We start from the raw sequence: 60,948 nt of genomic DNA, 5'->3' as shown, positions 1-60,948 counted from the left end.
GACCTTAATTTGAATCTTTGGTTAGCTTAGACTAGTGAGAGTGTTCATGATTTAAGTGTGGAGAAGTTGGGTTTGGAAACATCTGGTTTAGGAATTGGGTATTGTATATTTTTGTGAAAATATGAAAAAAGAATGTTGAGGACATGTTTATGCATTCAATACCTTAATCGTATGCATTGAGAAAAATAAAAGAAAAATAAAAACAAAAAATAAAAAAATGAAAAGAAAAAAATAGAGAAAAAATAAAAATGGGACAAAATGTCCCAAAGTAAATGGTGATAGCAATGCATATGTACTCTACTCAAAATTGGGATGCATGAATATGTGGTAAACATAGTTAATAGGTAGTTAGATTTTATATTCTGAGTACATGGATTGTCTTAAGTTAGGTGAAAAGTTTAGATTAATCAAGGATTCAGATTTTAGTCTACTTGACCAAATACAATCCTACTTTGACCCTAACCACATTACAACCCTTAAAAAGACCTCTTGATATGTGTATTTGTGCATTAAATTTTTGTTGATTGGTAGAAGAAGAGAAAGCCTTAGAAAGCAAGATTAGTAGAGAATTGAGAGAATCGAACCTCAAACACTTGAGTGATTAGAGTGTATACACTTCCCGTGAGGGTTCGATGCTCGATTCTTTGTTCCCGGCTTTCACGAGCTTTCTTCTTGCACGTCTACTTGTACTTTATTTTGAAATTCGAATTAGTGGAATTTAGCTCATATTTGTTTTTGGAAGGTTGATTTACTTTTAACCAAGTGGGTAAAAGCATTTTGCATTTAGTTGCACTCATATAGATAGGTTGCATTTCATAAATTCTACCATCCCTCTTTACTCTTTCGGTTCTTTTGAGCTTAGCATGAGGACATGCTAATGTTTAAGTGTGGGGAGATTGATATACCACTATTTTACGGTTTATTTTTTATTGAATTGAGAGGATTTTATCAACTATTCTTACACTTATTCATATAAATTGCATGGTTTTACAAATCCTTCCTAATTTTGTGCTATGATTGAAAACATGCTTCTTTGGCCTTAAATTTGCTAATTTTTAATCCTCTTTTATTACCATCGATGCCGTGATATGTTTGTTAAGTGTTTTCAGGTTTTCTAGAGCAGGAATGGCTTAGAAGATGGAAAGGAAGCATGCAAAAGTGGAAGGAACATAAGAAATTAAGGATTTCAGAATCTGGTAGCGACGCGCACGCTTGGGCGATGCGCATGCGTGACTGGTGCAGTAGACATATGACGCGCACGCGTGGCTGACGCCTACGCGTGGCCAGTGAAAATTCCAGCGAGGCGTACGCGTGGCTGACGTGTACGCGTGACGAGCGTCACGTGCTGCAATTAATAGAATTCGCTAGTGGCGATTTTTGGGCTGCTTTTGACCAGTTTCAGTCCCAAAAATACAGATTAGAGGCTACAGAGTGGAGCTGGAAGGACAACTAACTTTCATTCACACAATTTTAGGTTTTAGATGTAGGTTTTTAGAGAGAGAGGCTCTCTCCTCTCTCTAGGTTTTAGGGTTTTTAGTTTTATTCCTTCTCAAATTTAGATTTCTACCTTACTTTAATTTAATTTCTCTTCTACTTTTATTTGTTCTAGTATTTTACTTTATCTATTTCTCTTGTTGATTTCTTTATGTTGCCAATTTTGTAAGAACCGAGACTAATTAACCGTCTAATTAAATAATTAATATTTCTCAAAATAGGATCCAAAAATTTAAAATGAGAATTTGAGGATTTAAATAGGATTTTTGGACCCAGTAGATTTTTCTGAGTCAGAAAATGTATTTTCTGTGAAAAACCGAGTAAAACTGCGAACCGGCAGCCGAATCGGTCGAACCGGTTTAAGTCTGTCCGGTACTGTGCGAGAAAAATTAAATACAGTCAAACACCTTAGAAAAATATTAGAAACGAAAAACCGGGCATTAATTTTAAAAGTTTGGCCCAAAGTTGAGCCAAAACGAGCTAAAAACGCTAACGGGTTAGACCGGGCCCAAGTTGTGCCCAAGTCCAACATATATATACTCTCATTAAAGGCCAATTCAGCACACAACACTTAAACATAACACACACACCAGCTGAAAGCAAAAGAGGGAGAAGAGAGAAGAAGCACTATTAATCATCATCTTCTCAAGCTCATAACTTGAGCTACGGAGCTCCGATCGCTGCACCGTTTGCTGCCATGCGATCCTTGCAAAGAGCTCTACAAAACCCATCAAAGAAACTGTTAAGGAGATCATGAAATCCTTCTCAGTTCTTCCTTTCAAAATTTCGAAATTTTAAGGCCTTGTATTGAGTAAAATTTTGTGATTTTGGTTGGTTTAGGTACACTCTAGCCTTTGATTACTATTGGGTTTTGCCCCAATCCACATTTGGTAAGGTGAGCATACTTGATCTCTTGTGGTTTTATGTATATATGAAACCCTAGGTTTCATTTATGGAATTTGTGTAATTTCTAGCTTGAATTGGTGTTGTGTGGAGTATATTGGTGACTTAAATTGCTTGAAAGTGGACTTGGTGGCTGGACTTATCGATCTGGGTTGAGGATTTGGTGAATTGAAGCTTGTTGGAGTTCAATTTTTGGTTTTTGGCATATTGAAATCGGTCAAGGTATGGTTTCGGTTTCCTCTATGTAATATATAATATTTCTGGACACTTAGACTAGTGACTCATAGGATAGGATTGAATTAAATTGGTTGTTGGAATTATTGTATGATGATTTGAGGATTTGGGATGTTGATGAATTGAAATGTTGGTATTGATAGTATGGTATTGGAGATTTAGAGATTTGAAATTGATTATGATGAATGTTGGTAATGGTGGAAAGATTATTGAATTAATGTGTTGGTTGAGACATGAATGTATTGTTATCTATTTGATAATGAGGATTGATGATTGCATGAGGTTTGGTGGTGAATTGAGGTATGAAAAATGTGAATTTGATGTGTTTTGGGAGTTTGATGAGATGGTGGTTTAGTTTTTGTTGTGAAATTGGAAAATTGAGAAATTGTGAACTTTTGGTAAAACTGAAATTTTGATGAACTTCAATGGATCGTATCTTGAGCTACTGTGTTTGAAATTCAATGCATTTTATATTAAATGAAAGATAATTGAACAAGTTTTAAAATGATTTAAATTTTATGGAAATCTGAATTTGGTAGAAGAAGATATGATTATTGAAAGTTTGGTGTCAAAATATGAATTCTGTAATGTTGCAGAATTTTATGATTTCTGGTTTGTGTGCACACGCACACCCCTGTGAGTTTTTGAACCTGTGCACACGCACAACCTTGTGCGTACGCACACTCAGGGGAAGGCTTACTGATGGGAGCGCTAGCACGCCCTGTGCGCACATATAACCAACGAAGTTCTGCAAGCTATGCGCATGCACAGCCTTGTGCGCACGCACACGTTGGAAAGTGCATTCTGTTGAGGGTGTTCGCACGACTTGTGAGAGCGAACAGAATTGTAAAATTTTACACTTGTGCGTACGCACACCTCTATGTGTATGCATACTTTTTGAAAAATCTCCTGGGCATGCGCACGCACATGCCCTGTTTTTCAACTAAATTCTTGTTTTTAACTATTTCACCTTCCCAACAAGCTTGTAAACTTCTGTGACCCCTATTTAAGACTCTTTGGCTTATTTTTGGGTATCAAAACATGGGAAAAGGTCCTAGGAGATTTTATTTGGTTATACTTTGAAAAGTTAGAGAACGGAGGCTTAGGTTTTTGGTGTACTGAGGATGGGTTTGGTGGAGTGAGAACGGAGAAAGATATATGAATTAAGAAACTGATGAAATAACGAGTTCGAAATGGAAATGTTGAATTGGCAGTGGTTGAGATGAGTCGAGGACTCGGAATTGCAATGATGAATCATTGATATACTGAAAATGTTTTCTGAAAACCACTGTATCACTGTTTTATATTGCGATTGTTGAGACGCTATGCGCCCGACAGGGACGGTGGTTGGATCCCGCCTGTCGAGGTAGCGGCGGCAGCGTAAGGGCAGTGGTTCGTCCCGCTTGTGTTGAGATGTGAGGTCCGTGGCAATAGTATCCCGCTCGCATCGCTTCGGATCACTAGAGTGTGCAGGCACAAAATCTTGGACGGTGTTCCGAGCACCATATCTCGGGGGTTCCCAATTATGATTCCGACGGGCGACATCTCCATGGAGATGTGTCGGGTTGGCAGTTGAACCGACAATGTGATATCATAGCTAGTAGGACAGGCATTCATCATGTGCATCTTCTATCTGTTTGTTTACTTTGCCGACTTGTAATTTGTTTGCCTAATTTTATAACATGCCTAATTGCCTATTTGAATTACTTGATATATATGCCTATACTTGTGTTTTCTTTGCCTTGAAATTAATTGTGCTTTCAACTGGGATTGAGGAGGCTCAGAAGGCGATGGCGATGGGATCGCATGGAGGATAGGTTGGTGAAGGCTGTGGGACAGTGGAGAGTTGTTAGTTAGAAAATCCACTAAATTAGATTACTTTTTTATTATGTTAAGATTTTAAGTTATGCTTTACTGTTTTAGTTATGTTTTAAGATGATTCTTGTGATGGATATGAAGTTATAGGATTGTCTCTGGTGTCCCAGAGTCTTATATCTTATATCACTGGGCACTGTTACCATATTGAGAACCCCCGGTTCTCATACCCTATTCTGTTGTTATTTTTCAGATGCAGGTCACAACCCACCTCGGTGAATTGTTTTGATGGTGACAGAACGGAGGATCCTGGATATATTTTGGAGTCTTTTTGATTATTTTGTATTATCTCTCACTTTTATTTTTACTTTTGCCTAGAGGCTTACTTTGAGATAAAAACTTGTATAAGCTGTTTTAACTTTTAGAATTCTATATTGTCTATATATAGTTAGCCGGCTTAAACTCCGCGAGCCGTGGCTAGATATTTATACTATTATACTCTGATATTTTGTTATATTATATCTATTTTAAATACTGTTTTTGAGCTGTATCCTTCATTGGACTTCTAGAATATATTACTTCTTTCTATATTATATGTATAAGCTCTAGAACTGTCGTAACCTTTGATTAACCTTTGCTTTACGACGCGAGGTAAAGCTTAGGATAATTAGGGTGTTACAAATTTAGTTTATGAATTCTTGTTGTTTCCTTTAATCTATATTAATGCAATTTATGTTTTCATGTTTATGATTGCTTTCTTTAATTTGTTATTATTGTTTCCTCTTGCAATTGTTAGTCTTAGATTTTTCTATGCCTTATTAGTTTTCTATGTTTTTATTTTATGCCTTCCAAGAGTTTGATAAAATGCTTGGGTGGATTTTAATTTAGATTTTTATGTTCTTGACTTGGATTGATTATTTAGAGACTCTTGAATTATCAAAAGTCTTTTGTTGATTGGTGATTGAAGATTGCCGGTTAGCTTGAACTTCACCAAAGCTAGTCTCTCACTATGAGTTGACTTGGACTTATGAATTCAAGTTGATTGTATGCACTTGACCTTCCTCCATTGGTTAGAGGTTAAGTAAGTGAAGGCAATTCACATTTACCACCACAATTGACAATGATAATGAGGATAGGACTTCTAATTCTCAATCCTTGTTAAGAGCTTTCTTAGTTATTAGTTTAATTCCTCACCATTTTACTTTCTTATTCCTTATTTCAAAAACCCCAAAAATATACTTTCCCATAATCAATAGTAAACTACACTTCCCTACAATTCTTTGAAAGACAACCCGAAATTTGAATACTTCGGTTAATTTTATTGGGTTTGTATTTGTGACAAACAATCTAAACATTGATTGAGGTTTAATTGTCAGTTTAGAACTATACTTGCAATGCGATATTTTTATAAAAATCTTTACCGACATTTTTCCTCCGTCAAGGTGGAGTCTTCTTGCACGCATTAAGAAAGAAGCTAAGTGAAATTGGGATATTAAGATTAATTCCAAGAATGTTAGCAGGTAAATAATTGTGTGTAGCAATATTAAGAGAGTTCTTGGTCATGCACTGAACAATCAAAAAAATGATTCAATATATACTAGCTAAATTGTGTGTCCCAAAATGCTTTTAGGTAGTCCGCGAAAACGATCCTTTAGGAAGAGATGTTGAACTCTTTCGTCGGCATTATTACGCTCCAGGTCAAGTTGGTCCAGCCTCTAAGGGTATATTCCTGCTGACTGATCGAATAAGCCCCAACAAGGTGTCAATTGCACCTGCAGCCACAAGTTCTTCACAGCATTTCTGAGGTATATAAAATGTTTAATGATATTCTTTTATAATGGATACATGCTGAATTGTAAAGTGTATTGTATTGTCTTAGTATATTTTTATCACTTAATGCAAATCTAATCCTCCATTTGGATCACCTCTGTTGCTCAGGGTATCCTACCCGGTGTTAACTATAATCCTGTTAGGCATGGAACCAGTGCTCAAAATGCTTTTAATATTCTTAATGCACTTGGGATTGTTGCCTTTGCTTTTAGGGGACATAATCTCATCCTTGAAATTCAGGTACATATCATAATTATCTAGCATAGTTGAATCTGTGAATAATAATAATAATAATAATAATAATAATAATAATAATAATGATGATGATGGTGAGTCAAGAAGGAATGTTCAAGTTAATGGATGACTTTTATCCTTTTGCATGCATCACCATTGAAATGGTCCAGAAATGACGCTGAAGAAAATTTGGATTAGTAGTGTGAATACAATGAATATTGAATTGATGAATTGAAAGACTTGTTAGATAAGGACTTGTATATAGTTGCAATTAATTAGTGGCTTGGTGGGACTTGTATTGTATAGTTGTATGTATAGGATTTTCAGCATGCTGCAATATGGTTTCATCGTGACATTTGAACTGTTATGTGTATCCTGAAGCCTGAAAGGTTAGAGTTTGGTGATATCAATTATCAAAGTGCTGCCACATGACACGTGTCTTAATCACTTTCTCATATAATAATATATAATAAAGACATTAAAACTTATGTTTTTGTAATTTTTTTATAAAAATTTTTCAATTACAAACTAAACTTATTATTTCTTAATCCTGCAGATGTACTTAATATTATGATCTTATTATTTCTTATTATTTTAGCCAAATTCTAAATCTATCATGATCCTTTTTGTCTTGCTATAATGATCTTTTTTGTCAATATCTTAAAGCTAATTTGCACCGACAAATTGCATTTTCATATTATAAAATGTTGCAAAAGGCTGCAATTGAGGAGAAGGGTTGCTAGGAGGGAACTTAGAATGCTGAAAATAGTTTGAACTATTCTGTCTTATTTGTAATTTTATATAATTTGATCTTATCTCGAGATTAATAATTTGTGTAATTGCATTTAGACTGCAAAAGAAATAGGGTCCCTTAAGGAAGCAAAGGACAAACTAGAGAAGCGTGGAGAAGAACTTACATGACGTTTACAAATTGAGAAGCGTTTGAAGGTAATATAATCATGATAAATTTTTACATATCAATTTTAAGTATTTGATATAAATTTTCAGTGTTTCTTATACCATAAACTTATTTACTTTTTGACTAGTTACAAACTGATTTAGAAAAGGAAAAGGCACATGAAATTGCCAAGTTACAGGATGCTTTGCATGCAATGCAAATACAGGTAGATGAAGTAAATGCCAGAACAGTTAAAGAGTGTGAGACAGCACAAAAAGCCAATGAAGAAGCACCACCAGTTATTAAGGAGACTCTTGTTCTAGTTCACGACTTAGCAAAGATTAAAGAAGCACCACCAGATTCTTTCTCTTTTTCTCCTATTAAACTTGCAGCCCCAAATCGAAAGTCACTGGAACTAGACTTGATGTTGAGGTGAGCTTCACTTGTGAATTTGTTACTTGAGATAAAGAATACACTATATATAGATTATGTTGTCACTATTTTTTTATTTTTGTCAGAATTTGATACTTGAGAAACAGATGAGAAATGGAAAAATATAAGGAGGCAGAGAAGTTTGAGGCAGAGGATCAATTCATGACCCCACTGTTTGAATCAATGGATACAATAATGATGAATGGTTTCTGTACAGATGAAGTTCCAATTTTAGAACCTGATTAAGCAACATTATTGTATATTGACTTAATTAGAGGACAATGTTGATGTATCAATATACTTTGTTGATGTATGATTGTTACTTATTATTATAGTTGATGTATAAATACACTTTGTTTATATTTTGAATTATATTGACTTGCTTGTTTATAATACTTTTCTTTTAGTTTGATAATACGATGAATTTGTTTAGTTTTTGAAATATTATAAATAGTCAAATACAAATTAGATAAAAATTTGTATTTATTAAATTTATATTTATTTTGTATGAAAACAGGTTTATTTTGCAATGGAAAAATCTAAAAAAAAATTATTTTACCTTACTGACGAATTTACAGATGGATTTTCTGTCTGTATTCAGAGTTTGGAATGGTTTTTCAAGGTTCCAATTACCGACAAAAATTCTATTGCCAATTACCGATGAAAAATCCATCGAAAAATCTGTCTCTGATTACCGACAAAAAATCTGTCAAAAAATCTCTCTCTAGCTACAAATAAAAAACCCATTGAAAAGTTTGACGCTCGGGGAAATAGAGGGAAAAATTTACAGAGAAAAAATCTGTCGGCAACTGGTAAAAATCTGTCGGTAATTTACCGACGGAAAAATTTCTGACGAGGCTTTAACAGAGGGACAAATTCTGTCGGTAACAAAAAATTTGTCTGTAATATAGACTAAATCTGTCTGTTTTAAGCAATTTTCTATTTGTGATATGGTAGATCTGTTTACAAAGTCACTCCCAAAATTCTCCTTTGAAAAATTGGTACATTAGATTGGGATGTGCCGATTTCGATATATTAAATGATGTCGGTAAGAAGGGGAGACTGTACTCTTTTTTACTTGGTCAGGTTTTTTTCCATTGGATTTTTCTTGACAAGGTTTTTAATGAGGCAGCTCCCATCACAAAGGATATTGTACTTTTTTTTCTTCACTAAAAATTTTTTTTCCATTGAATTATATTGTTCCTTAATAAGGTTTTAATGAGATATATTCCTTAATGGTCATCCAAGGGGGAGCGTTACAATATGGATGACCACCAACTATTCCTCCAATTAAGTTTACTTGGATGGAACAAATAGTTAATGATAGACGTGCCATCTTTCCAAAGCTTGAAAAAGTTAAACTTACACAAGTATAAATAGGATACTTAATTAGAAGCAATATACACACAATCAATAAAATTCTCTCTCTCTCTTTTATACTGCTAAAGCACTCTTTTCTCTCTTTTATATACGCTACTATATATATATATATATATATATATATATATATATATATATATATATATATATATATATATATATATATATATATATATATAGGTAAACTATTGGTAATTAAATTATAGCCCAAAGTGGGTAATTGTATAATTTACTAAACTATTAAAATCCCAATTTTTGTTTCTTTCCCAAATCATGCTCCTAAAAAATGAATCCTTGCTTTTCAATTGATGATGTTATATCAAAGGCATGTTGTGGCTTTGCAGAATCAGCTAGCCAAGATCGTGAAGACTTCTTGTAAATGTTGATCCTTAGGAAGGAAATTCCAGCATGGTTTGAGCATCAGGAAGAAGATGACGAAGTATCAGTGTCATTCCCCCAGAATTGCCCTTCAATTGAAACCATCGCACTTGCTCTCTGTTTTCTAATTGAAATTGAAGAATATATTGACGCAGTACAGCCATTGGTGATCTGCAACAGTGAAGGCCCTGAGCTCACATATCATTCTCGAACAACAACTCTGCAGTGCCTGTAGCAGCTTCGGTACCTTGTTGTATGACACCTTTGAGTCCCCGTATATCTGCGCATTTGTATTTTTCTTCACCATCCAGACCTTTCTGTAGGAGAGTTTGAAGTGATAGTTTTGCCGAACTGCTCCTTGGAGGACAGGGATGCTGACGGATGGGTTAGACTGCATCAACGGCAGGATGACCTTGCAGATGAGGTTGCTGTCCAACCGTGATGGTTTTGGGACATGGTGGGTGCTAGACACATATGCACTCCACCAACCTTCCGCACCTCTCTAACGAAATTAAACATTCATAGTTGGAAACTATACTCGATATAGCAATAGTAAATGAGTAAATACGCCATAATTAAACTTGAGCTCACCAGTATCCGAGGTTCTGTCGGAGAGATACACTCATACACGGAGACTCTAAGGACATCCAGTTGCAGCTTAGCGACATTGCACGTAGTACATTAATCGGTATGATTCGACCACTCGATACTCAGTATTTCTGCGAATGCTGTAGTTCTTCACACCCGGCATTACTACATTTCTGCATTTGAATCTATGGCCGACCTGAAACTCTACCCTATCGTCTAGGTTGTATTCCTCTTCTCCTGTGTTGAAAAATGGAGATTTCTCATGCATGGCATCCAGATCCAATGTATGATAGTGACTTGGTATATCTGATAGCGTCGGAATCAGGTAAGGGGAGGCAAAACATAGCGCACCGCTGTCTCGGCCGGTGTCTCCGGTACAAACTCCTCCTCCTCATCATCTTCAGGGGAATCACTATCGTTACTGTCCACAACGTACTCTTCGTCGGAACCCACGTCCATATCTTCCACTAGACTGGCAACATGAATCGGTGTTGATGCGAGAGGTGGGAGGAGGAAAAACATAGCGCACTGCTACCTCGGCTGGCGTCTCTAGTACAAGCTCGTAATCATCATCATCTTCAGAGGAATCAATATCATTGCTGTCCGCAACATACTCTTCGTCGGAGTTTTCATCACCCATGTCTTCCACTGGACTGATAACGTGAATCGGTGGTGGTACGAGATGTGGATCATCCTGCATAAAGGTCGAGTAGACAGAACCACCGCCACCAACATCACCAACCTCGACGGGAAGCTCTATCACTTGTTCCGCTATGATTCTCCCATAGATGTCAAACATGAGTCGCACATGCTCGTTATCCTAGAGCTGAAACAGGCGAAACCGAAAAACTCCGTTACCCAACGGTGCTAGCAACCTATACCCTACCCTTCCAATCTCTTTTCTCCCTAAACCACCATAGTTGCTCAATATCAGATTTTTCAACTCGGATAACAAACTTATGCGCCGAGTGCACATCAGTAACGAATTCTCACACTCAAATATCACCCCATTGTCACTGTTTCTCATACGATAATGGGATACATACAGACAACCACATATCCACTACTGGATATTTTTGCCTATTTTTGGAAGAAAAACGGAGGAGAAGAAGATATAAAATGTATGTGGAGAATGTGAAGGGTTGTACATCCTTTTATAGTTATTGAAAATTTGTCTTACTATATTTTGTTTACACTTAATCGTTATAATTTAACACGTATCTTGTTTACACTGTAAATGAGATAAGTAATCCTACGTATTTTCGTAATAATTTTTAAAATTATTTATTTCAGTAAATAAAATATTTAATTTATTTAAGAGAAAATGATAAATTGATCCCTGACTTTTTGGTCTGTAGACATTTAAGTCCTTGAGGATTTAAAAATATATTTAAGTCACTGACCTCTTCAAAATCTGGAGATATTAATCTTGAGTTTAATTTGTCCCATTTTAAAATTTCTCTCACATGTTCATTCGTATCAACTAGGTCAGTACAACAGAAGTCACGATTGATTTTTTCGTTGAGTCTGATAGACCAAAGTGAACATGAAGGACCAATATATCCAAATTTTAAAAAAATCAGGAATTTAAATATATTTTTAAATTTTCAAAGACTTAAATGTCTACAGATCAAAAGGTCAAGAATCTGTTTCTCTTTATTTAAATAAAAAAATCCCATTTTAGTGTGTATGACATAAATTGGTTAAAGAAAATAAATTCTTTAATTTGAGTACACTCGTTAAAAAATATTTAGAACCGATATATTAGCCTAGTGCAGGTTCTGGAACAATCTACCAATAATAGTGTCATACTCTCTAGCTAGTCTCTTCCACTTCATAACTGAAAGAGCGAAGCGACCCAACGATCATAATTAGAAGTTATAATTATGAGTTTTTGCTTGAGCGCTACTTATTATCAAGTAATTGGACTCGTTTCTCTAATCTTACTTCCTTTACTCTTTCTTTTTAGGAGGTCAAAACTTAGCGGAGGTAGAAGAGAGCCACCCTTAGCGGCGGGTGCATGGCCCATAATAGGCCATCTCCCTCTCTTCGCAGCTTCAGAGCCAGCTCACAAAACTCTAGGCGCCATGGCAGACAAATATGGAACCCTTTTCACCATCAAGATCGGGTCCCAACGTGCTGTGGTCATCAACAACTGGAAAACCGCTAAGGAATGCTTCACCACCAACGACGTAGCCTTATCATCACGACCTAGTAACCTCATCGCTGTCGAACGCTTGGCATACAAAGGAGCCATGTTTCCCTTCGCACCTAATCACCTATACTGGCGCGATATGCGAAGGATTGCGAACCAGGAATTGCTCTCCAACAAGCGAGTGGAGCTCTTAGGCCCCGTTCGTGTCTCGGAAGTAGAAAGCAGTATAAAAGCGCTTTTCAAAAAGTGGGAGGAGGAGAAGAACGAGTCGGGGTATGTGGCGGTGGAGATGAAGAAGTGGTTTGGGGAGTTGATCATCAATATGATTCTCAGAGTCTTTTCGGGGAAGCGATACTTGGGTGCAGACAGCGGCGGTTCTGAGGAAGGACGGCGGTGTTTAAAAGCGTTGAGGGAATTTGTGCAGCAACTGGGGATGATATTATTGGGTGATGCGGTGCCTTGGCTTCGGTGGGTGGACTTGGGTGGGCACGAGAAAGCCATGAAAGAAACCGCTAAGGAATTGGACGCCATATGTGGGAAGTGGTTAGAAGAGCATCGAATGAAAAGGGTTTTAGAAGACGATGGGAGGAGTCAAGATTTCATTGACGTGATGCTTTCGGTTCTTGATGGTACTGATGAGCTTGCAGGATATGATGTCGATACCATCATCAAAGCTACGGTGCTGGTATGGATATTTATGCAGTTTTGATTCTAATAACTCATCGTCTTTATCTTTATTTACAGTAAATCCCACTTATCCACTTTAATCTTTGGACACATTATGATCAGTCATTTCATTAGTGCATTATAGTACATTTAAAAAATGTTGGATGAATAGGTGTAGGAAAATGTAAGAGAGCAATATTTGTAGCGTAAAACACAAGAAAATTGATTAGCATTAGTTTAAAATATAAGACAAACAAAAATGGGTGGCTAATAATTCGATATCGATGTCTTCGTCTAAAGATATTACGGAGAATAGTTGGATGGTTTAAAATATTTGATATATTATCTTTATAGATATTTTCATGAAAATAATCAATATGAATTACTTATAATTTTTTTATGTTAAGTGTATCGATAATTAAATTTTAATTAGGTAATATATTAAGTTAAGAATAAATATTTAAATTAGATTTTAAAAAATTTTAAATTTGACACTTTAATACTAAATTTTTTTTATTATTCTAGAGATAATACAGTCTTCTTTCGTTAGTCACTAACGTAGAACATTAACTGGTCACGTGTATGCGAGTTGGATAAATTAGTCATTAGGATAAAGTACAAAATAATCCTTGAAAAATTGAAAAAAATCTCAAAATAATTTCTGAAAAATTTTTAAAAATCCAAAATAATATATTGGAATATTTTTAATCTTTTTCAAAAATCGTCTTATAATAGTTTTATTAAATGGTACCTATTTATACTCTGGTCCAAAAGACATAGCCAGACCTGAAATGGATAGAAGCCCACTCAAGAGATCTAACTACTATACTTACCCGACCTCATAGAGATCGGACGTGACAACGGTAGTTCAGTTCTACTTATGTGAATAAGTAACTAACTCTTAAGATATCTTCCACTTATCTAAAAGAGAGATCTCAATAACTTCCCTAGAAAAAGGGAACCGTTATCCACCACTAAAGGTTGAACTACTTTAAAAAGGTAGTTATCTACTCTACTATAAATACACTGACACTTTCAGGTATATTCAGAACCCAATTTGCTAAATACTTGCTTTAAATCATTGCAAATTTAAACATCAAAATCCCTTGCAGGTACCACCCCTACCTCCTCACGAGAAAATTAGACGGCGGCACCTCAACACCAATAGAAGTCGGACACTGTCTCAAAAGGAGTCTGGACCTCACATTCAGGCCCGAAAGCAACCCAGTTTCAGGTAACCATCGGAACATTGGCGCCGTTGTTGGGGACCTGAAAGTTTACACCCAATCATGGCGGACAATTAGTTCGAAGATGGACACAAGACGTCTGATTCAGAACCAAAACCTCATAACGACGACTGAGCACTCATGATACCTCCACAGCATGATAGAACGAGTGGTCCTAACGGGGAGGGAACATCAGGAAATCCTCCATCGAGGAGAATCCATTCAGAGATACATTCACCAGAGAGTGAAGAGCTCCCGCATCAAACCGAGATCATGGGACTCGTACACGAGCATCATGGCCGATTAGAGTAACTTGAACAGGAGATCGACCGACAAAGAGAAGCGGAAAGAAATTTGCGAAAGGAGGTACGACGACAAAGAAAGCTAGAAGAAAAGCTTTGGAAACTAGATGCCGACCTTCGAAATTGGAGTAATTGTGCGGATCAGGAGGAAAGCTCTCTTGGAGGAGAAGATTCATTCCTTGAAGAGATCATGCGGGCTAGGGTTCCTAGGAACTTCAAAAGCCCCGTCATGGACCTCTATGACGGAATGATCGACCCGAGACAATACCTCAGTAATTTTAAAAGTCGGATGTATTTGACTAACGCGTCCAATGCAACTCACTGCAAAGCTTTTCTGACGACATTAACCAAAGCGGTGATGAAGTGGTTTCATAATTTACCACCTAGATCAGTAACTTGTTTCGACAACCTTGCAAGAAAGTTTCTCACCCGCTTTTTAATTCAAAAAGATAAAGTCAAACATGCTCCTAGCCTTCTAAGGGTCAAACAAGAAGTCGGAGAAACTCTTCGAGTTTATATGGAAAGATTAAACAAAAATTTGTTTGGAGATTCAAAATTTACACAAAGAAGCAGTAATAATGGATTTGGTTAATGACCTCATAGAAGGGTTGTTTTCTTAATCTATATTCAAGTGACATCCGACCTTTCTATATGAAGTACAAGAATGGGCGAAAACATACATTAACATGGAGAAAAATTTTCGACTTAGAGAGCCAATTCCAAGGCAAAACCCTTCCTATCAAGCTCGGGATAAAGATAAGAAAGCAAAGAAAAAAAGAGGAATATAGCTTAGAGAATCCGCGATGATATTATAACTACACTTCACTCCGAGTTTCTCGTGTCAATATCTATAGGAACATTTACCACACTGAAAAACTTCCACCTCCTCATCCTATTAAGCACAAAAAAGCTGGATGTTGGACGGTATATTGTGAGTATCACAAACTATATAGACATTCTATCAATGATTGCTATGATCTGAAAAATGTGATAGAGAAACTAACCAGAAAAGGTCGGTTAAAGAGGTACCTCGTCGAAAGGTTAGACGATCCAGGAAAAAGGAAGAGAGGTGATGAAGACGAGGGTCAACGAGATCGCCCACCACAAATCCCTGATAGGCACATACATATGATAAATGGAGGATTTGCAAGAGGGGGAATAACTAAGTCTTCTTGAAAAAGGCATCTCAAGGAAGTATACCAAGTCGGTGGAGATTGCGACGTTCTAGACTTGCCCACAATTTCATTCACTAAAGAAGACGCTCAAGGCGAGACATCTAGTTATAACGATCCTGTTGTGATTACTATGATACTCATTAACGCAAATGTAACGGCCTAACTTCTAGCATGTCATGATCGTACCAAAAGAAAGACGTTACTAACCAAATTCCTTTAACTTGTCGACGTATTTTTCTAGAAAGTTAAAACTTTTCCATCAAGTACAAATATATATTAATAGGCACATATTCACATAATTAATAATACATAATAGTTATTCATATAGAATTCAAATATAAAACCAATACCTCTGTAAAAAAATACAACACTTAAAACATCAAGGGCGAGGGAAAATAAACCCATAAGTTACTAGCCAAACAAGTCTTCTATTTGTCGATAGCTTTTCAATCAGTCATCCTGTCTGTACCTCTGAAAAGGGTTTTTAAAATTTTAGGGTGAGAACAAATCACACATTCTCAGTAGAGAATGTGAATGTTTGCAAAAATACAGAATAAAATATAAATAGTTAACTCATATTCTAAAAATATTTTTCTTTATCAAACCTTTCTTAAGTCTTAGAACAGTTTTAAAACCCTTTAAATTATGCTCCTAAACAATTTTCAGCCACTCTAACTATTCCTCAAACATATAAATCAAACCTCACAAGCTAACAACACAAGTAAGAAACCCAAATCAATACACAAATTGACTGCAACAGAGACAAACAACACAATCACAAGAATAAAATAAACAAACACAATCAAATGAAAATGTGCAAATAATATGATGAATGCCTTTCCTATGCAAACCATGAGCTCATGCGTCGGTTGTCTACTAGCAACCTGATGTTACCCAAGGCAAACTCCAAATATGGTTTTTCAACTGAATTAGCCAGCACCGATATCATATTGGTGGACCCATGTCAATCAGACACCAAAGCCACACAGGTTTACCCGTGTCAATCAGGCTAAAATCATAATCATATAATCGCTATAGCATATGTGCATTCAGTGAGATACAGGCTATCAGTTAGATATGCGTCCCCACGTTAGCAATTGGAACAAAGGCCCAATCAAACAACCAATTCTCATATATAATTATCAGTTTTCAATAATTTGTTTACCATTAACAGTTTTTCAATTATCTTTCTCAATCATTGTTTCTCATTCCTCTTTTTTTTTTCCTTTTTGTCATACCACCGCATCACCAAATAATCAATCATACCTCTGCATCACCACATAATCATTCACACCTCCGCATGACCATATAATCATTCACACCTCTGCATCACCGTATAATTTTATATATTTTTCTGTATCATCAGAAAGATACACTTTCTGCCATTTATCAATCATAACATCAAAACGTTTAGTTTATAAGTATTCAAACTCCTTTAACATTTGATCAAGGTAACATTCCTCTTTTTATTATTTAAAATCCTTTCTTATCCTTTTTAAGTATTCTTTCAAGCTACTTTCAAGCACTTTAAATTTAATTTTAACACTTTAAAAGAATACCCAGTTTTTTCAATTGTATAAACAATCAATAACCATCATCAAACAGGCCTTAATATTCATTTCCAGTTATTGAATATCAAACCTATCAATTAAGCATCTAAGACACAATTTACATAATTCATTTTAATTAAATTCTTATATTTTTATTAAATCCTTATATTTTTATAAAAATTCGGACATAACTTTTCCTAAAAATGGACTTAAGCCAACCTTACAGGTTCTTTCTTTTTTCATAATTCACCAATCTTTTAACAGCAGCTATCATAACAACATATTCCCAATAATCAATTTATCATCATTTATTTTAACAACTAATACTCTACCACCAATTACTAATCAAAATTTTTGGCAATTTCAAAGCAATCAGAAAACCAATAACAACCACAGCCTCAAACCAAAATCAATCTCATTAGTTAATCACTCGCAACAATGAAACCAGTCACAATCATAGGCATAATCCAAACTCAATTCATCAATCATCAAAACGACAATTTTTTAACAATTAACTCATCATATTTTAATTTAACAAATAACACTAAATTAATCACGATTTACAGCCACAATTCAATTAATTCTCATCAATTAGTCATACATAACATTTATAAATTATTTACAATTACTCAATAATAATTTTTGGGTATTTTTAAATTAAAAACTTTTAATTTTAAAACGAATCCTCTACCTCAGTTAACTGAGTTTGCATAGACTTATCGTGACAACTCCCTTTCCTTTTAATTCATGGCAGCAGTGGTAATTCCAACGCAACTGGAACAACAGTGGCAACAATCGAAACAGCAGCAGTGTCAACCCCATGACAGTAATGATGGTTGCAGCAGAACAGAGGATTCAAATTGAATAGTACTCAAAAGCAAACACAACCCTGGAAAATTCAAAACAAGGCATATACTAAAATCAAATCAGAACAAGTGTGGCAGTGACAATAAAACGTGTAAATGGACCATAATCAAAGAAAAGATCAAACCAAAATTAAAGTAATAGTTCCTTAATAGCATCAACACTATCATGTATGATAATTCCAGCAGCAAACAGAAAAAGCAGAGCAAGGATTAAAGCTTATAGTTTCAAGAATGGAGGAATTGAAACCGAAACAACGATTCCAATGACAGCTCTATCAATGAAAACATGGCATGACGACGATGGTTTTGACCCTAATTGATGACAGCGGTGGCAGCGACGGATTAGAATGGCATGAGAACAGACCTCGTTCTTCCCTTCTTTATTGCGCTTTTGCTTCTCTCTCTCTCCCGTACGCCTCTCTCTCTCTCGCATACCACTCTCCTTTACCCTAATTGGTGTCAATGGTGGTGAGGAAAGCTTCCACGGTAGCGATGAAGTGGGGCGGCATGTGGCAATCGTGGCTCTACTGGCACACTTTCCTTCTCCCTCGTGTGGAGTGGCAGCAGCGACGGCTAGGGCTCCGATTGACGACAGCATTGGTAGCAGGACACGGCAACGGTGGAACCTTCTTTCTTCCTCTCGTCGATCGCATCTTTTCTCTCTCGCGCTCCTCTGGTTTTTGTGGCGTCGTTCTCTCTCCCTTTTTCCTCTCCATGACAGTGAAGGCGGTGACGGTGACGGTGGTAGTGATACCCATCGTCGTTGCCTCCTTCTCTTCCCATCTCCTCTCTGTTTCGTTCTCCCTCCTTGGTTCCTCTCTTCTCTGATTTCTTTCTGTGTATTTGTCGCACATTTTTGTGTATGAGAGAATAGCTTAGAGTGAATCGTGTGTGTGAATATGGGAGGGATTAGTGTCGCGGGCGTGTGTGTAAGTGATTGGTGAGCAGATATACGTGTTAGATAATCACGATGTGTGTAAAAATTAGGAACTTAGGGATAGAGTTAGAATAAAATATGCGCTAATAATATAGAAATTTTACAAAATATTTGTGGCAAGATAATTATTTGATATTGAAATATAATAATGTAAAATTACTTTCGAAATGCATATAATTTTATTTATCAATATATCAATAAGTCCGGATAATTATTTCTAATTTAAGATCTAAAAAAGTAAACGAATTATCTTTTATAAAACACAATTTCAAGTTCAAAATAACAATTACTTCAAGTTTTAATTTCAATTATACTTAATATCTCATTTTAATAAAAATTACATATAAGCCCTAATTAATTCAAACTCAATTAATTATAAAATTAATTTAATTATCTTTAATAAATCAGTTTTTAAGAATAAAGACTTAAAATGAATAAATTATAACTTATAATATCAGTTACTTAAATTAAATTGCGTAATTCTTCATAAATTTCAATCACTGCAAATTTCAATTTTAACTACGCAAAATATTCATTTATAATAGGATTACATAAAAAATTTTATTAATTTAAAATCAACTTATCTCCTAATCAATTTAATTACTTTTAGTAAAATAATGTTCTTAGAATAAAATTCTCAACAAATTTAATAAATTATAAATAATTCATTATTTAATTTTCCAAAAACTTGGGTTGTTACAGCAAACCTCCACAATACTTTGGTAGATCAGGAGAATTCGGTCGATATATTATTCAAATCCGCTTTTGACAAGCTCGGATTAGAAAAAAAAAGAACTAAGAGCCTATCCCGAAAATCTTTTGGGTTAGGAGACACACCAATCTAATCTCTTGGTTTCATCTCCTTGCATACTACTTTTGGTAAGGCGTTGAAGTCCAGAACTTTCATTAGCCTACAATATATTGATAGGTCAGACAATATTAAACCGACTAGCTGTGTGTGGTCGTTTTCACTCCTTATCTTTGCATGAAATTCCCGACTTCAGAGAGAATTGCTACCATAAGAGGAGATCAGAGATTGGCATGAAAATGCTATAACGAGAGCTTGAATATATAGAGAAGCATAAAGGGTAAAGAAGTCAACACTATTGAACTCGGCGGTATCCAAGCACGAGAAAAACTACGACCACAACCTGGTGGAAAAATTTAAGAAGTTCAAATCAGAGACCAGGTTGAGAAAACAACAAGAGCCAACCTTGGTGAAGAATTAAAAGCAAACCTTGTTAAGCTCTTACAATAAAACTCCGATCTCTTCTCCTGGAAAGCCTTTGATATACACCCCAACCTTATGTATCACAAGCTCGCTGTTTATCCGGGCTCACGACCTATTCAACAAAAGCGATGGAAGCTTAACCCTAAAAGAAGTTGGGCTCATAAAAGAGGTACAATATCCTTTGTGGTTAGCTAATGTAGTCCTGGTGAAGAAATAGAATGGAAAATAGAGAATATGTATCGATTATACCATCTTCAATAAAGCTTGTCCCAAAGATCCATACCCTATTCCCAACATTGATGTCTTGGTAGACTCAGCCTTAGGATATAGATACTTATCATTTATGGATGCACACTTAAAATACAATCAAATCCTAATGTATAAATTGGACCAAAAGAAGACATCTTTCATCACTCTAAAAGCTAACTATTGTTACGTAATAATGCCTTTTGGATTAAAAAATGCTGGAGTCACGTATCAGTGACTAACGAACAAGGTGTTTTCATCTCACCTTGGACAATTGATGGAAGTATATGTGGACGATATGCTTGTCAAGACTAAGGAAGATGTCAACCTCATGTCCGACTTAGCTGAAGTATTCAACACGATAAAGAAGTACGGGATGAGACGAAAACCCTTGAAGTGCACCTTCGCAGTGAAAGCTAGGAAATTGTTAGGCTTTATGATCACCCAAAGGGGTATTGAAGCCAATCCAGACAAGTGTAAAGAAATACTTGAGATGAAAAGCCTAACTCATCTTAAGGTAGTCCAACAACTAAATGGAAGATTGGCAGCCTTATCTAGATTCTTGGCAGATCGGCCCTGAAATCTCTACCCCTATTCTCAATACTCAAGAAAGGATGCTAATTTGAATGGACTCGAGAATGTGAACAAGTTTTTCAAGGCTTCAAAAACTTTCAGAGTCAGCCACCAATACTCACCCGACCTGCTTCAGGGGAAGAGCTTGTGTTGTACTTAGTAGTTGCAAATAGGACCATAGCCTCAATCTTAGTCCGAGAAGCTGAGAACAGATAGCAACCAATTTATTTTGTTAGCAAGGTTCTACATGGGATAGAACTAAACTATCAAAAATAGAAAAGTTTGCATATGCCTTTGTGCTTACTTCTAGAAGGCTCTAACCTTACTTTCAAGCTTATATCATAAAACTCTGAACTAATCAACCTATGAAGCATATCCTCTAAAAGACAGACACTGCAGGTCGGATACTACAATGGGCCAACTATCTGAACTCGACTTAAAGTATGAAAGTCAGACAACAATAAAATCCTAATACCTTGCTGACTTTGTAGAGGAGTACACAAAAACTCAGGGAAGTCCTACAACCTGAAATTTATATGTGGATGGATCATCCAATAAAGTTGGAAGTGGAGCAGGAGTCATCCTGGAGAACTAAAAAGGAACTGGGATAGAACTTTCATTAAAATTCGAGTTTCTAGCTTCCAACAATCAAGCCGAGTACGAAGCCTTACTCGCTGGCTTGAGGCTAACCAAATAAGTCGGGGGAGTAAAGTTGATTGTGGTTAGTAATTCTCAAGTAATAACCTCTCAAGTTAATGGGACTTATAAGGCTAAAGATCCCAACATAAAGAAGTACTTAGAAGAAATACGGGAACAATTAGCTCAATTTTTGAAAACAGAAATTCGACATATAGCTTGGGAATCCAACATTTGAGTTGATGGCCTTTATTAATTATTTCACTAAGTAGATCGAGACCGAACCTTTAGCAACCATCATAGCTCAAAAAAGTCAAAAGTTCCTTTACAAGAACATTGTCACCCGGTTTGGAGTTCCACACTCCATTACCACGGACAATGAAACTCAGTTCACCGACTCAGCCTACAGAAGCTTGGTGGCAAGCCTCAAGACTAAGTACCAATTCGCATTGGTATAACACTCCCAAGCCAATAGACAACCAAAAGCTGCAAATAAAGTCATGTTGTCCGGGTTAAAATGCCGACTACAAGATGCAAAGGGAACATGGGCAGATGAGCTCCCTCAGGTCTTGTGGGTATATTGAACAACTCCCCAATCAATAAAGGGGGAATCTCCTTTCTGACTTGCTTACGGCATAGAAGCCATGATACCTATAGAAGTCAATGAAGAATCTCCAAGGGTTAGATTCTACAATGAAGTAGGAAACATCTGAGCTCAAAAGGAAGAACTTGATCTCCTCCCAGAAGTCTGAGAACAAGCTCGAATAAAAGCGGAAGCATTGAAACAAAGAATGGTCTTAAGGTACAACAAGAAAGTCATCAAAAGAAGCTTTTCAATAAATGACCTCATATTAATCCGAAATGACATCAGAGCATAGTAGTCAGGTGAAGAAAAGTTGGCTACAAACCGGAAAGGACCTTACAAGATCATTGAAGCCTTAGGAAAATATTACTACAAAGTGTCCGACTTAAGGAAAAACGAGCTCCCAAGGTCATGGCACGCATGTAACCTAAAAAGATACTACAGTTAAAAAGCGTACCTTGCTCCGTGGTGTACTCTTTTTTTCGACTTCATGGTTTTTTCCAGGAAGGGTTTTCCTAGAAGGGGGTGTTAACGAGACACCATAGTGAGGGTTAAAGGTTAATAGAAAACTCTTGGTAGCAACAAAACTTATGTAAATCATTTTTTCCTTATTAATGATAATTCATTTTTTTATAAAGTTTTCCATTCAAACGTACTAATTTAAGCTCGAAAAAACGTGAAAATCATTGCCCAACCTAGATAGTTGGCAAGATGAAGTGACGATGTACAAATTAGTGTAAGAAGTTATGTAAGTAGATTGTGGTCCGACCTTGTTACAACCTAAAAGAGTTAGGCCTAAAACGAAATGCAAAAGTAACTTGTTAAAACTGACTACTAAAGGTCGGAGCACAACTAATTAAGGGAAATGGTATGCACCTTACAAATGAAAGGTTCATAATAACGCCTGACCTATTTTTAGCTGACATCTTCTACAACTTAGCAAAAACAGCATCAAAAGTGACTTCATAAAAATTTTTACTAAGTCGCGAAAGGCTAAAGAAACAGATGTGCCAACTAATAAAAGATGATTAAAGAAACATTCATTTATATAGAAGCCACCATATATTCAAGTAAGGGAGAAAGGTTTTTTCTAGGCAAGAAAATAAAAGAGAAATTTTTCAAACTATAGCTATTACAAAATTAAGTTATTCATAAAGACACACATGTCAGGCCTTCCAATACTTTGAACCTAAAATTAAGGAGCAAGGATCTATTCGCTAGAGGTCATGTTAAAAGTGTCTTTGGGTTACGCAGAGGAGGTCGGGAGCATTTCTGGCTGAGAAGGAATAGTGTCATCGTCCACCTGAGGAGCTCCCTTGGATCGGACTTCCGAAGTTTTCGGGTTGAGCATAAGAGTGTCCTCCTCATCTTCTGGTGTAGGGACAATCTTCTCATCTACCACGATGTTGTCAGGACTAATGAGGCAGAAGTTCACCTCGGGAGCTATAACTTAGAATTGGGCCTTCAAATTTTCAACCAGCTCGTCCATTTCCTGAGCTATAGACTCCTCCAAATATGCATACCTCTCTTTTGACTTGGTAATCTCATCCACAAAATCTAGCTTCTCCCCAAAGACCCTGGTATAGCTCTTTTCAACTTTCTTCTTTAGGCCCTTCGCCATGGCACAAGTGGCTTCAGACTACTACGCCCTCTTTCGAGCCTTGGCAAGGTCAAAAACAAGGGCCTCCTTTTCATCCTCCAGCTCCTTTTGGACTCCCTCAAAGATGCCACTTTAGCTTGCAGGTCAGCCAAAGAGCGTCGAGTAGCACCTAGAGGAGTCTTCTCCAATTACCTCATCAAAGTAGAGCATACCTCGACCATACAAATTTCACCTCAGGTGAGTACCTGAAGAAGGTTCTTTACGGAAACATCATCCATGTTAATAAAGCTGTGTGGAAGGATGTGTTTTTTTACAAAATTCAATACCATCAAAGTCCGGTTCATAAATGCTTCCCGACTTAGAAGTCTTACGTTTTTTAGGATTAGGCTCGGGAAGAGGAGGCGCAGGGGAAATTTCTTGATTACCAGAGTTAGAATGAGGAGTGAGAGGAGGACGAGTTGGACAGGAGTAACTTTAAGGGAGACAGAGGCACTCGAGTCCGACTTGGATGGAGAAAGAAGGTTGTCTGACTCGCCGACTTCTTGTAACTGGATAGTACGAGCAACAACATTCTTCTTGGCAATCCAAAGAGTTTTCATAGCAGCCGACTTAGTCGCCATCTTTTCTGCATGATATCATAGTTGCGTTACGTCAAGCCAACAAAATAATCAACAAAATTTATCTACAAAGGTAAAAAGAAATGCTACCTAGCTTGGGCGATATTTGGATTGGATTTCCTAAAAAGTTTTTGGTATCCAGATAAGGAGCTCGGCCCCAACACTCTTGAAATAAGGAGACTACACTCTCCTTGACCTTATCCAAGTCATCCAAGCCGTACTTAAGAACTACAGAATTTTCCTCCCAATACAAGCTAAAAATGGGTTCATCCCTCTCATCTAGAAAGAAAGGTCGGACACCCTCAACAAATCGGATCTTAAAAAAGTAGCTTTTAAAGTCATAGAAAGAATCGTAAAAAATGACAAAGACCTTCCTTTCCTGAACAGCTCGGAAGGAGATCCAGTCCTGCTTCTTAGAACTAAAAAGCTTCCTCAGAACAAAAAGGTAAAAGAAAACTTTAAGAGAAGGAAGAACGTCGAGTTCATAGCATAGGAGTTGATAAATATTCAGAAAATCCCAAGAGTTGGGATGGAATTGGGAAGGAGCGACTTTCCAACGCCTAATGACCTCGGACTCAAATTCGGTAAAAAGAAGGCTAACCCCCAACCTTGTAAAAAAGCATTTATACACATATATGAAAATGACACTCCGACTTGTCAAGTCGAGAAAAACAAATCCTCTCTTCAGGATCAACAACTACGACCTCATATCTACGCTCATTCTCCCAGTTTTCACACAACCTATGATTCCTATGAAAGGTCTCAACATACTCATTATAAAAAATGGAAACGGAAGAAAGAACAGATACATCTACCTAAGTTAGATTAGATGGAACTTTAGACGACATGCTGAGAATTACTAAACGAGACATAAAAGCTACACCTATAATACAACAAAAGAAGATCATCACAATAAAGTCAGAAAGTCGGGTACAATATCCAAAGCATTTAGAAGATTACGTAAAATGTCGAACTATCCTCAACAAGGAAGAAGATGGCCATGCTTTTTAACCTCTTTTCTGAATCAAATAGACAAATTACATTGTAAAGATAAAGATGGCGTTGTACTCATACGGACTTCACCATTTGGGGGTAATACAGGAAAAATCCCACACTCATATTTACAACAATAATAACAAGAAAAGATTCACGTAAAGAAAGCAAATCCTTGATAATGACTTTTAAGATACAAAGAGGAACTCCCAAACATATTGCCAACCCTCTAGTGATAACGGTAAAAAAATTATTTCAAACGAAACAAATATGCCCAGAATACAAAAATCACAGTAAAGAAAGTTTAAAGGTTAAAGGGACCAACCTTGAAGGAATCCGAGGTGGAAAGAGTACGCGAAAGCAGGAAAAACATAAATGTTCCACACGAAGCAAAAATTCAGAGCAAAGAAATCTTGAAATTTTGAGGCAAAGAAAATGAAGAATCTGAAGAAAAGAGAGGGATGAAGAAGAACATTTCAGAAGAAGCAAAAAAGAAAAAAGAGAAAGATTTTGGGTATTTATAACACACTAAGGGCAAGGGAGTAATTCCACTCCCCCTCATTTATGGCGCATGATTGCCAAGATAACCATAGAGTAATATACGCAGAACTACGAAAATATAACGCCACAATTTTTAAAACACGTCGAGTACCTGACCTAGCTCTAGTGAAGGCGGTTTACCCGATCTGATGTTTACATCCACAAAGAGACTAGTCTAATCTACAAATGCTCGAGTCCAACCTTAAAAAACTCAAACTCAACCAGCGACACTATTCATATCCTGGCCCAAAAAATATAGCCAGGCCCAAAATGAGTAGAAGCTCGCTCAAGAGATCTAACTGCTACACCTACCCGACCTCATAGAGGTCGGGCGCGACAACGGCAGTTCAACTCTACTTATGTGAATAAGTAACTAACTCCTAAGATATCTTCCACTTATCTAGAAGGGAAATCTCAATAATTTTTCTAGAAAAAGGGAATAGTTATGCACCACTAAAGGTGGAACTACTATAAAATGGTGGTTATCTACTCTACTACAAATACACTGACACCCTCAGGTATATTTAGAATCCAATTTGCTAAAAACCTGCTTTAAACCCTTGCTAACTTAAGCATCGAAGTCCCTTATAGGTACCACCTGCCACCTCCTCACGAGAAACTCAGAGGGCGGCACCTCGACACCAGCAGAAGTCGGACGCTACCTCAAAAGTAGTCTAAACCTCACGTTCAGGCCCAAAAATAACCCAATTTCAGGTAACCCTCGGAACAGTACCTATAAAATATTATTAAAATATACAATAAATTAAAAATACAAAAAGTAATAAAATATATACTAAAAAATAATTTTATTTATTAATACTAAAATATTATAAAAAATAATATTATTTAATTATTAATCTATGATACCTATATCGAGATTATGTAGAAATCATAATAATGTTAATTGAATTTAAGAGGTTATTGAATTATAAAAATGATTATCATTTATATACCTAAACATATTAACACTAAACGAACTTAGAAAAATATTCCTTAGTAAAAAAAAATATTTTTTCTTGGTATAATAGCTAATTGTGGTAGCAAAAATAGCTTTAAGTATAAACCTATTTTGTGCAACATTACAACTACTGAATTCTAAAATTTTTTAAGAAATATAAATAAAATACTTGAATTTGTCAAGACATTTTTTTTCCAGTGTTACAAAGTATTAAGATTTTTACGTTGTGATTTTGTAAATAATCTACATTAACCTTATGATTGACCAAAATTTATAAATTTGACTTCATAGATGACATGATTTATATTGCGTGCAACTTTTAAAGTATTTTCTTTATAAGCATTTGTACAAATATTTTTAATTATTTATGTAAAAAATTTATGTTAAATGAGAGTACTCCTATCTCTTCAAATAACACTAGTATATTCTCTTCTTTATTATTAAAGAATGATCATAGAATATGATATTTAAAAATTAACTTAATATCTTGTATGATAAAAAATAAACGAGTTCATTTATTAAATTTTTATTTTACAAAATAGTGTCTTTTCAAAATTAATCTATAATTTATTTTAAAAGTACATAAAAGAATTTTGTATATAAATAATCAAATTTGAGCTAAATAGATAAAAAATTTTAAAAATTAAAATTTATTAATTTAGAAATAGTGATATATAAAATAATTCAAAAGGATAATTTTGAAATTTTTAAACAATGACTGCTTTGAGATATTTAAAATTTTTCGGGGACTATTTTATACTTCATCCTACGGACTGATTTATCTATATAGCCAGGGTGGAGCTTAGTTAAGACAAGGGGGGACCATGGCCCCCAAACTTTTGATAAAAAAAATTAGTAATACTTCTTCAAAAAATAGAAAATTAGTTCAATTGGTTCAAATATTTTACTATGACTTAAAATACCAAAGTTCAATCTTCATCTCTTGCTTTTATTGCATAGTAATTAATTTTAAATATTCAAAACATGTTGGATTTGGACTGAACTGAATGTATTCGCATTTCGCAACTCTCTATTCAATAAGCAACACTATCTCTACCTTTGAGTTCAAATATAAAAAACTAGGTATTTTTTATTTATGTAATTTAATATTATTTTATATTTTACTGTTTATTTAATTTAATTTTTTATATGATAAAAAATATTAGAATATTCAATAAGTATTGATATTATTGTATAAAAAATTCAATAAATATTATAAATTTTAATATTTGTAATTCTAACTTCTTTTTTACATATTTTAGAGGATATATATTCAAATTTTTATATAAAATAATCATGAAAAATTAAAGAATTGATGCATTTTTTAAGAAAAAAGCTAATATTCAAGAAGGAGAACATTTAACTTTTACAATATATATCAACACATGTAGATAGTTCTTCTACTTTAATGAATCACGAAAAAAGTGAAATACAACCTCTAAAAGTTCAAAGAGTTGCATTTGATGAGTTTGACCTTAATTTTTTTGGAACGAGACCCTGAAAAACGGATTTAAATTTGGCAATATCACCCAAATCAGAGAGATGAGGTTAGACGAGTTTATCTTAAATGAGATTCATATCAAAAGCATCTTGACAATTATTTTCTATCTGGCCCCCCAAAATTTTGTTTCAAGTTCCGCCATATTAAATATAGCACACATGAACATTTAATGGTCACATGTGCGAGTTAACATTTTATGTTAGCAGTTACCATTAGTGACTAACCGAGGGATTAGAGATTGTATTGTCTAACAGAAATAAACATTGGGAGCTATTTTGTGTATTTTAAAACTTGAAAGACTAAAATGTATGATTTTAAAAATTAAAGCACCGATCTAGATAATTACTCTAAAAATTATTAAGAACTTATTTGTTAAATATGCAAATAAGTTTTATTACATTGAGACTTCTAAAGTAATAAAAATTTATTAAGAGACTAAAATATCTAATCTAATAAAATTCGCTGAAGACCAATTTAAGTATATACTCTTAAATTAATTAGGTAATAATTAACTATTATACCAAATTAGGTAAGATAGATATAAATATATTCAGTTAAAAATATTAGGTAAATAAATTATTTAACCACGTTACAACTAAGTTTTTTATGTGTCTCTTCTTTCCTTTTCACCTAATTTTTATTGTGCAACAAACTATTGAATTAATTTAATTGAATTTGATTATCAAAATAATTTGGTCATGTAATATCACTATTAATTTAATTAGGTAAGAAAAATACTAAAGGGTCATAAGAATTATTGTTATATCTATTAGTTTGTCGTGAATATTTAAAAATGTAGGTTAAAAATATATTATTAAATTATTAGACTAAAAAAATTGAGTTAATGACTAAAAATAATGGTCAAAATTAATAAATTTTAATGACTAAAAAAATTGAATTAATAACTAAAAGTAATGACCAAAAATAATAATTTTTTTAATGATATTTGAACATATCTCATTAGGTAATAACTATTATAGGATGGATATAATATATTAAAATTAAATTTAGTGACTTTATTTTATGTCATTTTTTAACTAAATTTAAACCAAATTATTGAGCCAACCGATTTATTTCCATGTATCCAAAATTGTTTCTAAATCGCCAGTAAACTTGATTTTAGAGCATTTTTAATGGAGTGTTTTTAGAATATTATTTTTAATATTTTTAAGAAGTGAATTGATTTAGAATTAAAATTTACATTGAAGTTGATTGATAAAATGAAACCAATATCACATTAGAGATATAATATCACTTTTGATTATATAAAATTATGTTGATTATATAATTATAATCGTATAATTATGTTGATAAAATAATTAAAAATAATATAAAATTTTAATTGAATTAAGACTAAGCATGAAATAGGCAAATTTCACTTTTGATTTCAAATTATTATTTATAACAGATGGTCCTACAAATATTTATATCTAAAATGAAATTGGAATTGAAATTAGTATTGAAAATGCTCTTACATGTATTTGTCATTTTACATCAGTAAACCACCCCATTTATGTTGTTCCTAAAAAGTAAAATTGTGCATTATTGTAGATCTTAACTGCAGGAGCTGTTGACACAAACACAGTAAGCCTTACATGGATAATAACTTGTTTGCTAAATAACATTGTTTGTTTGGAAGAAGCACAAAAGGAGTTGGATAACCAAGTTGGGAAAGAAAGATTCGTAAATGAATCAGACATGAGTAACTTAGTTTACATTCAAGCTATAGTTAAAGAGACATTAAGATTACACCCTCCATCAACTCTTTCTGGACTCCGTGTGTTTACAGAGGATTGCACTATTGGCGGCTACTACATTCCAAAAGGAACACCACTAATGACAAATTTGTGGAAGATTCACAGAGATCCTAGCGTTTGGTTGGACCCATTTGACTTTAAGCCGGAGAGGTTCCTTTCCGGTAACCACAAAAATGTTGACGTGAGAGGTAATCACTTTGAGCTGATCCCATTTGGAAGTGGGAGAAGAATCTGCCCCGGGATATCTTTTGCCATGCCCATGATTCATCTAACTTTGGCTACTTTCTTGCAATCCTTTGAAATTTCAAAGCCATCTCATGAACCCATTGATATGACTGAAATCTTTGGCCTAACAAGCACCAAGGCTACTCCTCTTGACGTACTCATCAAACCACGTCTTTTTTCAAAGCTTTACGAAGACTTACACTGATTTAATTTTATATATTGTTAGGTATCTTGTCCAAATAATTTATGACTATATGTTGGCCGGGTCAGGCGATTGGATATCTATATGTATATGTAGACCTATCACCTATGGGGATTATATGTATTTTTGGTATAATAATACTTGAAGGAATGGACTCCATGCATGCATGAAAGATTATTGATTATATATTAGCATTTAAGAAAGGTAGGAACTGTACAAACTGTTCTAAAAGAATGTTAATGCATGATCAAAGTCCCATGTGAATTGTGAAAGCTTTGAACTTGGTTTTCAGTTTATTCCCCTGGTTTTCAGTTTATTCACCTTGGAGATCAACTATATATATATATATATATTAAAGCTTACAGTAACAAAATGTGAATAAATAATTCAGTTTATTTATTATTTTAAGATATTTAATTATGTTAATTTTTTGAAGGGATCGATGTAGACCTATATATTCTTCATGTAAGTTAGATATAGTGTTTGCCTCTTGTGCTGGTGTTAGTTATAAAAAGAAAATTTTCCAAACACACCTCACTACAACAATTTATAATTAATTGCAGCCGCTATTTCTTAGAGGAGTTTAAATAGAACTGCCATCGTTGTTGCCCCATTTTACCCATTCCAGCCGTATAAACAAAATCGTTTGAGGTAAGAAATCACCAGCAAATAAATTTTCATAGTAATCTTTGAGATTTACAGGATTATCCAATTTAGTCGAGGTTCTAATTTCACCATAATAATCCTCTAAATTTAGCTACGGGTATCATAGTGATCTCTAGAGTCATTTCTAGTACTGACTCATCAACTCGCAGAATGTTGACATGGTTATCCTTTGCTACACTAGAAGTTTTCAATAATTAGATGACATAACAAGATTGCAATTGAACCCAATTTAGTTCCTCTCCCATTAAAAATCGTAATTTATCTCTAATATTTCAGATTGCGTTCTTCTTCTTACTCTTCTCTTTCTTTTTTTTTTTAATCGAAACTCTCTGATCACCTGGAGTTATTACATGTTCCAAACCTCTCTCTATTTCTTCTGCATCCCATGTGAAGCATTGATTCAAGTTTGTATTGTAAGACTTGAAATCTCCCTCACTCAGCTTTGAAGTGTTTGAACCTTGAACTATGGACCCAACCACTGATCTTGATCACACACTCTTTCAGCTCATCCAATAAGAATAAGGTACTTACTTCCTTCAAACTTAACACATTTTCTATAAAGTTTCATTCTTTCTTTTTCGTTTGTGTTGAAAAATGCGACTTGGCAAGGTCCTTCGTAAAACCCTCATGCTTAGCGAATATTGTGCGATAAGTTCTGGTCTGCTTGCGAACATGTGTGGGTTCTATTTCGTAGAACATTGGAATCATAAAAACATGTTCATTCCTGTTCTTGCATTCCATGATCTCAACGAGCTCTCTCAAGCACCACCAAGAGGAAGCATAATTTTCGGAGAAGATAACAACAAACAATTTTGAGTTTCTAATGGCATCAACAAGTTCGTCCCAGACGACACGTCCTGTCTCCATGTTGTCATCGTCTCTGAATGTCTCGATTTGGCTTTCACGGAGAGCAACATGAAGATGGCTGAAGAATCCTTTACGTGTGTCCTTCCCTCTAAAACTGATGAAAATTTTGTATCGATGAGTGGCCGGTGCTTGAAAGAAGAAGAACCACCTGAAAGTGAGATGTCTCTATGATGGTAATGAATTGAGTGCCTTTGGCAAAAGGGGAGAAGATTCACACACTTAATAAAAAAAAAGTAAATATAAATACAAATACTTTTTTCTCATCTGACATATGTTGTATTATGTATGTATATAATTAAAAGCTACACATATTCAGATTAAGAAGGAAAAAAAAGTAAGAAAAATATAGCAATTTGAACATTAGGAATGATTTAGGATTTTATAATGAAAAAAACCAAATTGGGTTCAATTATAATCTTTTCATGTCATCTAACAGTTGGAAACCTCCAGCGTGTCAAAGGATAACCATATCAGCATTCTACTGACTACGCTAGCTGAATCAGCACCATGGAACTTCACTATGATAAAATTAGAATCTCAAAGAACAAATTGGATAATTCCGTGAATCTTAAAGACCAATATGATAAATCATTTTCACTCTATGGCAGTTCAAATTTTTTTCACAAATTCGCCCATTACCCGCCTTTATTGGCAATATTTGTCCGTGCGCTTCTCCCAAATTTTCACTCTACTGCTACTTGCCATTATCCCAATTTTTGTTCTTCCAAAACCTAGCTCCTCCATATTGCAACGAAAGAAATTCTTCACCCCGAATGAAAACTTACGATGAAATCGTCTCCATAACCCCACACATATATTAGTTCCTATCCATGGTAAGCTAATCATGTTACTCTTTGTTCTTTTCTCCTTTGATTTCATGCTTTTTTTGTTGTTGATAATCACTCATAATCTATTACTATAATCTCTAGTTGATTCACCTTCTTGTCCATCAGTTTGAAGGCACAAATTTCTTTTCTGAAAGTACAGAAGGTTACTCTCTCTCTCTCTCTTGATTTTCTTGTCTCTATTTTTCTTATATTTTGTTATTTTTCATACAATAATTTATGATGAACTTATAGGTACAAAATTAAATTCACAAATTAATCTTTCATAACTCATAGGCGATTAAAAATTGTTCTTGGATTGTAGCAAGGATTTTATTAACAAAAGGATAACATACATGAGTTTTCTTTGTATATGTTAATGTGGGGAGTGAGCAAGTTCTAGTAATAAAGGAGGTTTAGGTTCCTATTATGAGTAAGTTTGCATCTTATATTTTTGTTTGATTCTACAATAAGAGGCCTCTGTATTGAGCTTGATTTGGACAAAATTCTTTTTCGTACAGTAAATGTTCACCTGGGAGGTTGTTTGCACGTTGGAATTTTAGATGGGATAAATAGGAACTGAAGCATTTGTAGTATAAAAATCTAGTCTCTGAAATTTTATGGAATTGATAATTGCACATTGCTTTGTGTACAGGGAAGCAACTATACAATCAATAAGCTTCAAGGATAAAAATAATATAGATTGTCAGTGTAACAACGATCCAATTCTTAGTGTGTCATGATCACACTAGAAACTAAGCATTACTAACTTGCTTCTCTTAATTTTAATTATTATTTATTATATGATCTTGAATCGTTGTTAAAACATGATCATTTTGTCAGAATAACTCTCTTTTTTAAGGCATTTAATTTAGTAAGTAAAAACACATACATAGATAAAATCACAAGTAATAACAGATAAAGTAGTTATAACTTATAAGCAATCACACATATGTACATCTCATGTCAGTTAATAGTACTCAGTCATTCAACCTTTAGTAGCATATAGAACTCAGTTATTGTAAACTCTGAGTAATCAGCAAATAATTAACCTATAAATTCATTATTATTTAAAAAATAAAAAATTAAAATTTGATAAATTAGAAGAGTAGAAATATCTAAAATATAAATTTTTGCATTAATTTTAAAAATTTTGGCCTAAAATTGGACCGACAGACTGAATTGGTTGGACCGGACCCGTATTAGACCAAGACCCAACATATAAATACAAAAAACTCAGCTTTCTCTCTTTCATTTTTCCCACTTCACGCTGAACCTGAAGGAAGAAGGGTGAAGAAGAAAAACCTAAATATGCTAAATCCCAAAAATCACTTCCAACTTCAATTTCCTCTAACTTTTAATTTGGAGCTCCGATTGACGAGTTGTCAGTGGAAACGCGTTCATCTCGGAATCCTCTTCAATTCTAACTCAACAAAGTGGTAAGGGTTTCTAGTTTTTATGCTTAGTTCTTCCCTCTTTTGAATTTTGAGTTTTGGGTATGTACATTGAGAGATTTTAATGATTTTGGTGGTTTAGGTGCAATCTAACCTTGGATAATTATTAGGTTTTGTCCTAATTATCGTTAGATAAGGTAAGAAAACTCTAAACCTTGTGGTTTATGAATAATTGAAAACTCTAGTATTGATTTTGATATATTAAGTGGAATTAGATTGAGTTTATGTGGAATTAAAGTCAAATTGGTGAAGTGGTGTACTTAAATTAGAGCTTTTGGTGGCTGAAACTTATAGCACTTGATTTGGAACCTTGGAGGCTTGAATTGAGGTGTTTGAGCTTGAGAAGAAATTGGCCAAGGTATGGTTTTGGTTTCTCATAGTTAATATTTAATGTCACGTAAAAACTTAGACTAAAAGACTTTAAGATAAGAGTGAACTGAATGGATTGGGATTGAATTGTGTATTTGGGATATTTGGATTTTTCTCACCAAATTCATTCAACTCTTCTCCATCATACAAATCATAAATAGGAGGTTTAGAAAAGTCTACCTGCATATCACTTTCAAATTCATCCGGAGAAGGTTCTTCAAATTCAAAGGATTCATTCGCGGAAGCGAATTCTTCACTAATATGGATTGATGCATGATTTCCATCACCAAGGGAACTCAATTCTTGCTCCATTCCTTCCGATTCTTCATTTACAACTTGTCTTGGAGGAGGTTGCACACTATCCTCCTCAACAACACTTTTAAGCTTCTTGGAGGAATGCTCTAAAACTCTAGATTCCCATGGAGGTTCGGCATCTCCTAAATCTTCAACTACTTGCTCTTCTTCAATAACTTCGGCTTTCTCCACTTGTTCTAGTACAAAATCACACTCTTTGTTCTCCACCGGAGTTTCTAATCTCTCTTTCATACTCCGCTCTATATTAGATTCTCCACATGTGACCATGGGAGGGCTTTGAGTGTCTTGGGAAGCTAGATGGGTTACTACCCTTAAGCATTGGGTTACTACCCCTTGGAGAGTAGTATAAATCTCCCTGATAAACCACAATTTTATGGTTTATTTTGTATTAAATTTGGTAAATTTTATCAACTTTTCTCACATTTATTCACTAAAATTGCATGGTTTTGTGAATTTCTCCTAATTGTGCTTAATGATTGAAAATATGCTTTTTAGGCTTTTCAATTGCTAAATTTAATTCACTTTTCTCCCATTCGATGTCTTGATATGTTTGTTTGAGTGATTTAAGATTTTGAAGGCAAGAATAGCTTGAAAGAAATGGAAGAAAAGTATGCAAAGTGGAGAATTCATGAAGAAATGAAGATTTGCAGAATTCATGGCGACGCATATACGTGGCGCACGCGTACGCGTGGGAGGAAATCTGTCAGGTGACGTGTATACGTGGCCCACGCATACGCGTGGCGAGCAGCACGTGACCAACTTAAAGGCAATACGATGGGGGCGATTTCTAAGCTATCCAGGTCCAAATTCAACTCATTTATAATGCTATTGAACCCAAGGATTGAAGGGGAAATGAACCAAGTAGTCATAGTTAAGTTTTATCATGTTTTAGGTTATGATTGTAGAGAGAGAAGTTCTCTCTTCTCTCTAGAAATTAGGATTTTAGATTACTTCTTTTCATATATTTAGGTTTCAATTATTATTTTGATTTACTTTTCTTTACTATTTCTTGTTCTTACATCTTGGTTCTCTTAGTTTGTATTGTTAATTTTCTTTTTATGTCATTTTTATGTTTATGAGCACTCTTGTTGATTTTAATTTACATTAATGCAATTTATGTTTTATGTTTCTTATTGTCTAATTAAATTGTTATTATTGTTTTCTTGTATTTGATAGTTGTAGATTTTTATATTCCTTGTCATTTTACCATGCTTTTATTTTGTGCCTTTCAAGTGTTTGATAAAATGTTTGGTTGGATTTTAGTGTAGATATTTGTGGTCTTGGCTTGGGTTGGTAACTTGGGTGACCTTGAGTTACTAATGTCTAAGTGATTGATAATTTGTTTTCATTAACTCTAGTCTTTCACTAAATTAATTAGTGAGATGGTTAGGATTTATGGACTAGGATCCATTAAGCTCATTTGACTTTTCTCTAATTTTGGGGACGACAAAGTGGGAGTGATCCTTGTAATTATCATGTTGTGGTTAGTAACAAGGATAGTGAACCTTAACCATCAACCCTTGCCAAGATCTTCTTACCATTTGAGTTTCCTTTACTTTCTTGCCATTTACTTTCTTGTTCATCAATTTAAGACTCCAAAAATATTTTCTCATAACCAATAGCATACACACTTCTCTGCAATTTCTTGAGACACGACCCGAGGTTTGAATACTTCGATTTTTATTGGGTTTGACTTAAGTGACAATCAAAATTAAACTTTGATTGAGGGTTGATTGTTGGTTTGGATCTTTTTCTTCGACGAAATTATTTTTTGAAAATTTCTAGACCGACATTAATCCTTTATCACTCCCTTTGCTCTTGGAGATATGAAACGAGAATGTCATTCATTAATGTTTAAAGTGGAGGGGAGGGCTCATTGTTTAGGAGGGAAGGTTCACAATAGGAAGGTGGTTCAAATTGGTAAGAGTATTGAGGTAGTGTGTGTGAGAATGGTAGTTCTTGGGAGTAATTGTGTTGAAATTGTGGTGGCTCTAAGGATTTTCTTTTATAATGGTCACAAGGATGAGGTAAAGGTGATTGGTTGTATGAGGGGTATGGATCATAAGATGGTGTTTGGTAAAATGTGGCTTGTGAGAAAGGTTGAGAACTATGTTGTGGACTTAGTTCATAGGAGTATGTATTATAGGATGGAGTATGATCATTATCGGCCGGAGGAAATTGATATGGATACCAAGAAGTTTGTTCACGAGCATGCAATTCCTCCCTCGATTGATTTCCAATCCCATAGCACATATCATCATTAAAGCTTGTATTTCCTGCAACATAGTTGTAACTAAGCTCATAGTTGTAACACCCTAATATTCAAATCCTTATGCTCGAGTCATAAGTCAATGATATTACGGTGGTACGACTCTCAGGTGGATTTTTAATAAATAAATATAGGTAATTTCGAAAGGAGTATTAATCGAGAAGCCTGAAAAGAGTAGAAATAAAATCGCGAAGACGTATCTCTCACGTTTCGACAACAAAAGATAAACCGTGAAGCCGAAAACGATATACGGACAAGGCATAGAGGAGATTAAGAGATAGATAACAGATAGATATATATAACATAAGTAAATAGCTACTAGTCGCGACCCGCGAAGTTTAGGTCGGCTAGAGTACATTATGAAATTAGTTGACAACAGTATATCCTAATCTCTCCCGAAGAAAACATGAGAGCCTCTATAGGCAAATTCAAAGAGTTCAATACATAATATAAACTTTCCAAAACAAAGGTGGAGAGATTCTAATCAAAACACAAAGTAGAGGAAATAAAGATCTTCGCCGTCTCTCAGACGACCCACAACTCACTTCTGAGCATCTGGACCTGTATCTGAAAAACAAGAGATATATACGGAATGAGAACCCTGGGCCCATGGGTTCCCAGTACGGTAAAAGTGCCAAATAAATTCAATGTACTGCAACAAAAACTCACTAAGCATCCTAAACTTCTTCACCAATTATTCATCCTAGGTTCTCGCTAATCCATGAATAGGCAACTGTCATAAGGGAGTGCTAAATTCAATTCATGTTTCACATGTTTCCCAACTCGCTGACTCTTCCACGAATCAAACTTAGAATCATAAGCAAAACCATCACCAGTTGTTCTGCCTCAGCAGTTCTATATCAATACATCATCATGCAATCGCATCATCAATTCATCCCATCAAGAACAGCCCTCACACCCACCGACACCAGCATGAGGGGCCTCTCAGTTGTACAAACACAAGCAATACAGGCAGGTAATACACAAACATGATACAAGTAGAACAAGTAGCATATAGTCAGGTAACATGGCATATATGATGTAGAAATCCAAGACAAATGGCAAACCCAAACAATTCAAACATATGCAAATGATGAATGCCTGCCCTATGGCTGATGATATCATCTGTCGGTTATATAGCCAACCCGACATGTCCTGGTAGCTAACCATTGGACAGAAACACCCCTTGCTACTGCCCGCTCAACCCAGAGCCAGTGAAATAATCACTACTGCGGCTACTACCCAGGCGGGTGTCTAAAAGCTCAACCTGGAGCGAGTGGATTCACCACTACTGCCGCTACTACCCAGGCGTCGCAATCTCTGACCTGGAGCAAGTGGGACGAACCAAACCCTTGCTACTACCCAGGTATCTCAAGCATTGGCCCGGAGCAAGTGGGACGAACCACAACCCTTGCTACTGCCCAGGCATCTCAAACATATATTCATTCAATCTCAATTCATATTATCAACATTCATTGTTACCAAATCTCAAACATTAACTTGGAGCAAGTGGGACGAACCACAACCCTTGCTACTACCCAAGTATCACAAATAAACATTTATTCATAATCACCCTTCATTATTATCAATCCTCAGATAATGACCCGGAGCAAGCGGGACGAACCACGACCCTTGCTACTACCCAGGTATCACAAATACACATTTGTTCAAAACCACGATTAAACTCGTTTATCATAATCCTCCTTTCCCGTCTCATACCCGGAGCAAGTGGACAACGCCACTGCCTACTACCCGGGATTGCACATCACATTTCAATATTTTTTCATTATTATCCATTTAACATATTCATTCATTAATCATATATGCATTTATATTCAGCCATAAACAATAATGGCTTTGCCGTAACCCGGCAATAACTCAGCCATCCGGATCATGGTCCAATCAAGAACGGGCCATTTATCAATAAATATAGCCCTCCGGCTCATGGCATACACGGTACTTCCACCGTCATCCTCCATATCTCATATAATCATCTTTAATCATCATTGATCATAACTTTTCCCCTTGCTTCACTCGCAAGTTACCACATCCCCTAGATCATTGCTAGGCATATTAGAATGATTTAATACATAAGAGGTGAGATCGGATGCTTAGAAGTATGAGATTTAGCTTTTAAAACTCAAAAATCAACTTTGGCATGAAAACAGGGCCACGCGTACGCGCACTCCACGCGCACGCGTGGATGGCTACAAAACTCATCAACGCGCAAGCGTCATACGCGCGGACGCGCGGGTTGAAAAATAGCCAAACGACGCGCAAGCGTCAGCCACGCGTACGCGTGGGTGCTCTTGCGCTCCAGGCACAAAACTGGCATAACTCTGGCACAACTCTCGGGAAAATAGCTGGGCATTTGGTGCAGCGCATCGACGCGCCCGCGCACACCATGCGCACGCGTGGATAGTGCCTTCTTGAAGAACGACGCGTACGCGCCAAGTGCGCCTACGCGTGGAGGGTCATTCAGCTAAAAATTTTCTAAGTTAAAAGCTGCAGAATTTACAAATTCAACCCCCAATCTTCCGACGGACATAACTTTCTCATTTTAAATCATTTTTCACTCGTTCTTCAAACGGCATGGACATCCCGGATCCAATTTCATTTCTAAACAGATTTGGTACAAAACAGAGATCTGTAGTCCAAGTTATGTCCCGTCAAAGTATGCCCAAAAATCATGTTTTCATACAAAACCACTAGGTGCCATTTTCAAAACAAGCCATTTTCAACTCTTTTCAAAATCAACCAAAACATGCCAATTTCAACCCTTTTTGAAATCAATCAAAATGTACCAAAATCCACATCAAGCCATCCTCAACTCACACATTGACACTTTACCAAAAATTCCCAAAACCACATCTAACCATTTTAACACTTCTCAATCAAATGGCTAAAGGACAAACACAATATCATGTCATACATCCTTCCTCATCCCAATTTCCAATAATACCATTTCCAATCAACCATCATTATACGTAATCAATATCATACTCACTATCACGTGATTTCACCCACAAATCAACCTTAATCATTCCCCAAGCATATATCACAACATACATATCTCTAATGCATCATCATACCATCAAGGCATCAATAATCATAATCACATATATGATCACATAATATATCTCAACCGAACCAAACATACCTCGTCTACATAATTTCACCCAAAATTACCAAATTCCACACTTCAACTTCTCAAACCTTATTATTCAATAACCAACCTAATCATTCATATATTCATTATCTGAAATTCATCCAATCACTTGTGCCATCATACAATGCACACATCGACTTACCTTTCTTACCTCTTTCCGGCCTCCGGCCCAAAATTCACGGCCTCCGGCCCAATTTTCACAATTTAAATGCATAAACCACAAATCAATACTCATTACCCAGTACATCAAATTCTCAATACACCAAGCATACAAGGTCACACAATTCTCAACCCAATCATTAATTCACATTACATATCAACTATGCATATTAGCACCAACCATTTACACAATCCAAACTTAATCCTAGGGGCATCTAGCCTAGGAATTCTCATCACAACACGCGGTATTTAAATGAAACTTAAACCGTACCTCTTGTAGCCAAACCAATTGAGCCTCTTCCTTGGAATTCTTCACCAACCTTAGCTCCAAGCCTTACCAAAGCTCCTCAAGCAATACCAATCTCCCAATTGTGCACCAACATCACCAAATACACTAACATAACCAATGTCACATACATACATCAACCTAGGGCTCATAAAAATGACAAATCACAAGGGTTTGAGCACTTCTTACCTCAGCCCATATGAAGTAGGGATAGAACCCACTTAGAATCCATGTTGGACTATCCCTAAACACCCAAAATCACAAGATTTCAACACTAACTACCCAAAAACGTGTAACAGTGGGGAATTTCGAAAACTGGGCAGAGATGAATGAAATACTCACCACCAAACTTAGATAGAATTGTAGAGGATGATAAGAGCAACGCGTGGCCGTAAACGGCTCGTCAATCGGAGCTCCGTAGCTCAAGTTATGGTGGTTTGAAGATCAAAGAGAGTTAGGTTTTCTCTCTTCTCTTCTCTCTTCTCAAATCAGCGCCCCAACCCTTCTTTTTAGGGTAAAATGAGCTGAAATGCTCACAACTAATGTTTATATATGTTGGGTCTTGGGCCCACTTAGGCCCGGTTCACTTATTTTTGCCCATTGGTCCAATTTTGGGTCAAAACCTTTAAGATTAGCACTCTAAATCGCACTTTAAATATTTCTACCTTCCCTAATTATAATTCTTCATTTTTTAATCTTATTTACCCATAATCAATTTCCTCAGTTGTAGTACCAGACAGGTCTCAGCCGGTACTGCCGGTCAAAATTCCACTGCGCACTTTTACGCAGAAAACTATATTTTCCGACTCGGAAAAATTCACTGAATCCAAATATCATATTTAAATTATCAAATTCCGATTGCCAAATCTTCCAACCATATTCGCTCCTATTTAACTTATTATTTACTAAATTTCGATTAGACCGGGTATTACAATAGTCAAAAGGATGAGAATTCATAATGAAAAGAGAAAATAAAAACAAAAGTCAATAAGAAACAAAGAGACAAAATCCTAACTACTAACTCAATTAAGAAAACAAACAAAGAGAAAACTATTCACAATATTGACATATGTACAATAACCAATAACAAGCACACATTGCAAGTCCCCGGCAACAGCACCAAAAACTTGATGGAGGATTAATGTCGGTTAGGAATTTTCACAAAAATAATTCCGTTGCAAGTATAGTCTTAACTGAACAAATACTCCTCAATCAAAGTTTAATTTGTTTGTCACAAGTGCAAACCCCAATAAAAATAAACCAAAATATTTAAACATCGGGTCATCTCTCAACGAATTGTAGGAAAGTGTGCATATTATTGGTTATGGAGTGTATATTTTGGGGTTTTGGGTTTGATGAACAAGAAAGGTAAATAGCAAGAAAGTAAATAGTAATTAACTCAAATGGTAAAAAGGTCTTGGCAAGGGTTGATGGTTAAGGATCACTATCCTTGTTACTAACCACAATATGATAATTACAAGGATCACTCCCACTTTGTCATCCCCAAAATTAGAGGAAAGTCAAGTGAGCTTAATGGATCCTAGTCCATAAGTCCTAGCCACCTCACTAATTAATTTAGTGAAATACTGGAGTTAATGAAAACAAATTATCAATCACTTGGACATTAGTAACTCAAGGTCACCCAAGTATCCCACCAAAGCCAAGAGGAGGAAAATCTAACTCATAACTAAAAGAAATATTTCATCAAACACCTAGAATGAAATAAAAGCAAATATCATAAAATGCAATAATTAATAAAAACTATAACTAACATAAGTAATAAATCAATAATAGCAACTAATGTAAACATCAAAAGACATGAAAACATAAAATTGCATCAAAAGGAAATTGAAATTGAAAAGAGGGTTCATAAATTAAATTGACAAAATAAAGAAATTAACAAGAGAAGTAGATAAACTAAAGTGCTAGAACAAATAAAAGTAAAGGGAAGCTAAAATGAAGCAAAATTAAAATCTAGATCTAAGAAGAAATTGAACTAAGAACCTTAAAACCTAGAGAGATGGGAGAGCCTCTCTCTCTCAAATTCTACATCTATCTAAAACTCAAAACTAGTCTAATGTGTGTAATGTCCCATCCTCCTTCACTCCCAGCCTCTAATCTATAGACTGGGCTCGAAACTGGGCCAGAAATCAGCCTGAAATCGCCCCCAGTGTGTTTCCTTAAGTGAGGCACGTGACGCTTGTCACGCGTACACGTTAGCCATGCGTATGTGTCGTCTAACTTTGCACAAGTACATGCGTACGCATTAGTCACGCGTACGCATCAGCCACGCATACGCATCTGGACCAGCTTCTCAAATCTTTAATTCTTTGTGTTCCTTCCACTTTTGCATGCTTTCTTTCCATCCTCTAAGTCATTCCTGCCCTATGAACCCTGAAATTATTTGACAAACACATCACAACATTGAATGGTAATAAGAGAGGATTAAAAATTAGTAATTTTAAGGCCTAGGAAGCATGTTTTCACTTTTAAGCATAAATTAGGAAGGATTCACAAAACCAAGCAATTTATATGAATAAGTGTGAGAATAGTTGATGAAATTCACTCAATTCAATACAAAATAAACCATAAAATAGTGGTTTATCACTGAGAACCCCCGGTTCTCATTCCGTACATATGTTGTTATTTTTCAGAACATCGGGAGGCACTTTGTTGAGCATTCTGAAGAGTCTTGGAAGCAAAGAACTATTTTGGAGAATTAGTGCTTGTAGTTTGTTTATGTATATATATGTATATAGATTCTCCATATTTGGTACGCAAATCCTCCCTTTATACCGCCACACTCCTTCTCTGTCTTGTGTGACCTCCTCAGGTTTCTTCTGTTCAACTGCTTGTAACATTTTCCACATATCTTGATCATTCAGCTGAGCTTTCTGAATCTCAACCTTAAAATCACTAAAAACATGCAATTGATTCAAACACAGATTTCTAGCCACTTCTCTGACGCCCAAATTCAGATTCTCAAATGCTCTTAGTAACTCTTCTTCCTTAAGCATCTTCCACACAACACATAATGATTTCCAGCTCAGGGCATTTGGTCCATCAAATCATCGATTCTTGGCAACTGGTATTTGTTTTTCAGAGTGACTTTGTTCAATTTCCATTAATCTACGCACAAACGCATACTCTCATCCTTTTTCTTTACCAAAAACACTGGTGCTCCCCACAAAAAAAATACTTGGTCGGATGAAATTTTTACTCATCAATTCTTCCAGCTGAGCTTTGAGTTCAGCCAATTCCAACGACGACAGTCTATAAGGCACAATCGAGATTGGTCCTTCCCCAGGCACCAACTTAATCACAACCTCGGTTTCTCGAGAAGGAGGGAATTCAGGAATGTCTTCCAAGAATACTTCAGGAAATTTGTTCACAACCAGAATCTAATTCAAACTTTGCTCCTCACCCGATACATTTGCAGCTAACAATATAAAGCCTTGACATTCACTCCCACTACAGTTTACCACAACATAATTCAAATAGTATCCCTTCGCCACCACTGCTCCTTCTGACCTTTCTGACATGAATTGCAGCGACCATTCAGAACAATCAAGCCGAACGCGATTCTTTGATAACCAATCAAATCCTAGGATGAGATCAAGACCAGTTATCGACAAACAAATTAGATCATGGACAAAATTTTGTTGTTTAATTCGTAACGGAACTTGTTGATAGCCTAACCTAGTCACAACAGTTTCAGTGGTAGGGGTATGCACTTCTAAATCATAAGCCAACATAGTTATCTTTAATCCTAATTCACTAGTTTTGTCAAATGCTATAAAGGAGTGAGATGTTCTAGTATCAAATAAGGCAATTAAAGTTCTATCAGCAATTTCACAGTTACCTCATATTAGTATATTGGATCTCTCAGTGCTCTCAGCTGACATAGTGAATACCCTTCCTTGCTGCTGAGCTCTCTCGACGTCATATTGCTTCTTTTCTGGATAAGTCCAGGACATATGTCTGGTGCCACGACAGAAATAAAATAACCCTAAACCAGCTCTGCACGGAGTTCTCGAATGGTAACTTCCATACCTGTTGCAAGTCATTTCATTCTGGGGCTGCTTCCCGAACCTTCTCCCCTGATGGTTGTTGTTATTAGGCCTTCGAAAGTTATTCTGGCCCTAATTTTACTATAGGACATATACTCTACGCTTAAAGGCTCTACCTCTTGGTACAAATTTTCTTCCCTGGTTCTTTTGAAAAGGCACTCTGTGACTCCCTTTCTCTACTGCCGTTTTTCTCACACATTCCTCAGCTACTCGGCTCTTATTCATTAGTTCTGAGAAAATCCTAATCTCCATTGGTCCAACTGAGCTTAGAATGTCACTCTAGAGTCCTTCTTCGTATTTTATATGTTTCCACTCCTCAAAGTCTCTCGGAGCACCTTGGCAGATTTTGGAAAAACGACATTGTAAAGCTCGTTCTATTTCTTGGATCCAGTTATCGGCCTCTGTAAGGTTTATAGTCCCTCTAAAGGTAGGTGGGTGTATTTTCAGGAATGTTGCGAATGTCATCAGGCTATTCTCCCCATTACTGCCATTACCATTATTCATCTGATTACCTAGCACTTTAGTTGTCGCCTGCATAGCCGCAACTATGTTTTTCAGGGCAGCCATGAAGTTCACAGGGTTATTCCCCATCGTTTCAGGTTTAGTATTACTAGTTCTACCTCTTCCTCAGTCGCGACTGCGACCACAAGTTGCCATTTGGTCCCTGTTCACACCAAACAAGTGATATCAAGGTGATCAGTCTCAATATCTCAAATTTAGTGCTTCGAAGTCCCAAATGCATGCTCATGAACATTTATGTCACACATATCAATTAGATAACCTAATTTAGCATGTACACACACCCAGAGAATGCCCAGAAACATAGTCAATCCGTTCCTTAGGCTCTACAGGAATAAACTGCTCTGATACCATAATGTAACACCCTACCACACAGAGCTTTACACTTAAGCCATAAAACAGAGGTGGTGTGGTATTACGACCTCTAAAATAAAATATATACATAATAATAGTTGAAGGAATTTAATAATCGAGGAGCCTTGAAGAAAAGCTTAAGCAAAATCGTGAAAAGAAAAGCGCAACGCTCACGTAACAGAAACTTGCGTATGAAGAAAGTAAGGACATATATATATATATATATATATATATATATCAAGCTCCTGGCTCGACCTGCGAAGCCAAGGCCGGATGGAGAATATCACATACATATATATACATATGCATCCTAAAAGTACTCAAAATACATGACATAAACTCCTATATCTCCATGAAAGATCTAGGAGGAACAAAAATAAAGCATATTTAGAGGAGAAGTCTATACACATATCTATATACATAGCAAAATACAAAAGACAACATCCTATCTTTGCCTGCCAAAGGAAACTTCAGATGCCTCAAGGTGCCTCTCGACCTGCATCTGAAAATGACAACATATGTATGGAATGAGAACCAGGGGTTCTCAGCATGGTAATGGTGCCAACATACATAATATATAAGGTCTCGAAAAAGCCAGAGGCGATGCTAGAACTCCGACACTCAAATTTAAAACTTAGAGTTATAATTTAAAACCATAAACAAGGTAAGTTATCTAACGCACTTAGGTTCTAACCCAATTCTAACTTAACCCCTAAATTCTCTCTTTCCTCAAACCCTCTAAAACACCGGTGCAACTATCCTCGTCACTCATCTGTTGGATAAAGGGTATCTCAATTACACAGACAAACAATACAGACAAAGAAAACACGGATATATTTCAGTTACAGCAAACAGAACACATAACAATTAAGCATATATTATCAAGTAGGCAAATCCCAAATAATACAAATTCAAACAAAATAGATAAATGCATATGATGTATGGCTACCATGTGGCTGATGAGCCTCATCTGTCGGTTATATAGCTAAACCCGACATGTCCAGTAGCTAACCCTGGACAGTCCCTCCGTGCATGCATCCCCAAGAGTCTATGTATAGCTTTTACAATCAATCATCAAATTCAGCTCATTGGGGTAATTTCTGGGGAGTTAAAGTGCCTGCCCACATCTTGCGACGTAGGGTCAATAGAGTATCGAGTCTCAACCTAGAGCAAGTGGTGGCAAGCCACTGCATCTACTGAGAAAAACTCGTATCTCAGATAAAAAGAAGTGCAAAAGCCAAATAATCATTCAGATTTAACTGTTCATTATCATATTAGTCATCATTCATCATATATTCAGTGTTTCAGCACTTCTCAAACATATATCACCACTTCACGATATTTCTTCGCCACCAAGTCAACCCCCTCTCAAGGTTCTCCCCTCTCACTATGATTAGAAACTAAATTTTGGACCTTAGGAAGTAAATATAGAGGTTTAGAGGTTAGCGATAGGTTGAAATCACAAAAATTTATTTTTTTTTCCAAAAACAAGGGTTCCCCGTATGCATTCCATGTCTCGCATACGCAGGGGTGTCATTTGACGAACTCGCGTACGCGGCCATTGTCCGCGTATTCGAGACCCTTGACAGAGGAGATGTCTTGCGTTGCGTGGCACCTGCCCCCGTTTGTGAGCCTAAAAAACTCCCCTCTCGCGTACGCATGCACACGCCCGCATACATGAGACGTCTGGACAGAGCTGAACATCCGTGTCGCGTGTGTGTCTGTGTATGCGAGTCCTTCAAAAATGTTAAAAAGCTGCTAAGTCCTGTAGAATTCACTTTTGCATACCAAACTCTTGACGCGCATAACTTTTTTGTTAAAAATTATTTTTAGTTCGTTCTTCAAATAGCGTAAACTTTACGGACACAATTTTCTTTTAAAATAAATATGGAAACTTTTGGGAGTCTGGAAGCCAAGGTATGTCCCATCGAAGTTTGGTCAAAAATAAGTTTTTCAACAAAAGTTCCAAAACCTCTATTTTTACTAACTTCCATTCACAACCAATGATTTCACACTTTAAAAAAATAGTAAACATGCTCAATACCATTCTATGTTATTTTCATTACTTCCATACAAACCACTTTCTCAATTATATACCTTCCACAAAATCCAACAATCAAAACAACATAACTCATTCTCATCATAATACGTTATCATCATCAAACATCAACATCAACAATCAACAATATCATCATTCATTAACTCATTGTCAACATAATTTCATATTTCTATCAAGGTTACTAAACAATAACATACTTACACATTCCAACCTATATCCTATAGTCGTCTAGCCTAGCTTTTCACGAAACATTATATATTATCTACGAGAAACCAAAACCATATCTTGGCTGATTTCTCCCTAATGTCGAAGCACCTTAAATTTCTCTGTTTCACTAACGCTCAAGGTTCCAAACACGCGCAAAACAGAAAACCCAGTCTCCAAAGTCCACAATCAAGCTTTCTCACCACCAATTTTGGTTCTAACACATGTAATCTATTCTAATACCAAATAATATTACACAAAAATCAATTTAGGATTCATAGTTATTAATGATTCACAAGAGTTAGAGGTTTCTCATCTTACCTATAAAAATTGGGACAAGACTTGGCAAGCCCACTAAGTTAGCTTGATCCTAAACATCAAAATCAACAAAAGCTCAACACCATTGTTCAAGATTTTTGAAATTAAGAGAGATGAGCAGCTGGGTGAGAAATTGAGACTTATGTACCAAATTGTTCGGTGAATTTTGTAGAGCTCAATACGGTGACCGCGTGGCCGCAAATAGTGTGGCGATCGGAGTTCCGGCGGATTGAAAGTTTTGTGAGATTGAGATTTTGGGTAAGGGTTTTGAATGTTCTTCTTTCTCTCCCTTGGTGTTTTCAGCGTGAATTTCATTTTATGGAGGTGGGAAGAGCTGAAACTCTTAAGTGGTGATGAAGTGGGTTGGGCTTTGGGCCTTATGTGGATCTGGTTCAACCGGTTCGGCCCGTTTGGCACAATTTTTATCCAAAACCTTCAAAATTATTGCCGAAATTCGTATTTTTACTATTTTTACCACATTGGATTAATAAAATTTAATTTTCTAGTTTTTTATTAATAATTAATTTATTGACTAATTATTCACTAATTACGCAAGGTTTACACGACTTGTTGCTTAAGCTTTCCTTCAAGGATCCTCGATAATAACTTTCCTTTCAACTATACTATGTATATATTTTATTTTAGAAGTCGTAATACCACAGCACCTCTGTGTGGTAGGATGTTCTAGGTGAGACCTATAAATAAAGTATACTTGATACTAAATATAGTAATTTGGCCAATATATATAAAAATATGTTTGGATAAATTTTTCTCCACACGATTTTACCATCAAAAGTTTATTTACTTAAAGTAATATTTTATGGCTTTTGTTTTCAATTCTTATAGTTGAGAATTGATTGCAAAATTTATTTTCTCAAGTACTTTTTGTTATCTTTCTCATTTTTTACCGTCTTGGTGTTCAATAAAATATCATATTGTTGAGTTCACATCACTTGTGACATGTTTATCTATATGGGCATGAATGTTTAAATATTAATGGAGTTAAATCTTCACTTTTTATTCATGAGAAGATGGAACATGTGATAAGCGGATAAATATCGGTCAAGAATTACCAAAAAGAGTTTTTCAAATCAACGTAGCAAGTATAGTCTCAACCGACAAGATTTTCGTTAGTCAAAGTTAAAATGTGTGTCACAAATAAGATCAATAAACGGGAGTAGAATTCCGGGTCGTTTTCCCTAGGAGTTGACACAAGATGCAAATTATTGGCTAGGATTTCCTGAAAATTTTCGAAGTTGAGAACAAGAAAAATAAATAACTAGAAATTAGAGCAATAGATAACTAGCAAGAGTTGACAATTAATCAATATAAAAGGTCTTGGTTAGGGGTGAGAATCAAAATTTCTATCCTCATTGTCTGTCCCAAGTGTGATAGTAAATGCTCATTGCTCTCACTTAGTTATCCTCTAACAACTGAAGGAAAGTCAAGTGAACATAACTAACTTTAGCTCACAAGTCCTAGTCACTTCGTAGAGAAGAACTAGATTTAGTGAGGATCAAGGTAATTAGCAATTAACACTTAAGTATAACAATTCAAGTGGCTCCAATTACTCAAACCCAAACCAAGCAAAGAAATCTACTCCATGATCATGGGTGACATTTCCTCAAACACTTGGTGAGTAATAATAAAAATTAGGAAAATAACTCAATTCAAATTACCACTAACAAAAATCAACAATAACAAAACAAAAAATGACAATGGATATAGAAATAACTCAATGCATTAACAAAATTCAAGAGTAACAAGATCCAAATATGAATTCAAGATAACCAAATTGAAAAGAGTATTAAGGGAATTAAAGAAGAAAACTCAAAAGGAAAATACTAGAAATGAAGGTAGTAGAAGCTTTTCTCAAGATCCAATTGAAAGTAAACTAAGAAAACCAAAACTCTAGAGAGAAGTAGGAGTTTCTCTCACTAGAATTCAAAACTCAAAAACTAAGCTAAAGTGTAAGTGTCTTTGTCCCAGCTCCATTCCCAACGTATTGTCTTTATTCTAGGGATTGAAATTGGGCCAAAATTAGCCCAGAAATCGCTCCCAGCGTATTCCCTGTATTGCAGCACGTGACGCTCGTCACGCATACGAGTCGCTTGGAATTTGCACAAGGTCACGCATACGTATCAGTCATGCGTACGCGTCAATGGACGATGCTCCTGGTCATGCGCACGCTTCAGCCATGCGTACGCATCGATTCCAGTTTCTCAAATCTCCAAATTTTTGTGTTCCTTCCACTTTAGCATGCTTTCTCTTTATTCTCCATGCCATTCCTGCTCTATAAATCCTGTAATCACTCAACAAACACATCATAGCATCGAATGGTAATAAGAGTGAATTAAAAATTAGTAATTTTTAGGTCTATGAAGCATGTTTTCAATCATAGCACAAAAATAGGAAAGAATCTTAAAAACATGCAATTTACATGAATAAGTGAGGATAGTTAACAAAATCCACTCAATTCGATACAAATTAAGTCATAAAATAGTGGTTCATCAACATGATAATGACTTTTGTGACTTTTGCTTTTAATTCTTATGATTGAGAATTGATTACAAATTTTATTCTCTCAACTATACTTCTTCATCTTTATCATCTTTTTTATATGTACAATCTTTTTTTCTTTCACAATTACCCTTTATTTATTTGAGTACTTTTTTGTGACTTCCACTTCATCTTATTGTTATTTTTGTTTAATTTTATAAACCTGTTTGCCTTTTATTATTATAGTTTATAATTATTAGACATTATCAATTATGTGTATATATATCTAATATTATGTGTAATTTATTATAATATGTATATAATCTATTTAAGATAATATTTTATATAATATTAATATATTATAATTTAAAAGTATGTAATATAAAAATTGTTAAAATAATAATATTATAAAAATTTAATCTAATTTTTATATTTTTCGTAATTTCATATCTAAAAGCGATTTTGGACATTATTATTCAAACAATAGTCTATTAAATATAATTATTTTTAAATCAAAGTATGTAAGCATAAACCACATTGAAATAAATTTAATTTTAATCAAAATTTACAAAAAACTAAACTAAACACACAACAAATTATTTGTGTTTAATATACATAGCAGGGTAAAATGAAACATGAGATGACTTCGAATAGAAAATTAGTAAAATATAATAGATACATGTCAATAAAAAGTGACACGTACAGTAATTTTGTACAATTTAAGAGAGTGATCACTTATTTGTTATAAAAAGTTAATAAATAAATAATAACTAATTTTAAAGTAATGTAAATAATGATCGTTTAAATATTGATATTTGAGTGTAAAATATTTGTTAGCAATAAAGTAGACACCAAGTAATGAAAATCATAGATTTTATCTAAATTTGTTTATCAATTAGATTAGTTATAGTTAAATATAAGGTATGTTGAAATCTAAACGGAATTAATTATATGTTATGGGATAATTTATTTAACAATTTTAAATATAATTTAATTAGTTACTTTTGTTTTCTATTTTTTTATTTTTATACATTCTACAGAATTATTTGCTATCGATTGTTTGTAACAACTTCTCTTATTCTTGAGATTTCGATTGACTATAAATGAAGTGAGTTGAACAATTTGCTTTTTTTTTAGAAAAATAATAATTTTGAAAAATTTACATGTTTCTAATAAATTATTTGACGTTTGAAATAAAAAAAAATTGAATATATAGATAAATTTTTCTCTATTGTTCACCAATTTTAGTTATATAGTTATATCCTAATAAAAATTAAATCAATTTTATTATGTCAGCCGGTATGAAGAAGTTTGTAGAAAAATAGGTTCAATAATTATGTTCTAAGGATCAAATAAGTTATTTAAATAAGTATATTAAACAGTATTAGTTATTTCAGTTCTACATATACAGTGAATAATCAAAAGTTACAAAATAATCTAAAAAAATTAAGTTCATTAATACATTAAATAATCATGGATTTTAAATATTTGCTTGGTTAAGAATATATTTTCTATTACAATGCACCATGCACCGAGTATAATAAATATGTTATTTATTTTTCTATATAATATTGTGTTTTCAGCTTCCTACATTAAAATTATGTAAAAAATATATACTATAATATATATTTTAATTATTTTTGTATATATTTTGTTTTTAGAGTATTTCTTATAAAAAGTAGTTTAACCATATTTTGTCAAGCTGGCCTTAGGTTATTGTTTGTTAGTCGAATTTAGTAAATTTTCATATTGACTTTTTAATATCTCGAAACCATCACATAAACTGTCGTGTGTAATTAAATTGTTACTACAATTTTGTATTTGTTGGAATATTATAATTGTGTTGATTTTACACGCTTGATTCAACTAATAAGTATCACTAATGAATATATCAGAATTAACCACTTTTTTAGGTAAAGGTGCTACCCTTTATATCTTTCCATTTAATATAATTGGTGTTCAATGAGAATTCTTTGGTACTTACCTAACTAATACAATCACATCGATCACTAAACATGCAGACAATAGTAATGATGACTTTTTTTGTTTAGGAGATAAGGAAAAGATCTTTACTTCCTGTTTCATACATGTTACTTTTTTTTTTCCTTTGACATGACAAAGAAAAACGTAATCTTTTAATTATTAATGTATGACAATATTCAGCTTAATACAATAATTTATTAAGTATTCTGAATCTAAATTTCTTTAGATATGTTAGAACTTGGGTATTTCAAAATTTGCTTTATTCTTTGTGACATCTGAAAGAAATTGGATTCTAATATTTAAATTTAGTAACACATAAACTTTGGAATTTTTTTAGTTGAGGATTTGTTCCACAAACTGAGAATCTTTGTTAATTTTACTAATATCTTTTTTAATTCTTTTTGGTAATATTGGATCCTTGTAACATTGGATCTAAAATTTACCCAAAAAATTCTAATTTGCTATGAATAATTTACTATAAAATTCTATTATGATTTTGATGAAATAAATTTATTGAAAATTTTTTACATATACCTAAAATATCACTGTTACAGTAATTTTAATCATTATTTTTAATTAATAAATATTATGTATATTTTTTATACGTAACATCAGTGATAAAAATTATTAGAATAGCAATGTTTCAAGTATTTCAATTACATTTTTTAATTCTCTCAAGCTTATAAAGTTGAGGTGAAACTGTTTTTCATTCCCAGTGCAACTCATGTGTTTCAAACTCTGTATAAATAAAGAATGTTACAAATTTTCCTTCATTCATGGAACACAAGTATAATATGTATTTGGTAGTTTCCAACGAAGTCGTAGCATTGCTGCAAGTATGATGTTTATGCCAATGTGAAAAAATTTAAACAATTTTTCTTTTAAGTAAATCTCAAATCAACTAATCAAATGGAAAGCTTAATTAGTTGACAACTATTGGATATAGTTTACTAATTTTTTAGTATTATACCGTAATATTTTTGCTACTCCTATAAAAAAGTTAACGTTTTTTTTATAAGGAACATACTCTCGTTCCACCATTTTCAGATAACTTAGTTCAGAAAATAGAGTTATCGTTATCATCTAGTTGCTAGATGCATGTTGGATATGATTCATTGTTTTGAGTATTTGCAACAAGATAAAGATGAACATCCTGGACCAACAGCTAATGGCAATGTCCCAAAGCTTCAAAAATGATAAATATTTGGTGAAAAGTAAGGCTTAGTATAGAGAATGATACGATGTATGGGTGTTCTTCATAACGATTATGTTGATAACTTGTTTGGTACACAATACCATCCACTGAAACATAACTTAAATCCAAGTTACGTACATAGTTAGGGCATGTAATCCTGATATCCCAATTTCTTCTAAAACTGGTGTAGATAGTTAAAGTGTACGAAGGACTTTCGAGTTCTTGATTAAGAACATTTAAGATGGCATAATGAAAGCTGTTAGGATAGTAAATAAATACGTAAAGAGAAGTAGGAACACCATCGTTGTTGTTCGAAGGATCCGCTATTATTCGTGAAATTCAACTAGCATGATTCTAGGTTAGTAAGTAACTTGCACCCCCCATAGAACAATATCGGATACAAAAAATTCCATTAGCCAAATCAACAATTTAAAACCAACCATCAAAAGATAAGAAAAAAGGAAGTGTGAAAGGCGTGGCCTCACCTGTAGAAGCATTCATTTTCATGACTCAATCTATGGAATCGCTCCATGCAACTGAATGACCAAAATGAGCATGGAGATTGCAACCGTGGCAAAGTCACCTCTTGGTTAGCTCTATAAAGAACTTGTAAGATGCCAATTTCTGCCTCCAATAGCAGTATATGGACCGCAAATTTGAAATGGTAGGACCATCACAATGGAAAGTAATTTCATACATAACCTCGTCAGGAACTTGTGGAATAAAATTGATATTTGGTGGCATGTCACTCATGGTGTTGAATAAATGAGAACGACTAATACGAAGAAGGCACAAAGTGACTCACTGATATAGATTAAAGAAGGATTAAGTAAGGTTGGGTAGATAGATGTTCAACTATGTGTCTATTTATGGAGCTAGTTTTCATTAATGATGAATTCAAAACCATTTTTTTAGGTTCAGATTTGGTAACTTGTAATGAATAGGATATTTTCATATTTATTTAAAACCTACATATTTGTTTTTCTAAGAATTCGAAGATTGCTTTTACTGGTGCCATAAATATTGCAAAATTATACACCAGCTTTGTCAGTTTATTTGTCTTAATTTTTGGAAAAAGCAATCTAATTCAGAAATATCAATTTCGCATATGGAAAATATTAATAAAAGTAATCTAAAATGATACCATTAATGTAATTTTTGTACTCGCCATGGATGAAAAAATTCTACTTCTCCACTTCAAATAAGTGATCTTTTGTGACTGATTTATTTAGTTGGATAAGCATTAGCAAGCCAAAAAATATGGATCACGATTGCAAAAGTAGTATTATGGAGGATATAGAAAATCACATTAAAAAATATTTTTTGCATGCAATGACTTTACAGTTAATATTGTTAGTCATTAATAGCATTTAGTGACTTTTCTACATGCAATCTCTTATTGAAATGTACAATGACCGTTTTATTTTATTCATTGTATATAATAATACTAAACATTCAAGTAAAGAGAATGTCAAGGTAATTGACCATCAGAAGCAAATTAGAATATTAAATTTAATATAATTAATGATGGGAAAGAAAATGCAGCAGGCCAAATGTTATGTTCTTATCTGTGCTTATTAATTGTTGAACGGATAAGTTAGATTTGACAAATACTTTCTGGAAAAAGATTTGCAAAGTTAATTAATGCATTAGGCTTTGAAAACCACATTTTTAACTTTTCACAACTGAACAGAAAGACTAAAGTAACCAAAATATAAAAAGTTTAGTTTAATTTAATTGTAAGTAAAGGACAAATATGATCAGACAACAAAATATATGAACTTGGTATTCATTTACTATTATTTCTTATATAATACACATATATATAGTCCTAGAATATAAAAAAAAATAGTAATACCTATTTATCTAATATGAACAGTTAACTCTTGATTAAAAAAATTGATTAAAAGATTAAAATTTTGTATTTACATTTAAGCCAATCAGATTTTACTTTTTAAAAAACAGAACGTTTTACTGACAAATTATTCACTGTTATAACATAAAATATCTTGGATGTTTCATTAATTTTATTTTATCGATTCAGTTTGATTACTAACAGATAGTGTACAACACAATAAACTAATTTAACATACCAATTTAGCTCAAAACACATGTAAAAAAAAAACATGTATTTCATTAAAACATGAGAAATTGAAAGAAACTTTTACATTTCACCTTATTCTACTTATCAGAAAAATATATCCATTCACCTGAATACAATATGTTAATGTCATAATTTTTAAAATTATCTTATTTAACCTATAAAAAAGAAAGTAAACAATGTATATGTTGAACAACGCGAACAACAGTTTAAAAAATGAAGCTTAAATTAGTTATTAAAATCAGATTCTCAATTTATTAGAATAATTAATTTTTAAATTTAAATTATTAGGATTAGACAACGTAACCTCCTTCGTTACATCATGTTCTCATTCCATCTCAACCCTCATCCCCCTTCTCCAACTCACGTTTTTTCCTTCCACCACACTATGACGGAAACGGCGCCGTAGCTTCAACCACCGCAAGGTGCAGCACCACCGAACGTCGTCCACCATCTAGGCTTCCTCCTTGTGCGCCGCAGCCCTATACCACTTCGTGCCCGACACTCCTCCACCTCCCCAGTCAGTCAGACGTGCCTCCCCCTCTGACGCTCAGCCCAAGGCGCCTCCCATCCACCGCCCATCCACTACTGCTGCTATTTTCGCGCCACTCTTCACTTTTCTCCTACGAGATTAGAAAATATTGTACAGTTTTACTCTCTTAATAATTTCTTCTTCGTCCAATCCTTCTTCCTCGGTTGAAGGAGCAACAGCAGTATTGGCCATTGCGTGGTTTTCTACATCAATGGCCAGTTGAGTTAGTGATTGCATGGTTTTCACTTGAGTTACTGGAGAAGAACCTTCATCCTCACCGGTGGCCCCCGCCGGTAGTTGTCGAACCGTTGAAGGAGCAGCATCAATGTTAGTCGTTGTGTCATTTTCACCATGGCCTTTCAGTGAAGCTACTTCAATGGCCAATTCAGGATGGTCATTTTAGTCGTTATTTTAATTCTTATATGGATGGTTATTGGATTAGATTCGGTTTAGTTATATACAATTAAAATATGCTGGATGTTCCATTCACTAGGTATGCAAATGATTATTTTTATCCTTAAGTGGATGGTTATTTTCACTAGGGATGAGAGACACTGTTCGTTTCTGGTCTGGAGGAGAGCGACGCCGATGAAGGTCCTTGTTGACGAACCAGCAACGGTGAGAAGGATCCCGACAACAACGATTGGGGCTGGTTGGTGACCAAGAGACTGCGGCGACGGCAGAGGGTTTAGGGGAGAAGCTGGTGCTTTAGTAATTTAGGGTATAATGGATGGTTAAATTTTTTGAATTACTGAATAGGGTTTTTTGGTAGGGTAATTGGGGTGGAGTTTTTTTTTTTAACTTCATTGGGCCAAATTTCCAGCCTGTTGTTCACATTGTTCAGATTCTCCGTTGTCTACCTAGCAGAGCCAACAACAACAACAACAACAACAACAACAACAACAACAACAACAACAACAACAACAACAACAAAGCCTTGTCTCACTAAGTGGGGCGGCTACATGAATCAAACGACGCTTTTGAGCTCTATCATGTATTATGTCTACAGAGAGACCGTTTACATGTAGATCTCATTTGACCACCTCGTAGATGGTCTTCCTAGGTCTTTATCTGCTTTTCACTCCTTGTCCATCTTCCATCTCATCCACTCTCCTGACTAGGTGATCTTTCAGTCTTCTTCTCACATGTCCAAACCACCTGAGATGCAATTCTACCATCTTTTTCACAATAGGTGCTACTTAATTCTCTCTCTTATATCTTCGTTCCTTATTCTATCCAATCGCGTATGACCACTCATCCATCTCAGCATCTTCATCTCTACCACACTTAACTTATGTTCGTGCTCCCCGTTGGTGGCCCAACACTTTGTACCATAAAGCATAGCTGGTCTGATAGCAATGCGATAGAATTTACCTTTAAGTTTTAAAGGCACTTTTTTGTCACATATAAAATCAGACGCACTTTGCCATTTTGACCAACCTGCTTGAATCCTATGATTTACATCCTGTTCAATCTCTACATTATCCTGTATGATACACCCAAAATACTTAAAACTTTTAACTTTTCGTAGGATGTTTTCTCCAATCTTCACCTCTGTATTGGAGTTTTTCCTTCGGCAGCCGAACTTACATTCCATATATTTCATCTTGCTACAGCTTATGCACAAACCATACACTTCTAGAGCTTCTCTGCATAAATCCAACTTCTTATTTAGGTCTTCCCTTGACTCTCCCATAAGGACGATATTATCGGCAAAAAGCGTGCACCAGCAGGCTCTTGGATATGCTCTGTAAATACTTCCAAGACTAATATGAAAAGGTATGGACTTAAGAATGATCCCTGGTGTAATCCTATACCAATAGGAAATTCCTCTATCACACCACCTTGAGTCTTCACACTAGTTGTAGCCTCATCATATATGTCTTTAATTGTACGAATATATGTTATCCGTACTCTCTTTCTTTCCAAAACCTTCCATAATACCTCCCTTGGCACCCTATCGTACGCTTTTTCCAAATCAATAAACACCATATGTAGATCCCTTTTATTACTACGATACCTCTCTATCATCCTTCTTAACAGGTATATAGCTTCAGTGGTGGGTCTTCCTAGCATAAAAATAAATTGGTTTTTAGTTACTTGTGTCTCTTGTCTTAGCCTCCGTTCTATCACCCTTTCCCAAAACTTCATAGTATGGCTCATGAGTTTGATCCCTCTATTTCTACAACTTTGTATATCCCCTTATTCTTGTAGATAGGTACCAAGGTACTCTTTCTCCACTCATCTAGCTACTTCTTTGACCTTAAAATCTCATTAAAAAGCTTGGTTAAATAACTGATGCCTTTCTCTCAAAGGCCCTTCCAAACTTCAATCGAAATATTATCAGGTCCTACTGCCCTGCCATTTTTCATCTGCTTTAGAGCCTCTTTTACCTCGAAGTCTCAAATCTTTCGATAGTAGTCGAAGTTTTGATCCTCTTCCCTCGTGCATAACCGACCAAGGCTCGGAAGAGTCTTTTGTCCTTCATTAAATAACTCGTAGAAGTAACTCTTCCACTTTTCATTGATCTTCTCCTCTTGAGCCAAAACCTCTCCGTCTTTATCCTTTATGCACTTAACCTGATCCAAGTCTCTCGTTCTTCTTTCACGGCTCTTTGCGATTCTATATATATCTTTTTCTCTTTCTTTTGTACCTAAAGACTGGTAGAGACCTTCATATGCTCTTGCTCTTACTTTACTTACAGCCACTTTTGTCTCTTTCTTTGCCGCCTTATATTTTTTCTAATTATCTGCATTGTGGCACAAAGACCATTCCTTAAAGCACTCCCTTTTTGCCTTTATCTTTTCTTGTACATTCGCATTCCACCACCATGACTCCTTACCTCTTGGTCATATCCTTCTAGATTCACTAAAAATTTCTTTTGTTGTTCTTTTAATAACTTCTGCCATCTCCCTCCACATGTCCTCCACGCTTCCATCCGCATCCCACTTTGCCTCTTCTCCTACCCGTCTTAGGAAGCTTCTTTGTTCCTCACCTTTCACCTCGTCCATGCATTCTTCATATGATGTCTTTTTCTCAACTTTTGCTCAACACGAAAATTCATGACAAGCATCCTATGTTGTGTTATTAAACTCTCTCCTAGAATAATTTTACATTTAATGCAAAATTTCTGGTCGACTCTCCTCAACAAGAAGAAGTCGATTTGAGAGCTTGTCATACCACTCCTGTAAGTTATAAGATGTTTGTCTCTGTTTTTAAAATTTGTATTTGCGATGAGAAGGTCAAAGGTTAAGAAAAGTCCAAAATAATTTTACCCTCGGTATTGACTACCCCAAAACCATGGCCTCCGTGAATACTTCCATACCTAGTCACCTCTCTTCCAACATGGCCATTTAAATCTCTTCCTAAGAAAATCCTATCTCCCGATGGTATGTCTTGGACGAAATTCTCTAGATTCTCCCAAAACCTTATCTTGTATTGCTCGTCCAAAGCCACTTGCGATACATAGGCAATAATCACATGAAAAGTACCTCCTTCCACCACAATTTTGATAGAGATGATCTGATCTTCCACCCTCTTAACATCCACTATGTTCTTCTTCCACTGCTTATCCACGACAATACCTAGCCCATTCCTATTCTTCACCTTTTTTGTATACCAAAGTTTGAACCCGAAAGTATCCAACTCCCTAACCTTTCGCACTGACCCATTTTGTTTCTTGTAGGTACATGATGTTAATCTTCCTCCTTGTCATGGTATTTACCACCTCTATGAATTTTTCTGTTAGAGTGTCTATGTTCCATGTCCCAAATCTCAACCTTTTATTGCTCTGACCTTTACCTTTACCTTTTTCTTTATGAACTAGCTTATTTACCCTCGTCCGTTCATGAAAACGTGGAAACCCTTGCTCCTTTTAACACTACACCCGGGCACCGATGCATTGGCTCTTGCTTATTTGACACTGTACGCGAGCCATACAGCGTGTTGCTTCCAGGTAACGACCTAGCTTTAGCGCAATAACGTCTTTAATCCATGTCATGAATATTCAAC

The 60,948-nt window shown here is 35.0% G+C and overlaps 1 protein-coding gene and 1 long non-coding RNA gene across 3 annotated transcripts; both read left to right on the top strand.

The window, feature by feature from the left end:
• The first annotated feature begins 6,026 nt into the window (after positions 1-6,026).
• On the top strand, positions 6,027-8,200 carry LOC140181039 (uncharacterized). The gene is made up of 5 exons (XR_011875552.1): positions 6,027-6,251; positions 6,385-6,516; positions 7,360-7,458; positions 7,557-7,840; positions 7,927-8,200. It is a non-coding gene; the product is annotated as an uncharacterized lncRNA (long non-coding RNA).
• Positions 8,201-11,828: 3,628 nt separating this feature from the next.
• Positions 11,829-30,928, top strand: LOC112766816 (cytochrome P450 82A4). 2 transcript variants are annotated; one of them, XM_025812709.3, is made up of 3 exons: positions 11,908-12,063; positions 12,156-13,026; positions 30,093-30,928. In XM_025812709.3, exons 2-3 carry the CDS (start codon positions 12,274-12,276, stop codon positions 30,726-30,728), a joined length of 1,389 nt encoding a protein of 462 aa, XP_025668494.1. In that variant the 5' UTR covers positions 11,908-12,063; positions 12,156-12,273; the 3' UTR covers positions 30,729-30,928. The 2 variants fall into 2 exon arrangements, with proteins under 2 accessions (XP_025668493.1, XP_025668494.1); XM_025812708.3 differs by having other exon boundaries at positions 11,829-13,026.
• The last annotated feature ends 30,020 nt before the right edge of the window (positions 30,929-60,948 follow it).

Source organism: Arachis hypogaea, chromosome 17, assembly GCF_003086295.3.
Source record: "Arachis hypogaea cultivar Tifrunner chromosome 17, arahy.Tifrunner.gnm2.J5K5, whole genome shotgun sequence".
Classification (NCBI taxonomy): Eukaryota; Viridiplantae; Streptophyta; class Magnoliopsida; order Fabales; family Fabaceae; genus Arachis; species Arachis hypogaea.
Note: the sequence above shows the minus strand (reverse complement) of the source record. Positions and strands in the feature narration are given on the sequence as shown.

Coding starts and splice junctions, on each gene's coding strand:
- LOC112766816 (XM_025812708.3), top strand. CDS start 12,073: ATGAGTTTTTGCTTGAGCGCTACTTATTATCAAGTAATTGGACTCGTT. Junction 13,027..30,092: donor TCATCAAAGCTACGGTGCTG/GTATGGATATTT, acceptor GCATTATTGTAG/ATCTTAACTGCAGGAGCTGT.